The sequence below is a fragment of the Monodelphis domestica genome, chromosome 8, assembly GCF_027887165.1.
Source record: "Monodelphis domestica isolate mMonDom1 chromosome 8, mMonDom1.pri, whole genome shotgun sequence".
Taxonomy (NCBI): domain Eukaryota; kingdom Metazoa; phylum Chordata; class Mammalia; order Didelphimorphia; family Didelphidae; genus Monodelphis; species Monodelphis domestica.
In genome coordinates this window covers 110,299,566-110,371,654 of record NC_077234.1, presented here as the reverse complement: position 1 = coordinate 110,371,654, position 72,089 = coordinate 110,299,566, and the positions used below count along the sequence as shown (strand labels likewise).

At 34.7% G+C, this 72,089-nt stretch overlaps 1 long non-coding RNA gene across 1 annotated transcript; it reads left to right on the top strand.

Annotated features, from left to right (window-relative positions):
- The first annotated feature begins 33,094 nt into the window (after positions 1-33,094).
- Positions 33,095-45,969, top strand: LOC103096473 (uncharacterized). Its single transcript, XR_471593.2, has 2 exons — positions 33,095-33,281; positions 45,726-45,969. It is a non-coding gene; the product is annotated as an uncharacterized LOC103096473 (long non-coding RNA).
- The last annotated feature ends 26,120 nt before the right edge of the window (positions 45,970-72,089 follow it).

Sequence of the window (72,089 nt, the reverse complement as noted above, 5' to 3'; positions counted from 1 at the left end):
TAGCCAGGGAAATCATGAAAAAAATACAAAGGAAGGCTCGCCTTGCAATCCCAGATTTCAAACTATACTATAAAGCAGTGGTCATCAAAACAATTTGGTACTGGCTAAGAGATAGAAAGGAGGATCAGTGGAATAGACTTAGGGTAAGGGACCTCAGCAAAACAGTCAATGACAAATCTAAAGCTTTTGGGACAAAAATCCACTATTTGATATAAATTGCTGGGAAAATTGAAAGATAGTGTGGGAGAGATTAGGCTTGGACCAACATCTCACACCCTACCCCAAGATAAACTCAGAATGGGTGAATGACCTGAACATAAAAAAGGAAACTATACGTAAATTAGCTGAATAGTATACTTGTCAGACCTTTGGGAAGGGAATAATTTTAAAACCAAACAAAACTTATAAAGAGTCACAAAATGTAAAATAAATAATTTTGACTACATCAAATTAAAAAGTTTCTGTACAAACAAAACCAATGTAACCAAAATCAGAAGGGAAATAACAAACTGGGAAAAAATCTTCATAACAAAAACCTCTGATAAAGGTCTAATTACTCAAATTTATAAAGAGCTACACCAGTTGTACAAAAAAATCAAGCCAATCCCCAATTAATAAATGGGCAAGGGACATGAACAGGCAATTTTCAGTTAAAGGAATCAAAAAGATTAATAAGCACATGAAAATGTGTTCTAAATCTCTTATAATCAGAGAGATGCAATTCAAAACAACTCTGAGGTATCACCTCATAACTAGCAGATTGGCTAACATTACAGCAAAGGAAAGTAATGAATGCTGGAGGGGGTGTGGCAGTCAGGACATTAATTCATTGCTTGTAGAATTGTGAATTGATCCAACCATTCTGGAAGGCAATCTGGAACTATGCCCAAATTGTGCTAAAAGACTGTCTACCTTTTGATCCAGCACTGCTGGGTTTGTACCCCAAAGAGGTTATAAGGAAAAAGACATGTACAAGAATATTCATAGCTGCGCTCTATGTGGTGGCAAAAAATTGGAAAATTAAGGGATGCCCTTCAATTGGGGAATGGCTGAACAAAGTGTGGTATATGTTGGTGATGGAATACTATTGTGCTAAAAGGAATAATAAAGTGGAGGAATTTCTTGGAGACTGAAACAACCTCCAGGAACTGATGAGGAGCGAGCGGAGCATAACCAGGAGAGCATTGTACACAGAGACTAACACATTGTGGTACAATCAAAGGAAATAGACTCCTCCATTTGTGGTAATGCAATGTCCCTAAACAACCTAGAGGGGTACAGTAGAAAAACCACTATCCACATCCAGAGGAAAAACTGTGGGAGTAAAAGCACTAAAGAAAAACTACAACTCGACGGAGATATGAATGGGGAAATAGACTCCAAATGAATACCCTATTGCAAATACCAAAAACATGGAAAGAGGTTCTGACCAAGAATACAGGCGATACCCAGTCATACTGCACATCTGCTATGGGAGGGGTGGGGAAGGGGATGAAGGGAAATAGAAGGATTTTTGTAACCAAGGAACAATGTTTGAAATTAAAAATTAAAATAAAAAAAAAACACACTGGAAAGCCTACATATGATTGTTTTTTTTTTCTAAAATAGTATGAAACATTTACTTAAATCCCTCAGCAAGTATTATTCATACTGGAATTGAGCTAAAATTCTTGCTAAAAGATCAGGAGTGAAACAAGGATGTCAGTTACCAACATTATTTATTATAATATTAGAAAAATTAGTGGACTTCCGGTCAAGATGGCGGTGTAGAAGCAGCGAAAGTTCAGACCTCCGAAACCCTTCCCTACCGATCGCAAACAAAGTGCTCCTAGGCCGCCGAAATTCAAGCTGAACAACAGGATAGACCTGGGGAAACCTCCTCCTGGACCTGGATCAAAAGGTACCGCACCCCAAAAGCCAGAACCCTAGATCACTCGGATCTAAGGGGTAGACAGAAAGAAGGTCCCAGGACCCATCCCCCCCAACCCAGAGTGCTGAGCCCAAGGCAGCAGCGGGAACCTCAGGGCTCTGAGGACTCACCTTGAAAGCAACCCGAGCCAGTCTCCAGAGCGCCCAACACAGAAGGCAGGGAAGCATAGAGAGAAGGGGGAAGCCTGTGGCCTCCTGGCTGGGTTCTTCCCTCTGGGTCTCGGGGGAGGTCCCAGCTTCGGGGCACCAGCTGAGCCCAATCCCATCGGGAGCCCTCAGAGCTACTGAAAGGACAGAGGGCTCAGGGCTGGCAAAGGGGTGGCTCCGAAGAGCCTACCTTGAAAGTAACCCGGGCCAGTTTCTGGGCACTCAACACAGACTGAGGAAGAGGAGGTTGCTGCTTTTCTCTTTCTTCTTTTTTGTCTCCGGGATCATTCGGCCCACACTACCTGAACCTAATCCCATCAGGAGCCATCAGAGTCCAGGCAAGCCACTACCCCTCCCCCCTTAGAGAGCAGGGTCTTCTGAAAGAACCAGTTGAACCTAATCCCATCAGGAGCCCTTAGAGCTGCTGAGAGGACGGAGAATTCAGGGCTGGCAAGGGGGGTGCTCCGGGGAGCTTGCCTTGAAAGTAACCCGGGCCAGTTTCCGGGCATTCAACACAGACTGTGGAAGAGGAGGTTGCTGCTTTTCTCTTTCTTCTTTTTTTTTGGCTCCGGGATCATTTGGCCCACACTACCTGAACCTAATCCCATCAGGAGCCATTAGAGTCCAGGCAAGCCACGACCCCTCCCCCCTTAGAGAGCAGGGTCTTCTGAAAGAACCAGCTGAACCTAATCCCATCAGGAGCCCTCAGAGCTACTGAAAGGACAGAAAACTCAGGGCTGGCAAAGGGGTTGCTCCAAAGAGCTTTCCTTGAAAGTAACTCGGCCAGTCTCTGGGCACTCAACACAGGCTGTGGAAGAGGAGGTGGCTGCTTTTTTTTTTCCCTTCCCTTTTTTGGCTCTGGGATCTTTCGGCCCACACCACCTGAACCTAATCTCATCAGGAGCCCTCAGAGTCCAGGCAAGCCACAACCCCTCACCCCTTAGAGAGCAGGGTCTTCTGAAAAAACAGAAACCTAGAGGCGAAGTCAAGATGGCAGCCTAAAAGGAGCATAGACCTGGCAGCCTGGCTAGAGCTTTAGAGATCCTCCATATCTGCTCCAGCCGTCCAGGAAGTTTAAAACTCAGAATAAACCCATCCCAAATAAGCTGAACTCAATCCCATCAAAAGTCTCCAGAACACAGGGAAGCCCAGGCTCCCCATCCATCCTCACTGACTGCTGAACTTTAAGCCAATCAAAAGCCTCCAGAGGACAGGAAAGCTCAAACCCCCAACAACCCTCCCTCAGAGATTACACCAAGAGATCCTCTGTTAAAGCTCCAAGAGGGGAGACTGATAGAAGTCCCTAAAAAACAAAAAAATGAGAGGAACAAGAGCACAGACAAATACAGGGAGGAAAGAAGGGGTGAATTTGAACAAACAACAGAAACAGAAGAAAGAAACTACAATAGACAGCTACTACTCACCAAATGGAACAGAGGGGGAGAGATCAGCAAACGATAAACCAGAAATCCCAGCGAATTGGATACAGGCTGTGGAAGAACTCAAAACACAGCTAAGAGAGGCTGAAGACAATTGGGAAAAGAACTTAAAAATTAAGATAAGTCATCTGGAAACAGAGGCACTTGAACTAAAACAAGAAAATAGTGTCCTGAAAGCCAAAATCATCCAGCTGGAAAATGAGGCAAAGGAGATGAAAGATGAAGCAAAGGAGATGAAAGACGAGATAAAGAGGATGAAAGACAATCTTCAAAGAAACTCAGACCAGAAGGAAAAAGACGACCAAAAAGCCAAAGATGAAATCCAATCTTTAAGAACCCGAGTAAAACAACTAGAATCAAGTGACCTCACAAGGCAGCAGGACACTATAAGACAAAACAAAAAGAATGAAAAAATTGAGGAAAATGTGAAGCATCTCATTCACAAAACAGACGATTTAGAAAATCGTTCAAGAAGAGACAATTTAAGAATAATTGGACTACCAGAAGACCACGACAAAAGAAAAAGCCTGGACATAATACTAGAGGAAATTATCCAGGAAAACTGTCCCGAAATCCTAGAACAAGAGGGGAAAGTGGAGATTGAAAGAATCCACAGATCACCCCCTGTTTTTAATCCCCAACTGACAACACCAAGAAATGTTATAGCCAAATTCAAAAACAATCAGATAAAAGAACAGGTATTACAAGCTGCCAAAAAGAAACCATTCATATACCATGGAAACATGGTGAGGATAACACAGGATCTTTCTGCATCCACACTGAAGGACCGAAAGGCATGGAATATGATATTCTGGAAAGCAAGGGAACTAGGCCTACAGCCAAGAATAAAATACCCATCAAAACTGACTATATTCTTACAGGGGAAAGTATGGTCATTTAACACAACAGAGGAATTCCAAGCATTCATAAATAAAAGACCAGACCTGAACAGAAAATTTGAAGTCCAACCACAGAATTCAAGAGAATCATCAAAAGGTAATTAAAAAAGAGGGGAAAAACAACAACAACAACAAAGGTTTTTTTTAAGAGACTCAATAAGTTAAAATGATATGTATCCCTATAAGAAAAGAGGTCATTGGCAACTCTTAAAAACTGTTGCTATCACCTAAGCAGCTAGAAGAACTACACTCAGAGGGAAGGGACAAACTGTATAGGATGAAAGGACAAGACATAAATAGGTATATAGAGATATGCATGCATAAATACATATACATGTGTATATATATATATATATATATACATGACTAAAGCTAAAAAAGAAAAGAGGTTATGACTAAAAGAAATGGGAAAAGAAACAAATGGGGGTAAATTTATATGTCACAAAGAAGCTCATGGCGGGAGGGGGGAGAACATCGATACACTGGAAGGGTAAAGAGGTCGGAGATAGGAAATATTCAACTCTTACGTACTTTGAAACTGACCCAAAGAGGGAAGAACAATCCAATCCATTGGGGAAGAGAATAGATTTGCGCCCTATAGAGGAGTAGAAGGGTAAAAAACAGACTGGTGGGGAGGGAAGCAGTACAAGGGAGGGAGAGGGTGGGGGGGGGAATTTTTAAAAAGACTACAGGGGAAAATAAGGGAGGGAATTAGAAGGGAGGGGGGTAGAAAGGGAAATACAAGGGGGACTGATTTAAAGTAAATCACTGGACTAAAAGGTAGAGCTGAAGAAGAAAGGTTAGAATTAGGGAAGGATATCAAAATGCCAGGGAGTCCACAAGTGACAGTCATAACATTGAACGTGAATGGGATGAACTCACCCATAAAACGTAAACAAATAGAAGAATGGATTAGAATCCAAAACCCTACCATATGTTGTCTCCAAGAAACACACATGAGGCGGGTAGACACCCACAAGGTCAGAATTAAAGGATGGAGTAAGACCTTCTGGGCCTCAAGTGACAGAAAGAAGGCAGGAGTGGCAATCATGATATCTGATAAAGCCAAAGCAAAAATATACCTGATCAAAAGGGATAGGGAAGGTTATTATATCTTGTTAAAAGGGACTTTAGATAATGAGGAAATATCACTAATCAACATATATGCACCAAATAATATAGCACCCAAATTTCTAATGGAGAAACTAGGAGAATTGAAGGAAGAAATAGACAGTAAAACCATATTAGTGGGAGACTTGAACCAACCACTATCAAATTTAGATAAATCAAACCAAAAAAATAAACAAGAAAGAGGTAAAAGAGGTGAATGAAATCTTAGAAAAATTAGAATTAATAGACATATGGAGAAAAATAAATAGGGATAAAAAGGAATACACCTTCTTCTCAGCACCACATGGCACATTCACAAAGATTGACCATACATTAGGTCACAGAAACATGGCACACAAATGCAGAAAAGCAGAAATAATAAATGCAGCCTTTTCAGACCACAAGGCAATAAAAATAACGATCAGTAATGGTACATGGAAAACCAAATAAAAAACTAATTGGAAACTAAACAATATGATACTCCAAAATCGTTTAGTTAGAGAAGAAATCATAGAAACAATTAATAATTTCATCGAGGAAAATGACAATGGCGAGACATCCTTTCAAACCTTCTGGGATGCAGCCAAAGCAGTAATCAGAGGTAAATTCATATCCCTGAGTGCATATATTAACAAACTAGGGAGAGCAGAGATCAATCAATTGGAAATGCAAATAAAAAAACTCGAAAGTGACCAAATTAAAAACCCCCAGCAGAAAACCAAACTAGAAATCCTAAAAATTAAGGGAGAAATTAATAAAATTGAAAGTGATAGAACTATTGATTTAATAAATAAGACAAGAAGCTGGTACTTTGAAAAAACAAACAAAATAGACAAAGTACTGGTCAATCTAATTAAAAAAAGGAAGGAAGAAAAGCAAATTAATAGCATCAAAGATGAAAAGGGGGACATCACCTCTGAGGAAGAGGAAATTAAGGCAATCATTAGAAATTACTTTGCCCAATTATATGGCAATAAATATACCAATTTAAGGGATATGGATGAATATATACAAAAATACAAACTGCCTAGACTAACAGAAGAGGAAATAGAATTCTTAAATAATCCCATATCAGAAAATGAAATCCACCAAGCCATCAAAGAACTTCCTAAGAAAAAATCCCCAGGGCCTAATGGATTCACCAGTGAATTCTATCAAACATTCAGAGAACAGTTAATCCCAATACTATACAAACTATTTGACATAATAAGCAAAGAGGGAGTTCTACCAAACTCCTTTTATGACACAAACATGGTACTGATTCCAAAACCAGGCAGGTCAAAAACAGAGAAAGAAAACTATAGACCAATCTCCCTAATGAATATAGATGCAAAAATCTTAAATAGGATACTAGCAAAAAGACTTCAGCAAGTGATCAGAAGGGTCATCCACCATGATCAAGTAGGATTTATACCAGGGATGCAGGGCTGGTTCAATATTAGGAAAACCATCCACATAATTGACCACATTAACAAGCAAACCAACAAGAACCACATGATTATCTCAATAGATGCAGAAAAAGCCTTTGATAAAATACAACACCCATTCCTATTAAAAACACTAGAAAGCATAGGAATAGAAGGGTCATTCCTAAAAATAATAAACAGTATATATCTAAAACCATCAGCTAATATCATCTGCAATGGGGATAAACTAGATGCATTCCCAATAAGATCAGGAGTGAAACAAGGATGCCCATTATCACCTCTATTATTTGACATCGTACTAGAAACACTAGCAGTAGCAATTAGAGAAGAAAAAGAAATTGAAGGCATCAAAATAGGCAAGGAGGAGACCAAGTTATCACTTTTTGCAGATGACATGATGGTCTACTTAAAGAATCCTAGAGATTCAACCAAAAAGCTAATTGAAATAATCAACAACTTTAGCAAAGTTGCAGGATACAAAATAAACCCACATAAGTCATCAGCTTTTCTATATATCTCCAACACAGCTCAGCAGCAAAAACTAGAAAGAGAAATCCCATTCAAAATCACCTTAGACAAAATAAAATACCTAGGAATCTACCTCCCAAGACAAACACAGGAACTATATGAACACAACTACAAAACACTCGCCACACAACTAAAAATAGACTTGAGCAATTGGAAAAACATTAACTGCTCATGGGTAGGACGAGCCAACATAATAAAAATGACTATCCTGCCCAAACTTATTTATCTATTTAGTGCTGTGCCCATGGAACTCCCAAAAAATTTCTTTACTGATTTGGAAAAAAGCATAACAAAGTTCATTTGGAATAACAAAAGATCAAGGATATCCAGGGAAATAATGAAAAAAAACACTAATGAGGGGGGCCTAGCAGTCCCAGACCTCAAACTATATTACAAAGCAGCAGTCATCAAAACAATTTGGTACTGGCTAAGAGACAGAAAGGAGGATCAGTGGAATAGACTGGGGGAAAGCGACCTCAGCCAGATAGTATACGATAAACCCAAAGATCCCAGGTCTTGGGACAAAAATTCACTATTTGATAAGAACTGCTGGGAAAATTGGAAGACAGTGTGGGAGAGATTAGGAATTGATCAACACCTCACACCCTACACCAAGATAAATTCAAAATGGGTGAAAGACTTAAACATAAAGAAGGAAACCATAAGTAAATTGGGTAAACACAGAATAGTATACATGTCAGACCTTTGGGAAGGGAAAGACTTTAAAATCAAGCAAGACATAGAGAGAATCACAAAATGTAAAATAAATAATTTCGACTACATCAAATTAAAAGGCTTTTGTACAAACAAAAGCAATGTAACTAAAATCAGAAGGAAAACAACAAGTTGGGAAAAAATCTTCATAAAAACCTCTGACAAAGGTTTAATTACTCAAATTTATAAAGAGCTAAATCAATTGTACAAAAAATCAAGCCATTCCCCAATTGATAAATGGGCAAGGGACATGGATAGACAGTTTTCAGATAAAGAAATCAAAACTATTAATAAGCACATGAAGAAGTGCTCTACATCTCTTATAATCAGAGAGATGCAAATCAAAACAACTCTGAGGTATCACCTCACACCTAGCAGATTGGCTAACATGACAGTTATGGAAAGTAATGAATGCTGGAGGGGATGTGGCAAAGTAGGGACATTAATTCATTGCTGGTGGAGTTGTGAACTGATCCAGCCATTCTGGAGGGCAATTTGGAACTATGCACAAAGGGCGATAAAAGAATGTCTACCCTTTGATCCAGCCATAGCACTGCTGGGTTTGTACCCCAAAGAGATAATGGACAAAAAGACTTGTACAAAAATATTCATAGCTGCGCTCTTTGTGGTGGCCAAAAATTGGAAAACGAGGGGATGCCCATCAATTGGGGAATGGCTGAACAAATTGTGGTATATGTTGGTGATGGAATACTATTGTGCTCAAAGGAATAATAAAGTGGAGGATTTCCATGTGAACTGGAACAACCTCCAGGAACTGATGCAGAGCGAGAGGAGCAGAACCAGGAGAACATTGTACACAGAGACAAACACACTGTGGTATCATCGAACGTAATGGACTTCTCCATTAGTGGTGGTGTAATGTCCCTGCACAATCTGCAGGGATCAAGGAGAAAAAAAAACACTATCCCAAAGCAGAGGACAAACTGAGGGAATAGAAACACCAAGGAAAAGCAACTGCCTGACTACAATGGCTGAGGGGACATGACAGAGGAAAGACTCGGAGCGAACACTCTGATGCAAATACTAACAACATGGCAATGGGTTCAAGTCAAGAACACATATGATACCAGTGGAATCACACATCGGCCACGGGGGGTGGGAGGGAGGAAAAGAAAATGATCTTTGTCTTTAATGAAAAATGCATGGAAATGATCAAATAAAATACTATAAAATTTAAAAAAGAAAAAAAAAGAAAAAAAAAGAAAAATTAGTAATAGCAATAAGGGGAAAAAAAGAATTGAAGTAATCAGAATTGACAGAAGCAATAAAATTATCTTTTTTCCCCACAGTATGATGATATATGTGGAAAATACTAAAGATTCAACTGTCTATAATTTCAGCAAAGTAGGAAGATATGAAATAAATGTACAAAAACCTTCAGCATTTTTATATATTACTAACAAAGTTTTGAAAGAGAAAGAAAATAATACTCCACCTAAAATAACCACAGATAGAATAAAATACCTGAGAATCTACCTACCAAAACAAACCTGTGAAGTATATAGAATCAATTATAAAACACTTTTTACACAAATAAAGTATATAAATAATTGGAGAAATATGAATTGTTCATGGATAGAAAGAGACAATATAATTTAAATGATATTCTACTCAAACTAATCTACTTATTCAATGCCATCTCAATTAAATTACCAAAAAAATACCTTATTAAGCTTGAAAAATAATAACAGAATTCGTTTAGAACAATAAAAGGTAAAAAATATCAAAAGAATTTTTTTTTAATTTCAAGGAAGGAGGCTTAGCATTACCAGGTTTTAAATTTTATTATAAAGCAATAATTTTCATTTTTCCTAGTACTGGCTAACAAATAGAAACTAAATCTATAGGACAAAACATACATACAAGAAAGAGTAGTAAAGGATTAAAAATAAATGAACATATTAATCCTCTTACACAGGGAAAAGACATGGAAGACAAAGGTTGTCCTAGTTCAATATTCAAAATTTATTTTAAAAACCTTTCCAAAAGATGGAAGAAAAATAGAACAGTCCTGCCCCACAAGAAACAATGAAAAAAAGAGATCAGAAGTTAATGTTGTAGAAAGCATAGCATAACACTGAAATATTGCAAGATTATTTATACATGGAATTACAAAGAGGATATTAAATTAATATAAAATAAAATAAAAATTTCCCAGTGTATCTACTGAACTATTGACATAATTAACAAAAATAAATCCCATTGTTGTCAAAGCAAATAGTAAAAGGAAAAAGATCCCTGCAGGGTCATATATTGACTTTAAAAACCACAATTAATATTATCTAGGTTATTTGTTTTTTATTTAATTTAATATTTCTTATTTATATTTTTATCTAGTTCAGGCTGTGTTTCTGAACAGCTCACCACCTAGTGAAGAATAAAGAAAGAGAAATTACCCTCATGAAGGTGAAGCCAGGAACAGTAGCTGGCACTCACCAAGTACCTATATAAAAGTAATCCATACCAAAGATCACACAATCTGAAGACAATGAAGCATCAATATTTGAGACATTCCAAAAAAGGAAAGAACTCATAGGATTAGGAAATATCCACAAACACTATTATTACCTACCTTAAAAATATTTTTAAAAGATATCAACTATTGATCCATATTTTTTTTCATCTAAACATTTTATAAGAATGGATTATGTAAGCATCTAGGGAATAATCATGATGAAGGCATGAAAAAGAAACATGGTGACTTTAAGCAACTTTCTGTGCAAGACAAACTAAAGTATATTCAAAATATTTGTAGGATCACAGGATCATACATTTTACAAATAAGGAAACTGAAGCTGAGTGAGATTACATAACTTGAACTAGATGAAACGAGTCATAGTTGAAATTTAAATACACGTCTTCAGGTCCAGCTCTCTTTTCCCTCTACCTCAAAGGAATTTTTCTCCATTGATCAATCCTCTGACAAACTTCACTTTGAGGAAAGTTCCAGATCAGCAACTTTTCATTCTCTGACCCCATGTCCTTGCATGATACTTCTTAATTCTTCTTATCTCTATTTTTCTGCTTTCTTAATGAAATACCATTCTGTTTGCTTGTATGTGTATCCCACATACTTAGCACACTGCCTGGCACATAGATATTATTTGATGAATACTTGTTGACAAGATAACTCTGAGGCCAAACCCACTATGTTGTGCTGCTTCTGTCCCAAATGTATAAAAAATACAAAATATTATTAGGCTTATTGTTTGTTGATGACAAAAAAATGTGTCTGAGTCAGTAGAATAAGAGGATCTGGAAACTTCTTTTAAAAATGAAAGGTGTTTTCTGTGAATAATTCAAGTTATAATATAAACCCATATAAATCATCAGTATTTCTCTATACTACCAATAAAGGCCAATCACAAATCCCATTTAAAATAAGTGTAGACACTATAAAATACTCAGGACTCTACTACTGGCCAAAATAAACCCATAAACTATATAAACACCACTAGAAAACATTTTTGACACAAATAAAGTCAGATCTAAACATTCGCAAAAACATTCATTACTCATGAATAGGCCAAGACAATAAAATAAAAATGACTGTTCTGCCTAAATTAATTTACATATTCAGTGCCATACCAAACAAATTAACCAAAAATTATTTCATAGAACTATAAAAATAATAAAATTCATTTGAAAGAACAAAAAGCCAATACTATCAAAGAAATTAATGGAAAAATATGAAGGAAGGTAGCATAGCTATACCAATCCTCAAATTATATAATTAATTAGCAATCATAAAAGCAATCTTGTATTGGTTAATACACAAAGAATAGAAAAAATAATAGGTTAGCAACTAAACTTACAGTGGTAAATGACCACAACAACCAAGTGTTTAACCAATCCAAAGATCCAAAGTCTTGGAAGAAACATTCACTATTTGACAAAATATGCTTGAAAAACTAGAAAACGGTATGGCAGAAACTAGGTATAGACCAATACTTCATACCATATACCAAGATAAAGTCAAAATGGATACATGATTTAAAAATAAAAGGTGGTTCCATAAACAAATTAAAGGAGCACAAGAGTTTATCTCTAGGACCTATGGGTAAGGAAAGAATTTATGGCCATAGAAGGAAAACAGTCTGAATGTGAATTGAAACATACTATTTTTTATTCTTTTTCTCCATGAATTTTTTCTATTGTACAAAATATGTGCCTTGTTTCACAACATGACAAACATGGAAATACATGTATTATATGATCATATATGTCTAACATATTAAATCACCTGCATTCTTGGGGGACAAGAGGTATTAGAGAGAAAAAGAGAAAATAGATTTAAAAATATCAGAAAGTGAATATTAAACTATTGTTTTGGCATGTAATCTGGAAAAATAAATTTTATTACAATAAAAATTATACTAACATGTAATATAATTAGAAATAAAAAGAGAAAAATATTATACAATATTCTTTAGTTTATTCAACCACAGAGATTAATGTCAAATGACCTTTTTATTATTAGTTACAAAATGAACATAGGAAAATGTATGATCTCTGAAATTATTCACAATTTTCATGGAAGATGTAAGATTTGAGCAGAGGGATAGACAAAGGCTTCTTTATAGTTAGTGAGAGCTACCAGATGTTCCTGCCTGTGAGCTAATTGTCAATATCCAGAATTTTACAGTATTTTCAAAATGAGATTAATAGACTTCAAAAAATGAAAAAAGTGGGTTTTAAAATCTATGCAAGAAAAGAACAAGGGAAGGAAGGAAGAATGTGTGTTTGAGTTAATGCATCAATACAGATGTAGTGTCTTGGACAGAAACTGTAGATTAACTGTAATTTGGACTCCAGATTGAAAAGGAAGAAGGTAGAGAGATGAATTGCTTTTGGAAAATTGCATATTTTCAATAATAACAAAGTACATACACTGCTAATCATTGGAATTAGAAATCCCCAAAGTGATCAAATGATGGATCTGGATGAGAGAGAGAGACAGAGCTAAGGGAATTTAATGGATTTCTAGTGAAAAACCACAACTGAATGGGAACTTTGTAAAATAAACATAGGGATCAACAGAAACTCAGAAATGGAAAAGTAATTGAACAATTAGAGGGATGTAAATGATGATGGAGAATTATGTTTAAGAGTGGGAGAAGAAGCAAGTATCTCAGAACACTAATGTTCACAAAATGTATTGGAAGAAGGTTTTAAATAACAAAAACAGGCACAGGTGGCAGATTAGTTTGTTTTTTTTTTAATTTTGAGGATTTGAAGAGGAGGAAGAAACTAGGGTAAAAGCAATAGCCTTTTAGGGAAAAGGAAGAAGAATGTACAATTTCCTTTTTCTCCTATTAGGAGAGCCTGAGATTGTACTAACAGGAAGAAAGGGGCTCAGGGAGTAGGCATCAAATGTTCCTCATTCTTATCCAAAATGGACAGATGAGTGTAAACATACATGTAAAATACACTCACAAAAAGAGATTGATATAAAAATATGTTCCATTTAACAGAGAAACAATTGGGGGAAAATGATTACAGAGTAAAATGGAGGATAATATTGGGAAGGTATGGCTGCAAGCAAAACAAACTTCCTAATCCTGAAGAGGAAATTAAAAGTGGAGAAACAAAGAGAAAAATAAAAGAACTAGAAATTAAAGGGATGTTATGGATTGAATCTTAAATAACTATGAAATGGAAGAATAAATTGTAATACATTAATGTAATGGAGTATTATTACACTGTAAGAAATGATAAAAGATAATTTCAGAGATTTCTTCTTAGTATGAACCAACACAAAATGAAGTGAGCAAAAACAGGAGAATTATTTATCCATGGAAATCAATATTGTAAGGATAAAGTAAAGCTCTGATCAAAACAGGGATCAACAAGTCAGACACACCTTATAATGAAGCATAATATTAGTTTCTAACTGATAGAGAGGTGATGGAAAAAAGGTACAGAGGCATGAATTTCTGAACATGGACAATCTGTGAATCCATTTTGCCTGACAATAGATACTTTGTCAGTGTTCTTTTCCTTTTTCTTTCTCTAGGTTTTGTATTTAATGGGGTGCGGAGGGAAAGAAATTGAAAAATAGAGTCATTGAAATAGTTTTAAATTCATAAAAGGAAATTTTAAAGCAATATATAAAGTGTACCATTTATGCAAATCTGCACATGTATAAATATATATGTGAATTATGAACATATACATAAGTAGCACATGTTTATACATATGTGTGTATTTATGCTTACATGTATTATATCTAGATGTCTACATAGATATATGAAAGTAGAATGAAATGGAGATTCAGAATTCCTTAGGGAATCATCTTTGGGGCTTCTGCTATGTGTTTTATTTTTGGAATAAAAAGTATAAAATTCTACAGAAGAGGATTGGGAAAGTTTAGAAGTGCCTTCACACAAAACATAGTACCATTTAATGAAGCTAAAAAAAAATAAGTGGAAGAGGTCTATTGAAATCATACTATGCTATTCAAATGAGCCATATCATCACAAGGGTATCCAGATAAACCTAGCACAGCAACTACAAATAGACACAAAATGAAACACATGTGTCACCATTTGGTAAGAACCAACTTTCATCTTCAGTGCCATTTAGGCTCTTGCGAACACCTCAGTGGTATATTAAATGGAAGTTGGAGTGAAAATTAGGAATAAAATTGGGGACCATGACTGAATGACACCAAGTGTTCTATAGCTAGAGAAAAACCTATTCTGGATAAGATACATTATTAAAATGTTGTAAAATAATTTTAAATGATATCTCAATAAAGGAAATTAACTAAAAGGGAGGAATAGCCATAAAAGGTAATTGAAGTAAAGTAAACATAAATAACTACTGATGTACATGATTAATTTTCATCTTTAAAAAATTTATATGAGATTGATCATCATGCATGCTGAAGATCTCTTCAAAGGCAATATTAGAAGGGAAAAGGCAGAATTCCACAAATGACTCTCTATAACAGATCCTATCTTTATGATTATACAAAAAGGTATAAAATATAAATAAGATACTGCCATTTTATTGTTTATTACTCCCAAAATAATTTTACTTGGCAAAATAAAATGCATTCTTAAAGGTTTATTTACACATAAATTTCAGTAGTTTTATTAAACAATACTTCTTTTTCTGCCCCTTTCAGCCAACAAATTATTCACCTATGAAAAGGAAATTTCTTTGCATCCTTCTGAAGTTAAACTTTATTATTTCTGCTAAAGTACATTTTTGACACTGTCAGTTCATATATTGAAGGCACACTACTTTACAACTGTATGGTAAAAATGAAGGTAACAAATGTAAAATATGATTTCTCAAATAAAAGAAAGGAATGAGATAGGAAATTTTGTAAAGTGAATATCAGAGTTGAGGTAAGATGCCTATCACAGGGGAACATTGCATAGGATGGAAAGGGAAAAGTAATTGAGAGTGAATAGAGATGCAAGAACTAGAGAGTTTATTAATGGAACAAAGTCTCAGACAAGGCAGGAGAAAATGGGATAGGATAAAGGAAGATGATTAAGGAGAAAGACTTGAGATTTAAGAAGAAATGGAAGAAAAGATAAAGATTTAAGGCTCTTTTTTTCTTTTTCTTTACTCCTCCAGAACTTAGCACAGTGGTTGGTTCTGCTTGGTACTTGACTAAAATGTTGATAGTTGAAAAAAATCATCTATGGTTAATAAAAGATGGGGATTGCATTGAGAGACTCAGGAAAGTGAGGTTTCAGAATAGTCACTAACCAGAATGTCATAAGGTATTCACAAATGAAGAATAAAAGGAATTTCCAGCACTATCAAAGGTCCTGGTGAGGGTATGAAGCAAAGATTTTTCATTGACTTTAATCTGCAGAATTTTAGGACTATTTTCAGCAATGCTTTACTTTCAGAGTGTGGGAGCAGAGTATGAGGGTGGTGGTGAGGATGGAGTGGGAAAATGATCCTCAAAGCTTGTACTGGCAAGGTATATGCTAACAAAGGAAAAGAAAATAACAGATTACATAGAAACACCAAAAGCATCATTCAAATGGCTGATAATGATATACTAAGAAAGGAGGCTATATAAAAACAGAAGTAACTTCATGAATCATCATTCAGAATATTCATTAACAAGCTGATGTGTTTGAAAAATTTGGGGGGTACATTTTAAAATTTTTAAAGATTTTGAGAAGGTGAAAGAGAAATTAAGGAAAAGAAGTTAAGAACATGTGTAATGGAAGAGAAGAAGATACAAGAGGCTTTGTATATATCAAAAAGTTATAAGGAGGGAGAGAGACAGACAGACAGACAGAGGTTGAAAGTCAGAAAGAGATAGAGACAAAAGGCAGAAACAGAAAAGGAAAGTAAAACAGAGAATAGAGATCTGGCCTCAGACACAGGACCTAGTTATGAGTCCTGCATTTGAAACATAATAATTATGTGACCCTGTGCAAAGCATTTAATCTCTTAATGTTCATGGTAACTCCCTGAGACTATGAGTTATATAGAAGGTGTCTAAAAGTCCCTGGTAGTACTATATTATATACGATTATAATTTTTACCTGCTACAGAAATAAAAAGAGATTGGAATGTGTTTTATTGTGATCTTCTGGGATACTACAAAAGTGAGGAAACAGCTAGATTGAACTTGAAACTCTGGAGTTTTTTTCCTCCCCAAACTCAGGCCAACACCATGAAAAACATTACATCTTCATATTATCAATTTTTCCAATTCTATTTTCTATCATACTTCTAGACCAAGAGATTAGTCAAGCACTGAAATATATGAAAAGGCAGAATGAAAACAAAAATGTAAACATATTCTAAATAAATTGCACAGTAAGATCAAGTGAAAAATAGCAGCCAGCAGTAAATTGTGCTTTTTAAGTTAGCAAAGTCCCTTATATGCATTATTTGAATTGAAGCTCATAGTTACTCAACAAAGTAGACAGTACAGTCATTACTAGTCCCATTTTATAAATGTAAAAACTGATACTCACAGAAGTTAAAGAACTTGTCCATAATCACAAATCTATTTTGGTTCAGAGGCAGAATTCAAGCTCTGATCTTCCTAAATCTCAGTACTTTGTACAGTTCAATACACCTTGATGCCTCTAAACTGAAGAAGCATGTAAGGTAAAATTCAGGAAGAAAGTTTAATGGTCTAAATTTATAGAGAATGTGGAGAAACTTTTAAAATCAAGAACAGTAATGATCAAATTTATGTTTACTAACAGATTTTCCTGTACATTTAAAAATATTTAAAGATAACTCATAAAAAGAAAAAATTAAAAGATAGTAGCAGCTTATATAAATATTAAAATATGTACTTTAGGGAAGGCCAGCTTCAAGAAAGAAATCAAATTCTTTATCAAGGAAAACTACCCAATATTCTAGATCAAAGGGTAAAATGGAAATAGAGAGAATCTAACAATCTACTCCCAAAAGAGATTCCAAAGAATAATTCCAAGGAACATTCTAATCAAGTTTCAGACCTCCTAGATCAAGGAAACAATATTGCAAGCAGCCAAAAAGAAACATTTAAAATATCATGGAGCCATAGTCAGGATAACATAAGATTTAGCAGATCAAAGAGACTGGAATATGATATTTCATAGGGCAAAGAAGATAGGACTTCAACCAAGAATCATACATTAAAACTGAACATAATCATTCAGGGGGAAAATGGGTATTCAGTGAAATAGAGGACTTTCCAACATTCCTGATGAAAAGACCAAAGGTGAATGGAAAATATGATGCTCAAATACAAGATTCAAGAAAAGCATAAAAAAGTAAATAGTAAAGAAATATCAAAATATATTCAATAAGGTTAAACTGTTTACATGAATGTGAAGGGATGATATAAAAATAAAATAAAATTAAGGCATGACAAAGAATAATACATTGAAAGAAATGGTGGGAAAATAGAAAAGTCCATGTGAATCTTACTATCATAAGAATTGGTTTAAGTGATAGTAGAACATACATAATCAATTTAATAAACAAATCTATCTTACCTTATAGGAAAGTAGGATAAGGGGCTGATAGAATAACAAACAAATTAGGGGATATCATGGTCAGAAACAAAACTGGGGGAAATAGGATGGAAAATAATGCATAATAATCATAATGGTGAAAAAGGTTCCTTACAAACCTTTCTAATAAAGACCCCATTTCCAAAATAGAGAAACTACTTAAATGTATAAGAATACAAGTCATTCTCCAATTGATAAATGGTTAAAAGATATGAACAGTCAGTTATCAAAGTAATTAAAATTCTTTTTAGCCATGCAAAAATTCTCCAAACCACTATTAAAAAAATTAAAACCATTCTGAGGTACTAAGCCACACCCATAAGATTGGCTATTATGATAGAAAAGAAAAATGGCAAAACTTGGAGGGGATGTAGGAAAATTGAGACACTAATGCCTTTGGGGGGAATTGTGAACTGATTCAACCATTCTGAAGAGCAATTTGGACCTATGCCTAGATATAAAACAGTATATGTGTGTGTGTGTGTCTGTTTAACAGTACAGTATAAAAACAATACCTTTTGACCCAGCAACACCATTATTAGGTTTGTATCTCAATGAAATATTTTTAAAAATAAAGGGAGAGTATCTATATGTACAAAAATATTTAAAACATCTCTTCTTGTGTAAGCAAAGAATTTTAAAGTGAAGGGATTTCTATCAGTTGGAGCTGAGTAAATTATAGTATGTGATTATAATGAAAAAATATTGCATAGTAAAAAATATGATGAGCAGAAGGCAATTGGAAAAACCTGGAAAGACTTATTCAAAATAAAACAATGTGAAATGAACAGAACCAAGAGAACATTGTACACAACGAGAGCAATACTAGATAATGAACAACTGTGAATGACTCATCTATTCTCAGAAATATAAAAGAATCCCAAAGGACTAATGATAAAAAAATGTCATCTATTTCCCAAGAAGGAACTGATGGAGTCTGAATGCAGAATAAAGCAAACCTTTTTCACTTATTTCTTATATTTTTGTTCAAATTTCCTTCCACAAAAGGATTTATATGGAAAAATGTTTCATATGAGACTGCTTACCATTTAATGGAGTGGGAAGAGGGAGAGAGAATTTAAGACTCAAAATTCTTTATAAAATTTAAAAATTGTTTTTACATTTAATAATGGAAAAATTAAATGAAACTTCTAAGAATCCTGTTCAAAAATAAATCAAAATTACTCTTAATTAAACTATTCCCAAAAGCATGGAGGGGAGGAAGAAAGTCTAGAAGAAAAGAAATTTAGAGAGAATTATATTTGGCCAGCATAGTAACTTAATCATTCAAGTTATCATATTCCCAGAGAGACAGACATTATGGGGTTAGACTAAAAGGGAAGAAGACCTCTAGTACTTTTCTCAGGCTTACTTTTTTGACACAAAAAAAGGAAAAATCAAGGAAGAGGAAAGCATGACAAAACCTTGGTTAATATAACTATACCTAAATGTTCAATATTATTTTAGATGAAGATGTCTAGCTAAGACTGAAGATGAACAATTAATGATTTGTTGTTTATGATAAGAAAATGATGATGAATATTTAATTTAGGTACAAAATAATGGAGAGTAAATCATCAAAAGATCTAGAGGAGAAACAAAGCAAGCCTTCAGATTCAATCACATAAATTGATGAAATTGTCATTAAAAATCACCTTACCAAGACTTATGATACAAAAATTCAAATTGATCCAAAATCAAAGGAAGAAAAAAGCATTAATTTTATGTTCATAGTAAATATGTGTATATACATACAAATATATATTTACATATATATTTAATAAGTACTAATTTTCTCTCAGATTAGGGACTAGAGGTAGTTTCATTGCATTAAATTGTTTCCCCAGAATGCTGACTGGCAATAGTAGATGCTTAGTTTAAAAAAATCAAACTTGTTGATTGATTGATTGAAGGATTGATGTTTTCTGTAAAGCAGGCACTATTTTGTAAGGAGATGACTTCTCATAGGCATTGGATTTGGAATGAGGACTCTAGGTTGATGGTTGGCTTTAGTGTTTTTTAATTGTATGACACTATACAATCATTTAACTTCTCTGGATCTTAGTTTTGTCATGTATAAAATAAAGGTAATGATTGCATTATCAACATGGAAATGTTATTGTGAGGATGTGAGGATAGTGTTTAATAAACCCAATGAAAGAAACTTGTAGTTGGACATGACTTTGAAGGTCATCTAATCCAAACCATGCCTTAAGAAGAATATTTTCTTTAAAAAGTTCATTATTCAGACTTTGAAGGACCTCAAAGACCTCTTGACCTCAAGAGCAATCCATTCCACTTTTCTATTAGTTCTAATTCTTAAAAATTGTGTTCCCTTATATTGATCCTATATCTACTTGCTAGACATTTCCAACTTACTCTTAAATCTATCTTCCCTGCCAAAGCAGAATAAGCCTAAGTCTTCCAAATGATAATCCTTCATATATGTTGAGACAATTATCATAATGCTTCCTTTCACAAGTATGGTCTTTTACAAACTTAAAAGCCTCTTTTCTTTCAATTGATTCACCTATGGCATTATTATAAATGTTCTCATAGTATACTGATACCTATTTTCTAGATGAATTCTTTATCAATATTCTTCCTTCATTGAAATCCTCAGAATTGGACTAGCCAGATGTGATCTATACAGGCAAGGATACAACAATTTACTACCTCCTTTCTACTAAATACAAATTTTCTTATTACAGTTATATCCTTGGCATGTTTATCTGACAACTAAAATCCTCAGAGTATTGTTATACAAATTAATATCTCATCATCTTGACATGTTTATTCCTTGGATACAAGTGTAATAATGCATTCATCTATTTTATATTTAATCTGTATATATTTGATCCTATGATCTGCCTGATCAAGATCTCTTCAGATCCTGCCTCCATTATTTAATGTGCTAGGGGTCATTTGAAAGTTTGACAATATATACCATCTGCATGTTATCCTGAACCAGTGATAAAAATATTGAACAAAAGAGATCCCAGGACAGTTCTCTGTGGCACTTCACTATAGACATCCCTCCAAAGAAATAGGTGGCACGATGATTATCCCTTGTATTCAATCATTCAGCCAGGTCCAAATCCATCTGCATTATCATCTTGCCTGCATTTGTCCATATTTTCTGTAATATAAAGATCATATGAAAAATCATCTAAAATGCCTTGATAAAATCCAGGTAGAATCTTCCAATCTATGGACCCCATGGAAATAGGAATGAGACATCCTGGAGTAATATATTTTTAATGTAGCCAAGCCAGATCTTTTAAGAGAGAAATACTTGATTTCAGTAGTTCTTAGATCCCAAGAACCCCTTTGTAAAATATTATCGAGAAAGCCAAAGAGTTTTTGTTTATAACATTTGCAGTTATTAATATTTATATTACAAATTAAATCATCTTATTATTATGAAAATAATACCTTGCTGACATCCCTGAAAGGGTTTCAAGAACCATAGGAAAATATAGACTATACTTTGAGAATTGCTACTTTATTGGATTATCTCATTTCCATAATCTTTTCATAAGGATTGATTATCACAAGAAATTCACTGAGTTCAGACAACAGCTCCTTGGAAGTAGATAGACATAGAGGATAAGGGGAATGTGTCATCATTAATGGTGATAGAGAGAGAGAAAGGAGGAGGGTATCAACTTTTCTCATTCAGTCAGAATTCCTGGGTTCTTCCACAGGATGGAGGGAGAGAAAGGTAAGGAATAAGGAGGAGGAGACCTTGCCCATCACTTCAAGGTCATCCGCCAACTCTGTGCCCAACACTCGGGCTCTGCTCCCACAGAGCCCATTGAAGGAAAGGGAAAGAGATGTAAGGAAGTATGACCCCTGGGGTCAATAGAGCCCTGGACCTGAATCTACTTCTCTAAATTCCTCCTAGCCACCCACACACCCACCTACCTGCTCATAAGGATTCTTTTTTTTTCATTGATCAGTTATTTCTTTTTTTTTAAATTTATTTCTTTTTTAAATTTGGTCAATTTCAAACATTATTCCCTGGTTACAAAAACCATTTTCTATTCCTCCATCATTCCCCCCTCCCCTTCCCTCCTATAGCCTACACACAATTCCACTGGGTATTACATGTGTCCTTGACCAGAATCTATTTCCATATTGTTGGTATTTGCACTAGGATGTTCATTCAGAGTCTACATCCCCAATCGTATCCCCATCAACCCATGTAATCAAGTAGTTGTTTTTTCATTGGTGTTTTTACTCCAACAGTTTTTCCTCTGAATGTGGATAGTGCTCTTTCTCATACATCCCTCTGGGTTGTTCAGGATCAATGCATTGCCTCTAATGGAGAAGTCCATTACATTCGATTGTACCACAGTGTATCAGTCTCTGTGTACAATGTTCTCCTGATTCTGCTCCTTTCTCTCTGCATCACTTCCTGGAGGTTATAGCAGTCCCATATATGGAATTCCTCCAGTTTATTATTCCTTTGAGCACAATACCATTCCATCACCAAAATATACCACAATTTGTTCAGCCATTCCCCAATTGAAGGGAATCCCCTCATTTTCCAATTTTTTTTTTTTTGCCACCACAAGAAGCGCAGCTATGAATATTCTTGTACATGTCTTTTTCCTTATAACCTCTTTGGGGTACAAACCCAGCAGTGCTGGATCAAAAGGTAGACAGTCTTTTAGCACAATTTGGGCATAGTTCCAAATTGCACTCCAGAATAGATGGATCAATTCACAACTCCACCAGCAATGCATTAATGTCCCAACTTTGCCACACCCCCTCCAGAATTCATTACTTTCATCTACTGTCATGGTAGCCAATCATCTAGGTGTGAAGTGATACCTCAGAATTATTTTGATTTGCATCTCTCTGATTGTAAGAGATTTAGAGCACTTTTTCATGTGCTTATTAATGGTTTTGATTTCTTTGACTGAAAGTTGCCTATTCATGCCCCTTGCCCACTTATCAATTGGAAAATTGCTTGATTTTTTTTGTACAATTGATTTAGTTCCTTATAAATTTGAGTAATTAGACCTTTGTCAGAGGTGTATGTTATGAAGATTGTTTCCCAGTTTTTTTATTTCCCTTCTAACTTTGGTTACATTGGTTTTGTTTGTACAAAAACTTTTTCATTTGATGTAGTCAAAATTATTTCTTTTGAATTTCATGACTCTAAGTCTTACTTGGTTTTAAATTTTTTCCCTTCCCAAAAGTCTGGCATGTATCCAATTTGGTGTTCACCTAATTTACTTATAGTTTCCTTCTTTATAGACGTCATTCACTCATTCTGAGTTTATCTTGCTGTAGGGTGTGAGGTATTGATCCAAACCTAATCTCTCCCACACTGTCTTCCTATTTTCCCAGCAATTTTTATCAAATAGTGGATTTTTGTCCGAAAAGCTGGGATCTTTTGGTTTGTCATAGAATGTCTTGCTGAGGTCACTTACCCCCAAGTCTATTCCACTGATCCTCCTTTCTGTCTCTTAACCAGTACTAAATTGTTCTGATGACCACAGGTTTATAGTACAGTTTGAGATCTGGTACTACAAGGCCACCTTCCTTTGTATTTTTTTTTTCATTGTTTCCCTGGATATCCTTAATCTTTTGTTCTTCCAAATGAACTTTGTTATGACTTTTTTCTAATTCAGTAAAAAGTTTTTTGGTAATTCAATGGGTATGGCACTAAATAAATAGGTAAGTTTTGTCACATTTATTATGTTAGCTCATCCTACCCATGAGCAGTTAATGTTTTCCAATTTCTCAGATCTAGTTTTAATTGTGTGGAAAGTGTTTTGTAGTGTGTTCATATAGTTCCTGTGTTTCTCTTGGCAGATAGATTCCTAAGTATTTTATATTGTCTAGGGAGATTTTGAATGGAATTTATCTTTCTAATTCCTGCTGCTGAGATGTTTTGGAGATAAATAGAAATGTTGATGATTTATGTGGGTTTATTTTGTATCCTGCAACTTTGCTAAAGTTGTTGATTATTTCCACTAGTTTTTTAGTTGATTCTCTAGGATTCTTTAAGTAGACCATCATATTATCTGCAAAGAGTAATAGCTTGGTCTCTTCATTGCCAATTTTAATACCTTCAACTTCTTTTTCTTCTCTAATTGCTACTACTAGTGTTTCTAGTACAATGTTAAATAATAAAGTTGATAATGGGCATCCTTGTTTCACTCCTGATCTTTTTGGGAATGCATCTAGTTTATCCCCATTGCAGATGATGTTGGCTGATGGTTTTACATATATACTATTCATTATTTTTAGGAAAGACCCTTCTATTCCTATACTTTCTAGTGTTTTTATTTTATTTTATTTTTTAAACCCTTACCTTCCATCTTGGAGTCATTACTGTGTATTGGCTCCAAGGCAGAAGAGTGGTAAGGGCTAGGCAATGGGGGTCAAGTGACTTGCCCAGGGTCACACAGCTGGGAAGTGTCTGAGGTCAGATTTGAACCTAGGACCTCAAGTCTCTAGGGATGGCTCTCAATCTACTGGGCTACCCAGCTGCCCTCTCTAGTGTTTTTAATAGGAATGAGTGTTGTATTTTGTCAAAGGCTTTTCCTGTGTCTATTGAGATAATCATGTAATTTTTGTTGGCTTGCTTATTGATATGGTCAATTATGTGGATGGTTTTCCTGATATTGAACCATCCATGCATTCCTGGTATAAATCCCACATGATCATAGTGAATAACCCTCTTGATCACTTTCTGGAGATTCAATATTTAAGATTTTTGCATCTATGTTTATTAAGGAGACTGGTCTGTAGTTTTCTTTTTTTGTTTTTGACCTGCCGGGTTTTGGAATCAGTACCATATTTGGGTCATAAAAGGAATTTGGTAGAACTTCCTCTTTGCTTATTATATCGAATACTTTGTATAGTATTGGGATTAGCTGATCTTTGATTGTTTTAAAGAATTCACTTGTGAATCGATCAGGCCCTGGGGATTTTTTCTTAGGGAGTTCTTTGTTGGCCTGTTCAATTTATTTTTCTGATATGGAATTATTTAACAATTCTATTTCTTCTTCTGTTAAGTAGGAAATTTATATTTTTGTAAATATTCATCCATATCACCAAATTGGCATGATTATTGCCATATAATTGGCAAAATAGTTTTTAATAATTGCTTTAGTTTTCTCTTGATTGGAGGTGAGTTCTCCATTTTCATTTATGATACTGTTAATTTGATTTTCTTCTTTCCTTTTTTTATTAGATTGACCAGTACTTTGTCTATTTTGTTTGTTTGTTTCAAAATACCAGCTTATAGTCTTATTTATTAGTTCAATAGTTCTATCACTTTAAATTTTATTAATTTCTCCCTTAATTTTTAGGATCTCTAATTTGGTTTACTTCTGGGTATTTTTAATTTGTTCACTTTCAAGTTTTTGGATTTGCATGTCCAAATCATTGACCTCTGCCCTCTGAAATTTGTTAATATATGAACTCACAAATAGAAATTTTCCCCTGAGTACTGCTTTGGCTGCACCCCATGGATTTTGAAAGGATTTCTCATCATTGTCATTTTCTTCAATGAAATTATTAATTGTTTCTATGATTTGTTCTCTACCTAACCAATTTTGGAGTAGCATATTGTTTAATTTCTAATTAATTTTTGATTTGGGTCTCCATGTACTCTTACTGATTATTATTTTTATTGCCTTATGATCTGAAAAGGCTGCATTTATTATTTCTGCTTTTCTGCATTTGTATGCCATGTTTTTATGACCTAGTATATGATCAATCTTTGTGAAAGTACCGTGTGCTGCTGAAAAGAAGGTGTATTCTTTTTTTGTCCCTATTTATTTTTCTCCATATATCTATTAACTCTAATTTTTCTAAGATTTCATTCACATCTTTTACCTCTTTCTTATTTATTTTTTTATTTGATTTATCTAAATTATATAGTGGTAGGTTCAGGTCTCCCACTATTATAGTTGTACTATCTATTTCCTCCTTCAATTCTACTAGTTTTTCCTTTAGAAATTTGGGTGATATACCATTTGGTGCATACATATTGATTAGTGATATTTCCTCATTGTCTATACTCCTTTTTATCAGGATGCATTTACCTTCCCTATTTCTTTTAATCAGGTCTAGTTTTATTTTGGCTTTGTCAAATATCATGATTGCAAGGCCTGACTTCTTTCTATCAGCTGAGGCCGAATAGATCTTGCTTCAACCTTTAGTTCTGACCTTGTGAGTATCTATCAACCTCATGTGTGTTTCTTGTAGACAACATATGGTAGGGTTTTGGATTCTAATCCACTCTCCTATTCGTCTATGTTTTATGGGTGAGTTCATCCCATTAACATTCAAAGTTAAGATTGTCATTTGTGAATTCCCTAGCATTTTAATATTCTCTCCTAGTTCCATGTAGATTTTTAATGATCATGACATTCCTTTCTAAAGGTTCTCAAAGAATCATTTTTGTCATAAATTATAGAATTTTATCTGAAATCAAAATCAAGATTGTCTGTCTAAGTCCTATAGACTCATTGCTCTTTTGAAAATCAGAATATTTGCCCATCCCAGATCCCTTCTCCCATGCTCAATAATAATTTATTTCAATAGTTATTAGCAATATCATAACATCACAGAGATTTATTCTTTCAGAATTGTGGGATGTAGTTTATTTCAAGTCTGGCAATTTGAAAATTCAACACCATTTAAATATGTTATTGTGGTTGTTCATTTTACTCTTAGATTTTTTTTTTTTGCAACTTCCCTGACTGTTGTCATTGTTATATAAGTGCCTTCAAGAGTTGATCCTTTGAGACACAATTTGATGTTTTCTTGGCAAAGATACTGGAATGTATTGCTATTTCCTTCTCTACTTCATTTTACAGATAAGGAAACTGAGGCAAATAGCTTTAAGTGACTTGCCCAGAGTGTTGGAACTGGTAAGTAACTGAGGCCAGATACTAACTCATAAAATGCATGTCTTATTGACTCCAAGCCTGACATTTTATCCATTATGCCCTCTAGCTGCCCATTAACTTCTCTGAGTATTTGCCCTTTTCTGTTCAATTTCATACTTATGCAATATCTGCAAACTATATGTAAAACAGTGTTGTTTGCCAGATTAAACATTAAGTGTTAATATCTGTAGAATAAACTATTTATTTTATTAGTTTTAAGGTCTGAAATTTTATAAATGCATTTACTTAAGATGAAGAAATCATGTCTTAGAGACAGTGTGCTTTAGCTTATGCAGAGACTTGGATTTTGCCTCTTATATTAGCTTTGACTATAGGAAATCTCTTTAACTTCCTTCAGACTAAATTTCATCATATAAAAAGGAGGGGGTTGGATTAGATATCCTTTAAGGTTCATTCTAGCTCCAAGATCTATGATATATCTCTATGATACTAACCATAACTCAAAGGGACTAGATTTCTTCTAAAGGAGCTAATAATTCTATTGTTTCCTTCCCTACACATCTAAGAACAATATCTGTTATGGTCTAGTCAGTTGGGCTAGCTAGAGCACCCTAAAACTCAAGCACTATGTTATAGATTTATGGAAGAAATATTATTTGAAAAGGCATACCAGCAGTAATTAGATATAAAATTACAACAAAATTAGCTGTTGCTTTTTTCTTTACCATTATGATCTTAACAATCATGAAAATACAAACCATTCATTATTCAAAGAAGAAAAAGGATTGCATGTATAGTAACAAAATTGCCCTTAATTGCTTGCATTCCTTTCTAATATTTATTTTTGTCTTCAGTATATTTTTAAATATTTTCTTATTTTTTATCTTTCTATGCCTTTTAATTGTATCCTGCTTAATTGTATTCCACTAAATCATGCTTCCCTCAAAAATTATGACTTCTAACAAATAAGTAAAATCAAGCAAAAGTAATTCAACGCATTAGCAAAGTTGGAATATACCTCCTCTCTGACAACAAGTGGGGGCATGATTCATTATTCATCTTTTAAAGTCCTAACTAGTCATTGTTTAGATCATCATTGTGAAGTTTTCAAATTTTAAATTTCTTAACATTCACAATATTGTGATTTTCATATAAATTATTCTCCTGGCTCTGTTCATTTCATTCTCCATTCATTGATACAAATCTCTCCAAATGCCTTTGAAGCCACATTTGTCATTTCTTATCTAAAAATGGAGGTACCCTGAATAAAAATAAAGGTTTTCTCCACTGATTAAGGTTGCTGACCAGTGGAATACAGAGAGTTTCTGGGACAGGGTCAGTGTGAGAGGGAGAGGGAGTCATAGCTTGAGAGGATCTAACTTCTATCTTCCTCTCTCTTCCCTGTGGGAGATAATTGTCAGTTACAGCACTGAATTCCCAGAGGAAATGGCTGGAGGGGAATTGAAAAATCAGCTTCCCCTTTCCAACTAAACCTAAGGATGTTCTCAGTTCCTCTCGCACAGAGAGGGTCTAAGAGCAATCCCCAGCAGTGGCTGTGCCTCAGAAGAGACAGGCTCTGGTGATTCCCTGTTGTTCTTGTATCTTGTACCCTTTTCACACCTTTGTCAAAAGACTCTGCTAATGCACTCTTTGTGGTGGCAAAAAATTGGAAAATGAGGGGATGCCCTTCAATTGGGGAATGGCTGAACAAATTGTGGTATATGTTGGTGATGGAATACTATTGTGCTCAAAGGAATAATAAACTGGAGAAATTCCATGTGAACTAGAACAACCTCCAGGAAGTGAAAGGAGCAGAACCAGGAGAACAATGTACACAGAGGCTGATACACTGTGGTACAACTGAATGTAATGGACTTCTCCATTAGTTCAAGGCAGTGATCTGAACAATTCAGAGGAATCTATGAGAAATAACACTATCCACATTCAGAGGAAAAACTGTGGGAGTAAAAACACCAAAGAAAACAACTGCTTGATTACATGGGTCAAGGGGATATGATTGGGGATGTATGCTCTAAATGAACATCCTAATGCAAACATCAAAAACATGGAAATAGGTTCTGATCAAGGACACATGTAAAATCCAGTGGAATTGTGCTTCGGATATGGGAAGGGGTGGGGAGAGAAAGAATATGATTCTTATAACCAAGGAATAATGTTCTAAATTGACTAAATAAAAATTTCAAAAAAAAAAAAAGAACACTCAGCTAAATCTGATTGCTTTATAAGGTTTAATGAAGGAACTTAGGTAAGCTTGGTGTAGGAAGATGGAGAGAGGTCTCTCTAATATTTCTCTACCTGATCATTCACTTGGGGAGCAAAGATTTTGCGACCCCAAGTTTCTTTGGCCCTTTCCCAAGCTAATTAACCACTGTATTATTTATGTAACTAAATGGCCTAATCAATTACAAGGAGCCAAGTGCTAGGATATTGCCAGGACAGGGAGCTGAGCTCTTTCCCCCTAAGAGTCCACAGCCCTCCTTTGGGGTCTGAGATATCTTCTTTGTTATGAGGTGGTTCAAAGTATCAGATTGAAGAAAGATCAATTGTAAGGTTGAGAGTAGGAACATGATCCTCTCAGGTGGCTTTCAGTGAATACTCATACCCCCAAATTGGTCTTGTCTGGTCCAAGACCCAGATCAGAATCCCCAGATCGGAATCCCCAGAATTTCCTGTAGATCTTCCTCAGGTGCATTTCCTTCCCAGAATCCTTTGCTCTCTAACTGAATTTCTTCTCAGTCCTGATGCCAAAGTTCCAAAAATCTTGCCCCACCCCCATCCTTAAACTTGTAGAGCAATTATTTTCCATTCTATTCATATTCCACATTTCATATAATCACTCCCCAATTCTGGGACATGGTTTGTAGCTCATGCCTTTAGTCCTTTTACATTTAATCAAATATGCCCATTTGATACTTGCTTTGTGGTATCTCTGGCTTGAGGCATAAAGATGGGAAAGTTGGGTTCTAAGAATATAGAATATGCAGCAAGGAAAGAAACAAGTCAGAGACGAGAAGATCAGGGTTCAAGGTCTGCTTCTTACACTTATTTTCTGTGTGACGCTAGCTTCAGTACCTGGGACAACTCTGGATAAGAAATTGCAAAGAAGATACAAATCTACATTGGTAGAAGTTTTTTCTTTTCTATTTAGGGATTCCATATACCAATGAAATCACAGTGCACATACCTATCCCATTAATGCTACATACTATCAAGTGACCTGAATTATCAAACAATTCTCACTGTGTTGCATATCTAAGGTGACATAAGTTTAATGGTAACTGGTCAGGGGACTAGATGAGCCAAGTGAATTGACTGAAGAACATTTGGTTCTTGATCATTCTGTCATACCATCAAGAAAATGATGAAGTGGTCCATGGGATTCTGCAAGTTATAAATTTTCCTCCAGTGTATAGGAATCCTGAGAAGGTAATATGTAAATAGAAAGAAGACCATAGAACATGTGCTCCAAAGTAAACTAAAGACCCTTAAAATGGGTACAGCGGATGAGCAGGAAGCCAAATATCTGCCACCTAGAATTGAGGAGCTAAGAAAGTTAGGACTCTTTCCCTGAAAATCATGGGTTTAGTAAGAATGTCCAGACTGGTGAACAAGGCAGATCTTTGGGAAAGCAATATGTCCCCAGGATAAATCATCCTTAGAGTCTTGAAGTCGATACTGGATGATTACTTGTCAAGAATGTCTATAGAAGAGATTCAAGTATGGCCTGGACAACATGGTCTCCGAGGTTCTTTTCAGCTCAGAATTTGTTATTCTAAGAATATATTAGGTGAAAGAAAGGCCTTAAAGTTCACAGTGTCCCACAAGGAATATTCCTCATTTCCATTTATAATTCTTAAGGAATAATTATTTTAATGGGTCCTGCAATAAACTCAAGTTCTGAGCTAAACTATGTAATACCATCTTTTTCCAGAGTCTTATCTTCTGATGATCTTCCTCTTCGTTTAGTTTAGTCCTGCTCATTTCAGTTTTGGTATATTCTGCTTTTTCCAGAACCATTTTCTACTTTATGATGTTCTCTGGACTAACTTGTATCTCATAGAAGGGCTTACGTATTTCCCTGAAGCTGTCATCAAAGAGCTCTTTCAGCTTGTTCTTAGGCCAGGCTAACATAATAAGAAGTTCTTCCTTCTAATGCATATTAAATTTCCAAAGTTGTGTCCAAGAACTGTGGCAATTTGTTCCTCTCAGTTGAATGAAGTATCCCTTGGTTTTTTAAGTTATGAAATTTGGGGTCAGTCCAACCACTCTAATCTTCTAGACAGAATGGAGACACTTGTGGTGCAAATCTGTTCATTCATTCTCCTAAAGAAGAGAAATCTGCCACCTAAAAGTGAGGAGGTTAGAGAATTAGTGTGGTTAGTCAAATTGTTCAGTTTGGTCAAGGCAGATCTTCGAGAAAGCAATATGTCCCCAGGATCAAACCTCACTAAAGATCTTGAAGTAGATGCTGAAGGCCCATTTGTCAAGAATATCCATAGAAGAGATTTTCAAGTAGAAGTGGAACTAGATCGTCTCTAAGATCCCTTTCAACCCAGATATGTTAAATCCAGCAAGAAAGATTTCAGTTTTTACCCACTCTAGTGCCATTTGCTTATTATTATTATTATTATTATTATTCTTTTATCTTAGACCCACCATTTCCTCTGGGTGGAGAATTTCTGGTATAGAAACTCCTTCCATAATCCAGACATTTGTTTGTAATTTCTGATCTTAAATAAATGTGTGAGGCAAGTGAGAAGCTAAATTAACTGACTTCAATCAAATTAGAAGTATAGGTCAGAGACAGAATTTGAAGCCAGGATTTCTTTTTATTTATTCTATTTCATTAATTAATTAACTTAGACTTTTTCCATTGTTACATGATTTGTATTCTTTCCCTTCACCTCCCCCCATCACCAAGCAATTTAACTGGGTTTTACATCTATCATTTATCAAGACCTATTTCCATATTATTAACATTTGCAATAGAGTGATCATTTAGTCTACATCCCCAGTCATGTCCCCATTGAACCATGTGATCAAGCAGATGTTTTTCTTCTGTGTTTCTACTCCCACAGTTCTTTCTCTGGATGTGGATAGCACTCTTTCTTATAAGTTCCTTTAAAAAGTTCTGGGTCATTACACTGCTGCTAGCAGAGAAGTCCTTTATGTTTGATTGTGCCACAGTATATCAGTCACTGTGTACAACATTCTCCTGAACCCAGGACTTCTCGACTCAAAGTCTGCACCTGTATTGCCTATCCCACACTAACTTTTATGACAGGTTTTTTAAACCCTTACCTTTCATCTTAAAATCAATAATGTGTATTCATTCTAAAACAGAAGAACAGTATAGGCTAATTAATGGGCATTAAGTGGCTTGTCCTTGGTTATATATGTAGCAAGTGTCTGAGGCCCAACTTTAAGAACTTCACATCTCTAGGCCTGGCTCTCAATCCACTGAATCACCTAGATGCCCCCATAGCATAGTTATGAAATGATTTGCTTGAAAAAAACAATTTGATTTCCAACATAAATCATCGAGTTGATTAAATTATTATTATAACAAATGTTTCTTAGACATTATTCTAAATACTGGGAATACAAATACATGCAGAAAGAGAGTTCTTGCTCTTGAGGAGATTATATTCTACAATGCCCTGACCATAGATTCAGGAATGTAGCCTGAAGAGGAAAGAAGTTATTGCTGTCCTTGGCATCTTCTTTAAAATGGAAGTTCTGGATTCATACCCTTTGATCCAGTAATACCACTACTAGGTCTGTATCCCAGACCTAGTTTGTACAAACATATTTATAGCTGCACTTTTTGTGGTGGCAAAGAAATGGAAACTAAAGGGATGTCCCTTAATTGGGGAATGGCTGAACAAATTGTGATGTATGATTATGATGGAATACTATTGTGCTGTAAGAAATGATGAACAGGATGATTTCAGAAAGAGTTGGAAAGACCTACATGAACTGATGGAGAATGAAATAAGCAAGTCCAGAAGAACATTATACATAGTAAGAGCAATATAGAACCATCATATATGATAGACTTTGCTACTAACAGCAATAAAATGATCCAGAACAATTCTTAAAGACTTATGAGGAATGCTATCTACCTCCAGAGAAAGAACTAGAGAATTGGAATGCAGATGAAAGTGTATGGTTCATCATTTGTTTATTTGGGTATATGTTTGGGGTTTGGGGTTTTTACAAGATTATTCACTTAAAAATGAATATTATGGAAGCATGTTTTGTGTGATAATACATGTAAAATCCAAATTGAATTGTTTTCCAGTTTGGGGATGGGGGAAGGAAGAAAAGAGGGAAATGTTCAGAAAACTTATGTGCAAATTTGTTATTAAAATATATTTTTTAAAAACTGTAAGTTCTGGGAGGGACAAATCAATCAGCAATAATAGCAACAGAAGAGTAGGTTATTTCTATTGTGTGAGGTTCAAGGGGCAGCATAAGCTTCTTAAGGGAGAAGTTTTCTGGGGGATTATAGAAAAGTTTAGAGTTATCAGAATAGCCTGGAACAGAATACATTATTTCAAAGTTTTTAGTACAAATGTTTTTATTCATTCCTCATTTGTTTTTATTGATGCTGATAAGTACTTTTTAAAGAAAAAATAATACTGGATATATACTATATTGATAATGATCCCCCTGTCCCAAAGGAAGACTTAGAATAGCTTCCCTTGATTTCTGAAATTCTAAAAGCAAGAGACACAACATACTGCTTATAACCTTAAAGGAAAGTAGATGATACAATGATATATGTAGCTGCTTTTTTATAATATACAGTCTTCTAGTGATCTCGATTGTCTTTCTATAGAAAGAGTCTAGTCTCTTCGCACTGTGTCAGAAAGCATATTTAAGAAATATCAAGGCAATATGAACAAGACTGCACTATAGAGAACGCTATCTGATGCAATGCTTCCTGGGCACTTTATCTCTAATGAATCCCCTTCCTTGAATGCACTAAATAGAGAACTTGGCATATGGCATATGATGCAGATGGATCAACTCTATCTGTTCCATAGACATTGAAGTATGAATTTGTCAGCTATCCAGCTAGCAGGCAGATTTTTTTTCATGGATAATACACAATTTTACAGAGATGAAAAGTTGCCCTCTTGAACTACTAGCAGTAATAATCCTCCTATTAAATAGCGTGGGCCATGAGCTGAAGTCATAATCTGGGAACTAAAATGTCAGCATAGAGATGCACAAATGGGGCTCGGATAAGCTTGACCTTGAAATGACTTCCTATGATGAAGCTAGATAAACAGAAATTAGGAAACCATGGATTCAAAGTTTAAAGCCAGACAGAAATTCATTTGCTGTTTGGGCCATCTTTATTGAATTATTTTGGAGTTCAAATTGAATATTTTACAATGATGCTCTCAAAAATCTTTGACAGTCTGTATGTGCAGTGAGTTTCAGACAAGAGTTGCTAGGGGGAGCGGTGAGGGGAAGAGTGATAGAAGAAGAATTACACTTTTCATGAAAACAGGAAATGAATTTTTCAATTTTGAATGACCACAGAATTAAACAGATAAAAATAACTAGATCCTTATCAATTCATTTATCTAAGATCCAGTCCAAAAGTATGGACTTTACTTTAGTGGGTAAGAAATTTTTCAATCTTTCTTTTCACAAAGTTGTTTTTTAATGAAAATGTATTAATTAATAATTAATAATGTTATTAATTAGTATTAATTAGTAATTAATTAGCTAGTAATTAATAATGTTCTTTGATGAAGAAAAATCATTGCTGGTCTAATAAAAAATAAGTTTAACAAATTGAATATGATATTTTAATATTTAATACTTTAAGACTGGTAAAATTACTAATATTTTTGCATTTGTTTATGTCATATGTAAATTATTTTGGCTCCATCTATTCTAATTTTAATTATTTTATTAAGCAAATACAGGAAGTTTAACTTTTAAAATATTTAAAACTAAAGTGCCATACAAATTACATGCACTTTAACATTCTTAAATCCAGTAATCTAAATATTTTAAAATTTTTGTCATATATCTCAGGTTTTATAGTATGTTAGCATATCATTTCCCTTTTGCTGACTACCTTATGGTAGACTGCTAATGAAGTCAGATAACAGATAAGCAGGAGGAAAAAGAGGTGTTCTTAAATTTAGCCAAAAGCCTAAGGAATACCAAATAACGAAGGCCTGATTCTTTTTAATTTCAATTTAGCACAAGGTCAGATAGCACTGAAAGTTGACCCAAAAGGAAATCTGCATATTTTTCATTTTTCCAAGGTTGTCAATAATATATATATCTTGCCCCTTGAGAATCATGATTTTGTGAATGTGATTTAAAATCATAAAAATGGGGGTTAGGGGGAGCTAGGTGGCCCAGTGTTTTGAGAGGCAGGCCTAGAGACAGGAGGTCCTAGTTTCAAATCTGGTCTCAGACACTTCCCAGCTGTGTGACCCTGGGCAAGTCAATTAATCCCCATTGCCTAGCCATTACCACTCTTCTGCATTGGAATCAATACACAGTATAGATTCTAAGACAGAAGGTAAAGGTTTTTAAAATAAAATAAAAATAAAAGGCAATTATAATTGAAGACTTCTCTTTTTGGCACTGTAATTCCCCCAAATGGAGGGAGTCATTGGAGTCACTGGAGAAGTCAAAGAATAATTTCTGATGTTCAAATTAGGCTTCAGACTCCTTTCTTCCAACTACACTGCTGAATGAAGATTATTGTTGTTTCTGCCTTTGTTGGGTCTATTTTTTCTACTATTCAGAGAATATTGGAGATGTTTGTGATCTTGTAAATTCCAAATAATCAGGAGAGTGAGTCACCAGGTCAGGCAGCTTGGTCCACTCTAGCACTGCCAGAAGCCACATGGTAAGGAGAAAAGTAGTGATGAGGTATAAGAAATAGGCCATAATAGTTGCATTGAAGGCCCATCCATTAACTCTTATTTAATTGAAACTGAACTTGGTGGGACCAATACTCCATCTAAACTTGCCATAACTTTGAAACTATTCTCCCTAGAACAAAAGTGTTATAGAAGAAAGTGTTTGGGAAACTATGTGCATGTCTGTTCTGGCTATATCTTTGAAGGATACATTCCTTTGTAAAATCTAATTGAGGCTAACTGGTTAAATGGATGTGGAGTGCTAATCAATGTGGCTAAGGTTGGGGGTACCCTAAAAAGAGAACTCAAGATAATAGAATGAAAGATAGCTCCAATTCCTCAAGATAACCCCTAGAATTCTGATAGGGAAAGGGAGTTCGTTTCATGCTGGGAAAACGAGGACAGAATAGCATTAAGTCCCTATCTAAACCTGAGAACAAAGAAATATTTTAAAACTTAAACATGAGTGTTATAAGGCAAATTCCATACTGCTTACTCCAAGGAAAACTCTCTTTGTCAGAAAGCAACCGTTTTTAAGTTATTCATTATTAAATGTTAAAACATTCTCTCTAATACAGGTCAGAGAAGAGAAGAATGTGCATTAAAAATGACAAGTGTCTAACTGGGTTTTGGAAAGTTGTGTTCATTTGGAGCCAAGAGGAAGCTTGACTCAAGGAGAAATAAGTAATGAGAAGGGAAAGATTAAATGTATGCTTTCAATTATTAGATACAATGCACAGCTATGTATGCATGTGTGTGTACTGCCATTGTTCAAGTTTTGCACTTGACAATAGCTGTCTCAGTCTAATATATCTTCTTAATATATCTGTGGTTCTATAGATACAATCATAAAAGGAATTAAGCATAGTTCATAGAGACATGAATTCAGTGCTATGAAGACAAGGGTTTATAACCTCACAGATTGAGAGCTAGAAGGGACCTTAGAAAACAAATATTCCAGTACTCCTATTTTCTTGATGAGGAAATGGAAACCTAATTAATTAATGTTCATTTGGTATTTTAATCTAGCCAACACTGGCTAACTATGGAATCATAAGGAAAATCACTTGAGCTCTCTGAACCTGTGTTTTTTTTTATTTGTAAAATATGCATAATAACACTAGAAGTTCCTTCCTGGATGGGTTTTTAAGAGTTAAATGAGAGTTCATGTGTAAAAAGTGTTACATAAATATAAGTTGTTATTACTTAACAAATCTCCAAAGATTTTATATGAAATATTTTTTCATGGAAGTATTTATTTTGTAAAAGTTTATACTATGAACTCCAAAAACTTATATCTCACTAGATCTCAAAGTTTCAGAATATATGCAAAGGAGAACATGTGCTAGAACCTAGTGACATTTCACAATAAAATGTGCAGAAGTTTTAGTATAACCTACATCAAGAAATAGTGAAACTTAATAGAAAAGGCTTTGCCAAAGGAAGCTTCATCTATAGACAGAATTGTTTCAGATACTACAAGGGTACTGAATTATCTACTTTCAGAGAAATTAGGTTTGAATCCTAGGTTTGCTAATTGCTAATTTTATAAACTTTGGAGGATTCTTTAATCACTTTGGATTCAGTGTTCTAATATAGAATAATGCGTTCTCCAAGTTCTCTTCAAGTTCTAAATTCTATTCTCTAGTATTCTTGGCAATCTGGAAGTCCTCTATCATATTCCCTTGAATTTCATTGTGTTTTTTTTTAACCAAAGGTAAAACAGGAAACAGAAACAGTTATGCAATATTCTAAGCACTTTCTGTATTCATCCTTAAAATATGAAGTCTTTCCAAAGATTCCCACCCCCCAACACTCAATTATGCATCTAACTCAGCTTTTGTCTTCTTTCTTTTGAGCTGAAGTCTTGGTTTCTGCCTCTCTGATAGTCAATAGCTTATGTTGAATATTGTGAAAAATAAAATGTACATGTACTTATTTCCATAGAAACCATATCAGACCCAACTCCTCTCTAATTCAGAACAGTCTTTCATGGTGACCTTAGCTCCTTTTCCACCTACAACATTTTGAAGAGCTCATGTTATATTTTATGGATAATTTATGGGCTTTTCAAGGTTAATTTTGACTATTTGTGAGAATTTCTTTAATATTAACTTCAGGATTTTGTCCTGAATGAGATGGAACTCAACTATATTTTGCCTTTGTCTTCTCCACATCTTTAATCCTTCTAGATTATCAGTAGTATTATTTTATATGAAAGCTCCATAATCAACTAACATAAGATCAGCACAATATAGTTAAAAGAGAAATATTTTCTGAGTAAAAAGAGAATAAGAGGTACAGAGTTATTTAATCCCTAATCTGACACTTATAAATATCACCTTGTGTAAGATACAGATTCTTTATTTTTAAAGATGTTTGATGGATGACATTCTAATTTTAAAAGGTGTAGAGATGAGACCAGTGATTTCATTAGCGAGAAGAAATTACTTCTACCCAGTTGGGACTAAGAGATTAAGTAATTTGTCCAAGATCAGATTCAGTAATGGTCAAAGACAGGATGTAAATGGAAGTCTCCTTGGCTTTGCCACCAGCTCTCTCCAATAAAACTATGTTGCCTCTACTAACCTTGGAGGACTTTGTAAATGCTAGTAGTAATAGCCATAAATAAAAAGGACAAATTTAGAGTGGCCAAACTGTTTCATCAATGTATTTTATAAGAAATTAAATTATAAATTTGTCTCCTAGTAAAATCCAAGAAGAATCAAATAGTTCTTACTGAGACACAACTGAAAATCAAGGTGTTTCTCTATGACATTGGTATCCTTCCTTAATTAATGGGAACATTCTAAGCCTCTGTTTGATCCCACTTATCTCAGGGGTCCTGAAGTTTCCCTTTGAAATGAATGATGCTTACATCATTTAGATAAATGTCTTAGAGACCTTTAACTAATCCCTTTATCCTTTATGCTTTCTCTGCATCTCTGAACTAACAACAATAGGCAGTTTGCTTCTTGACAATGATTTATTCACCTCGATTGTTGAGATTTCTTATTGCTAATGATCATAGTCTCCCCTGGCACCAGTACATAAATTTCTCCAATCTCAGCAAAGACATTCTGGAAAAAGTGGCAGTCAGGTAAATGGAGACAGAGAGACACAGGGAAAGGAAATATGTCTTTTAAACCAACCAAACCTTCCACTGGATGTTTGCTAACAATGACTCATGGAGAATCCAAGTGTTTCCTCAACTAGTATGAGACACCTGCAGTATCATTTCTTGTACAAAAACTGACATTTTCATTGTCAATATCCTTGACATCAGATGCCTTCTCTCCATTTATCTGAATGCCACTTAGGACTGACAGAAGCAGAAAGGTAAGTTAACACATAAAACAACATTTGCATTTTAATGCCAGTATGTACAAACAATTCATTTTAATAGATTTAATAAAGAATACAGGCACTTATCATTCAGTTATCCATTTAAATTACATTACGTTATTATCACTCCTCAAAATATGGTTCCAGTCTCTCCTATAGTTAATAACAATAAACATAGTCATAACACTTATTATTTATCAGGAATTGTGCTAAGCGTTTTTATAAATATTAACTCCTTTGACCCTCACAGTAACCCTAAAAGCTAGGTGTTTTTGTTATCCCCATTTTACAGATGAAGAAAGTAAGGCAAAAAAAGGTTTAAATTACTTTCTGAATACCATACAGCTTGTAAATCTCTGAGGCTGGATTTGAACTCTTTTTTTTCCTGAAAGCTCTATCTACTGTGTCACATTTCTAGCCTCATTTTAAGTCTCTCTCACCTGCCTGAGGTGAAACTTAAAGTTATAGATAGCATACTACTATTCTACTAGGCGTTAGAAGTTCAGAAAATGGAAAAATTATGAGTGATAGCATTTTAGCTGAGATCAACTGTACAGAGAAGCTCTGAATCATTATGTATGTAAAGGAATTCTTTGTACAGATCACTGATTTTCACATTATTCTGCATTAAATTGCCTGATAATGTTGTCATTTTATTTACAATTATATTTTTTTAGGGAGATCCTATAATCATAGTGTATGTAAAGCTCTGTCAAACATAAAGTAGAAAGTTCTACAAATAGCCAAAATATTGTTATTTTCTACATTATTATAAGTATAGACTAGAGAAAAATGCTAAAGACATTTGGAAGGCAAAAGAAATTGTAACTAGTTGAAGAGTAGCATGCTATTGTTAAACCCTCCACTTTGTCATTCAAAATTATTACTATAGCATGAATAATTTTTCATCAGTCATTATGAAAGAAAGTTAAGAATTACAAAATTATCATGAATACTATTCTGGACTTTATCTGAATAATCACTCATCTCATCAAAAGAAATTTTCTTCACTTATAATTTGTTATTTAAAAAGTGACTGTACCACAGAATGAATGCTACATTTCTGTCCTCCCCAACTATGATTCTTCTCTCCTTTTACTCAGGACTGGCATTTTTAAATCATTGCCATAACCCAAATAATAACAGTGAATATCTCCCCAACTTGTTATTCTTTTTTATTTCTATAAAAGCCAATTAACAACAATAATAACTGACATATGACAGTTTGATGATTTTCAAAGTGCTTTATAAATATATATATATATACATATATATATATATATTTTCTCATTTATGCTTAAGAAGAACTTGGTAGTTGTATAAGTCATGAATCAATACAAAGCATTAATTCCAAAATGAAAAGAAAGTGTTTAAATTAAAAACAATATTTAACTTTCCACTTTTCTAAAGATACTGCTTTGAATATATTCTAGCTGAATCTCTAGGAGTATCTAATTTAACCATTATATCATCTTCAAACAGAAGTAAATTTGACCACCTTTCTGACTATTCTTATGCTTTTAATTACTTTTTCTCATCTCATGTATATACTTATTTCTAAAACTATATCAAATAATAATGTCAACAACTGATATTCTTACTTCTACCTTTATGCTTGTAAACCTTAAAATTTCTTAGACTTATAAATGTTGGAAATTTCACCATTGGGAAGTTTCATACTTGAAAATTTTCCTACTGATAGTCTATTGGAATGTGAACCCCATTGGCATGGGAGGGTCATTCTCCTCCCTACTTAAGATTTCTTTAGGACAGAAACCTTTTGCTGAACAATGGAAAGGGCCTTGACCTATGCTTAAGCATAGAATAGGAAGTTCTTTGAGTCATGATTGATTTTAGAATCGATACAATAGAGATACTTGGAATGACAGAACCAGGTCTTGGAACTTCCAATCTCCACCCTGCTCAGGGTAACAGGATTTAGGAAGGGCTGCAGCAAAGGATCAAGATTTAATTATTTGAAAATATGACCTTCAACAGCCACAAACCTCTGAGCGGTCCTGGGCTAAGCTAGAGCCACCATTGGCACAGGGAAGACATGGACAGTGATTGGTAGATGTGAGAACTGAGGGGAGGGAACTTGGATGGTTTCCTTAAAGATAGCGGGGTCTGAGGACGAGAGGTGGTTGGAGAGGTTTTGCTCTGAGAAGCTTGCTCTGAAGGAAGCTGGAGGTGGAGGCCCCTGAGACTGTTTCTCCATTTTGGTCACGTGAGTGATAGGGACTGATCTCTTTTTCTTTGCCTCAGCTATCTAAGGGCTTGGGCCTTTTGGCCCAGCCTAAACAGAAGGGGTATTTAAGCCCTATTCCCTTCTCTCCCCTTTCTCTCTCCCTCTCTCCCTCTCTCTCTCTCTCTCTCTCTCTCTCTCTCTCTCTCTCTCTCTCTCTAATACCTTTCTTCCTCCTGTTTGTAATTAAACTCCATAAAAGGTTGACTGCTGACTTGAGTTTTCATTTAGGAATTACATAGCTGAATTCCTTGGTGACCTTAAATTAATATATATCAGTCTTTTAAAGTGATTTCCTTGTCACATGCTTTCAGAAGGGCATCTAGTATTTTTCTATTACCATCACCCAAAAAAGTTAGCTTAGAGATTGAGAAAATATTTTTATATAATGGAAAAATCACTCTTTCTTATAATTTTTGTTAAATTTAAATGAGCCATTCCTATATTTAAATGATTTTAGCATTTATTGATTGAACCAAGTGTCCTTGTTTGTTTATAACATTAATTTAATTAAATTAATTAACATTAATATTACCTATTATTAACTAAGTGAAATTTTAGTGTTTTGCTATGAATTCTTTGCCAATATTTTATCAAAACATTTTATAGCAATAACCATTACTAATATTAATTATTTTAGGGGACTACATTAGAGGAAGGAAGAATACATATAAATTGAAAATTTTTAAATATGGGCATATTCTTTGGAACTGTATCCCTTGGAAGGATATGAATATGTAATATCAGTCTGTAAGTTGTTCAAAAAGCATTTATTAAACTCTTACCATTTTCAAGGAACTCTGCTAAGAACTAAGCATACAAAGAAAAGAAAAAATAGTTCTAGCTTTTAAGGCTCACATTCTAATTAGAGAGGGAAACATAAAAAATAGGTATGTATATATTAAGATAGATGCAAAATAAATGAAATGTAACTCCAAACTTCCTTCAGAAGGTGAAATCTGAGCTCAGTTTTAATATAAGAAGGGAAAATTAGAGACCAACATGAGGGGGAAAGCATTCTATCCATGGAGGATATCCAGGGAAAATGATGAAACAGGAGAAATAGAGTATTAAAGGGGAAGGAAAGGAATCTTAATCCTACACTATATGAAGAAGAGTAAAATATAAAAATATTGGAAAGGAATAAAGAGGTCAGTTTGTAAATGAGTTTAAATTACAAATCAAGGATTTTATATTGATTTCTGGAACTAATGGAGAACCACTGGAGTTAATGAAGTTGAATGAATTCATATAATCAGACTATGCTTCTGAAATAACACTTTGGCAACAGAGTGACAGGTTAAGATGGATATAAATATGTGGTAGGTACATAAATTAGAAGGCTATTGCAATTGTGGAAGTCGGAGGTGATGAGAAACAGAATTACTACTGGGTGAGTGAGAAATGGGGGCAAATACAAGCATGTGTGAAGAAAGAAACAAAATTTAGCAAAAAAAACTGAATATATGATGTAACAGAATATGAAGCCAGAAATGATACCAAAGAAACCACATTGCCAAGATAAGAAACAGATAATAAAATAGAACATTCTTAAAGAAATGATGAAATACCTCATTAATGTGGAAACAGAGCAAAAAGTCATCAGAAGGACAAATTCCCAAAGATCAAGTGACTGTCATGTTATGTGAACAATTTTACACAATGGAGAAATTATATAAAATCATAAGTGGAGAAGTGTGGACCAATATCATTCAAACAGATTAGACAAATAGGGTCGGTTTGAGTTTAGGATGACACCAAGCTTGGAAGCCTTAGGTAACTGCAAGAATGGTAGTGTGACTGACAGTAAATATAAAAATTGGAAAGAGTTTGGAGAGAAGGATAAAATTGGTGACTACCTTGAACTTAACTGTTTGTTAAATATATATTTATTTATTCTATTTATTTCTATTCAATATCTCTTCATATACATATATATATATATTTATCTCCCACACTAGATTTACAGCTCCTTGAGTAAAATATTGTTTTTTTCTTTGTTTTATATCTTTACCCTCAGTTTCTAGCACAGTAACTAGTTAGAACTTAATTAATATATGTAGATTGACTGATTGATTGGCTGTGTGAATGGTAATGTCCTTTAAAATAGTAGGGGAGAATTGAGAAGAAAAATTGGCTATGTTTTGGGCATCTGGGGTTTGAAATACCTAGTCATCCATTGCAAGACATAAAAGAGACAGTTGGAGATGTGAGATTATAGCTCAGGAGAAAAACTAGAACTAAATATATGGATTTGGTGATATTTTATATAAAGATAACACATGGAAGCTTAACATTCTGCCAAATTAGAGAATATAGAGGGAAAGGAGAAGAGATGATAGGATGACGGTTTGAAGGGGCACCAATAATTAATAGACATGACCTGATAAGGAACTAGCAAAAGAGATCAGAAGTCACAAATACCTAGAGTAGATTATGTCTAGGAAAAGAGGAATAAAAGTATCAAATTATACAGAGACGATTGAGAACTGAGAAAAGTCCATGAGTTTTGGTAATTACAAGATCATTAAATACTTTAAAAATAAGATTTTTAGTCAATAAATCTAGTCAGAAGACATATTTTTGAGGAATGAAAAGAAAGGGAGAAGAGAAGTGCAGGCACCTATTATATATGACTTTCTCAAAGAATTCGGCTGAAAAGGTTGGAAGAGAGATAGGATAACAGCTAATGAGGAAGTTCAGCTCAATAAAAAGCTTTTTTGTATAGAATAGGAATCATCAGAAGTATGTTTATAAGCAGGAGAGGAGCAAGTCCACAAGGAGTGATTAAAGATGTAGTGAAGATGATAGTAGGAGCAATCTACTAAAGAAGGCAGGAGAAGACAGGATTAACTGTGATTGTAGAGTTTGGCTTTGGCAAACAGAAAGATCACTTCATCATCTATTATAAAGAAGGATATAGAGAAGGAAGAGGAGATTATAAGATATGAAAACAGTAAAGAATTCTCAGCAAATGGCTTCAATTTTTTAAATTAAGTTCAAGACTAAGTTCTCAGTAGTGTGAGGACTCTCCAAACATAGGAAATTTGAAAAGCATTTAGAGAAGTCTCATGAAGTAGGTGTTAGGTCAGAGAACAATAGGATTACTCAAATAAAGATATGTAGGAAATAAGAGCTACTTCCTAAATTCTAACTAAATTAACTAACTAAATTCTAGACATTGATGATAAAGGAAAAATCACAAGCAAGTGATTTGTTCCTTGTGCAGAGAAGATATATTTTACACTGCCCAGAGATTTTTGTGGATGTCCTAAGCCTTTTTAAAGAGATCCTGTACCCTCCAACATGTTTTTACCATGCTGAGAAACTCAGTGTTCCATAATAGGCAATGGGTTTAGTGTTGAGAAACCAAGAATCCCCTACAGCAGTGATGATGAACCTTTTAGAGACCAGGTGCCCAAACTGCAACCCTCATACCAAATGTGAGCCCTGCTCCCCACCTTACCCCAGACAGGGGAGGGAGGAAGTGCTCCCACTGGGCTGCTGGGCAGAGGGGCAGGTAAAGTGAGGAATGTCCTCAGGCATGTATGGAGAGGTGGAGGGGAGCAGCCCCCTCTGGCACACATGCTGCAGTTTTGCTAACATGGCTATTATATCTACCTCTAGAACCTCTCCATGAATAACTGAGGTATCACAGAGCTCCTACTTACTTGGTAAGATAGAGTAGTTAGTCAGAAACCAAGACTAATACTCCCTAAGACACATGTGGCAGTGGAAATAATTTTCAATGGATGCCAAGAGTATTTCATAGCTGCTCCAAATCCTTGTTATTGCTCAAATATCATCTTTCACTAAATACTTTTGACTAGACATAGCATGGTTTGGTCTGGTAAAGGAAACATCAATAAAGGCTTGACACTAATGAATTTAGATAGGTCAAATTCCAGTGGTAGTTAGAAGTATATTAGTGGCAGGGCTAAAGAGCATATTTGGTGTCTTTTTTTTTTTTTGGTGTCTTCCCTTCTTTTGTGTATCTTGGAACATTATTCCCTCAAAACTTTTAAATTTGTTAACTTCAGCAAAGTTTCTACTGTGGTACTTAATCTAAAACAGCTAAACTTTCTAACATAATTTCTTCATTTACAATCTACAGAAAATAAACAATTGAATTAATTGAAGAGTAGGATCAAGATCAAGAAGGACTATATTTTATGCTAATCGGGTCACATGTGGGGCATTGTGAAGAGACTGAAAAAAACTGAAGTGTGTATAAAAGAAACCTATCAAGCTGATGAGAATTCTCAATTTCAAAGCACATGGTGAATGATTGTTAGTACCAGGAACATCGAGGTTGAAGAAGAGAATGCTCAGGGAGTATAAATTCTGTTTTCAAATACTGTGATGACTTATATGTCAAAGGCTCAGACTTTTCTAAAAAGCCTTAGAGAACAAAACTAGGATTTCTTTTTTTTTTTTTGGTTAACATGAGACACACATTTTTGCAAATGACCAATGATCGAATTTATTTTCTTAGATTATACCTAAATGTTACAGGAGTAGAACTAGGATTTTAAAAGGAAGCAGATACAATGGACCATTATGAAGAATAGTGTTCCCTGTTCCTGGTGGTATTTAGATAGAGGTTATATGGCTACTCTCCAGTGGTATTGTAGAAGAGATTAATGTTTCTGGCAGGAGCTGAACTGCAAACCTTTAAGTTCTTATTCTATTCTAGATTTCTATTTGTATATTGGCATGTAGACACTATCATATACTTATTATATCTTTTCAATATTCCTTCTCTAACAAAAAAATGGAGGGCAAAAGAAAACAAAAAAGTATAATAAAGTTAAAAAAAAGAGATGAGAAAAGAACAACTGGAAAAGGAAGATGACAGATGGAAGAGGAAATAAATTGCTTTTATTTCCAAATCTTTCATTTGAACGTTTTGAGGACTCTCAGGTTGAGATGTTCTTACCTTAATTGAATGTCACATTGCCCAGTGTTAAGTATAATAAAAGAATCTGTCTTAACAAGATCATAAAAGAAAGGAAAGTTAAGGTGACAGAGAGAACGAGTGAGAAAGATTGCTTCTTTCCTGTCAATATCCCTTAGTTATGAACCCTGGGATTTTTCCTTGCTTTTTTTTTTTTAAGTATTATCACTAGGATAATAAAATAAATGATCAGTATCTTGTGCTCAAACTCTCTTTGCTATTTTTCTGCTACAAAATAGCGGTTTCACAATCTAAATATATCAAATAAGATATTGCACAAGTCATTTTCTGGTAACAATCCATTAAAATTGATATGCAATTATATAACAACTAGACTATTTTGAGCTTGTGTTGGTATAACTCTAGAAGCCTGTGAATTGTCATTGTGGCATTAGGAAGCAGATCTAGGTTCTTTCATCCATTCTATTATTTCCATTAATCACCATAGATCACATTGTTTTTCTATTAGCATATTAATAAGTATTTTCTGCTACCTGACTATAGTTGAAAGTTTAAAATATTGAGGCACAATGTTCAAGAGTTTTTACAGTCTACATTCTAGAACACTGAAAAAGAAGAAATCAAATCTCTGAAGTTCTATTTAAGTCCTTTAAAATTTTTTTTAGTTGATTTATTTAAATGATCCTTGACCTGATCTTGATTAATTTATAGTTGAGTATGACTGAACAAAGCCAAAGTATGTTATCAAAACAAATAGATTGAAGTATTTCTGTTATGTCATTGGCAAAATATATTAAATGCTATATCATGGTAACACTATACCCTTCAACTTACAAGGGGAAAAAAGTATATATGAAGTATTTAAAGTTTTCCTTTCTTTTATTTGGTCCTTATAGTGTACAAATCATGGCGGATCACATAATATGTGATCAATCAGTTTATTTTCTATTTGAATTGTGATATTTTCCATTTCTTTCCAGTTTTATTTTTAATATATCCCTTTCTATTTGGCACTTGACACATGAACAAGGTATAAGAATCAGTTTTAGTTTTAGAATCAGAATACAGTTTTGATTCATAATAACTTTTTTGTGTAATTTCTGAAAATCAATCTAGTTCCCTCATCAGAGTTTTTCAAATGTTAATTTCCTGTCTATATGAAAATCTTGGAGGAAAAAATAAGTGAGAGGTTCCAAATGCTAAATGTCCAACTCAGAAGTCCATGCTCTATGACTTATAAGAACTAATCTAAAAGTCCTTTGAATCAACAGGATAGAAATAAGACTGGGAAGATATGTTGGAAAAAGTAAACCCACAACCCCATTCACAAATATTTTGACTTCCTGAGTGATTAAATTCAATGAAACAACCAATGATTCAATAAAATGTTGGTGCCATGTTGGAAATAAAGCTAGAGAGAAAAGAAATATATTGTTTGAATCAACCTACTACTTGCTGGTAGGGGAATTCAGTAGTATGCTCAAGGCAGCTTGGACTTGTTCCTGAGATCTCTGTATAAGCATTTACACTTAAGAAATCAACAAATGCTAAAAATCTATATATTGTTTTGTTGAATGTCTAAAAATAGTGATGCAGAAAACATTAATAATTCAGATTAAACTTTAAAATATGTCATAAACACTATTTTTTTTAGAAATTCAGGTGTAAAATATTTACTAGCACACCACTGGATTTCTGTACTATGGAAACTATCTTTACTAATATGAATCAGAAAATATTCCATCATTTGTAGCCTCAGAGAGCTCCTGGGAATACTGAGAGATTAAGTGATTTGTCCACAGTCATAGAACCTAGGCATCAGAAGCAGGCCTTGAATCCAGGTTGTTCTGAATCTAAGGCACGTCATTGATCCACTATCCTATTTTGACTTTTCTAGTAACAAAAAACTATAAAAACTAAATAATAAATAAAGGAGGTCTATGTGGATATCTGGGAAGCAGCAGGAGCTGACAAACCTATACCCTCATGCAGCAAAATATGTTTTGAAGAGTCAGGTCAACCATAAAATTATAGCTCAATCTCTCTAGCAGAAGAACTGGGAAACGAATAACTGATTAAGATAATACTATCTGAGAATAGGATTTGGATTTCTGAATTAAAGCTTAATGTCTCACCAGATCCTATGGTTTCAATTATCATCTTTATTCAAGTGATTCTCAGATCTACTTATCCATCCTAAACATTTCTCCTAACCTCCAGTTTCATGTCTTCAATCTCCTACTGGATATTTCAGTGTCTATTTAAACAGTGAGATGTCTATCCACTATCCCGTGAGAGCAAGATGTCTATTTGTTCAGTCACTCAGTTTTATCCAACTCTTTGTGACCCCCAAATGAGATTTTCTTGGCAAAGAAACTGGAGAGGTTTGTCACTTCCTCCTATAGTATATTGAGGCAAACAGAGGTTAAGTGACTTGCTGAGGGTCCCACAGCTAGTCAGTGTCTGAGGGTGTTTTTTATTCAAGTCTTCCTAACTCTAAGCACAGCTGCTCCATCCACTAAGCCATCTAGCTGCTTCTGCTGTCTACAAGAAATCCAGTACTGATCTCACTCAGCCCTCTCCCCTTCCTAATTTTCCTATTACCATTGAGAGTACTACTTCCCATCCTCCAAGTCACCTAGGTTTATAATATTCATTATGTTGCCAAGTTCTTTTGTTTCTACTTTCAGAGCATTTCTGCTTTTCTTCTCTGGTACTGCCACACTCCTGCTGCAGGATCTTACCATCTCACACCTGAACTATTATAATAATCTATTAGATAATAGCTCTGCCTCAGTTTTCTAATAACTCCAGTTCATCCTTCACTCCATTGTCAAATAGATTTCCATAAATCAGAAGTCAGACTGTGTTGTCATCCCCACCAACACCAACACCACCACCCACCATTCAATAAACTCCAATGTCTCCCATTCACTTCCAAGATCAAATATAAAATCCTTTCTTTGATTTTCATCCCCTTCCTATCTTTGCATTCTTATACCTTCCTCCTTCACCTCATATGCTCTTTAATCCAGTGGCCCTGGCCTATTTGCTCTTTCTCACAGGAGACACTTCATCCTCTGACTCCACAGATTTTTCAACAGCTCTCCCCCATTCATACCTAGAATTCTCTTCTTTCTCATCTGTTTCCTTGCTTTCTTGTTTTCCTTGGAGACCCAGATAAAACTCTACTTTCTACAAGTAGCCTCTCCCAGTTTGTTTTAATGCTAGAGGCTTATTTTTTTATTATCCCAAATTTATCCTTTATATACCTTGTTTGTATAAAGGTTTTTTTTTAATGTTATTTCCTCCATTAGCCTGTGACCTCCTTAATAACAGAAACTTTTGTTTGGGTTGTTTGGGCAGGAATGATTCCTTTCTTTGCATTCTCAGCATTTTACACAGTGACTGGTATTATTCAGACACAATGAATTCCTGTATTCTTGTTTATCAAGCAATCAGAGGTGGACTCTGGGCCAATGATGGACTATATCTAACAAGGAAGGACTGATAAAAATACTTTTGGCTAAAATAATTTTTTACTCGATCAAATATGTCTAATATTAAAGAACCTGCTGTCTTGCAAGGGCTGGATATTATAGTACTGCCTTCTCCACCTAGTTGGTCTTTCTACTCAAGACCACAGCATGATATTGAAGAGAATTTGATCCTAAGAAAGTCTGATTCTAATGAAAGGGGCTAATGTCCTTTTGTGCATGGTGTTCAACTTCCAACCCAGTATCTCAGGGACAAATTATTTAAAGCTTCCATTTATGTTTTCTTCCTGAATTCAGGTTTTTTCCTGAAATGAGAGGCCGGTATAATATGAATCAGATATCAAGCTGGCAATTTATTTTTACACATAAAAACATATTAAACATTAGTGCATTAGTAGTATTATTTAAATTAATTTAGGTTTATGCCTCCTATTAGGCTAATATCTAAACTTATCAGAAAATACAGCAATAGACAATACTCCTTTTTAGATATTTGTATTCCACCTTAGAGCTACAGTGTCTAAAAAATTCCTGTTACGTGTCTACTGCTAAAATAGCCAAGCTTGGGCATTTGTAGACATCAATTCCAAAAACAATGAAATATTTGTCATTTGAGATCACCAGCCTCTATTTTCCCAGTCACCAATATTTGCAATATTCATTGTTATGTGGAAATAGGTTTTAAACAATGATACATGTATAACCCAGTGGAATTGCTTGTCAGTTCTGGGGGGGGGGGGAAAGGGGTGGAAAAATCGTGAATCATGTAACCATGGGAAAATATTCTAAATCAATAAAATTTAAAAATATTCAATGTTACTAAGCTCTGCTTACTCTTGCAGTACATGCCATATGACATAATGACAAAAAATGTCATTACACTGGGATATAGAAAGACCAGCCCTACCTCACCATTCACTGGAAGGCTCCAAATTATAGGATGCTGCCTGAACAAAGAAAAGACATTGATATTGAAATTGTTTCTTCTTTTAGTTGATGAAGCATCTCACTTTCTTGTCACTGTCAATGTGTAAGGGAGGTCTGGGGACTGTACAGGACTTGTTACATATTTCCACATCTCAGTTCTCTCACTTCTTGACTACCAAATAGTCAGAAGCAGGCCCAAAGCACCCAGTTAACCAGAAACATGAAGGTCAACTAAGTATTTTCAGTGGAATGGTTGATTGACTAAATGTTGTAGCCATAACAGTTGTAGCTTACCACAAGCAAGAACAAACAGTTAAATTTACTGGGGGCTACACAAAAAGGAGAGTTGGTAACATCCCACCAAATATGTGGTGCCCATACACTAATGTGTCACTATCACTGACATTTTTAAAGATTATGAAAAGCTCTAGAGAGATTGTCTGGACATCAAGTAGCTTTCACAAACAAGGTCCTCACCATTTAAGCTTAAATGAGCCAGAAACAAGTGGGTTAAATTAGCCTTGCAAATCACTACTTGATGGCTTGCCCAAGGCAAATAATTCTCTTCCCATGAAGCTAGAAATGCCTTAGAGTGGCCATTTTGAGACTATTTGAGCTAAACAAAGTACTATGTGGGTGACAAACATAATAGTTTTAAAATTACTTTAATTCTAGTCAAGATTAATAAACTGTCTTCTTTTCTGGTTTTTCCTCTCCTACATTGAGAATGTTGGATCTCTTTCTTTTTAAGCTACTCATTTCTTAATTATTTAAGAATAAAGAAGTTATTGATCCAGTTTATATATACACATACTATGTATACATATATTTATATACATATATATGTTTAAATATATCTGATTCCCAAGTTTCAAAGTAGAGTAAAAAAAGTTAATTTTCTTCCTGGCTATGGTAATATTGAGGATTCTGTATAATGATTTTTTTAGTCACAAATTTATGATCCTATCAAAAAATTTTTAATTAATTGAGAAAAAATATTTTTGGTTCCATGTGACATAGGACCCAGTGGTATAATGAGAATATTTTCATAACTCTTGAATTTTACTCCAATAAATCTTATTCCTATGATGGAGGAGTGGCTAATGATCCCATCCTGTCTGAGCAGAGATTGCCTTGCTGATGAAATTGCTTGTATGGACTTTAGAGCACACATAGACATTCTATCTCTATATCCATATGATCAAGAGAAACTTCTTTGGCAATGAAGCTAGAAATGGGATGTTTTCAAAAGGCTCAAGCCTATAAGTTGGTCTGGATTTTTCTTGCCTCCTATATTCAAGGTGAGAGGCAAAAACTAAGCCCTTCATAAAAAAATGGACTTTGTCTCATTCAGGCTCTCCATGGTATGGCCCATAAGTACATAGCCGCACTCTCGATTCATTTGCTTTTGGTATCTATTCTTTATGTTTTTAGGTGAAGGAGGTTAGAGATGGAAATAATTTTGTAGGTCCTAAAGTTCAAGAAAGCAGCTAACTGGGAAATAAGGTAAATCTACAGAGAATCTTCTTTATATGAAATCAAGAAGGAGTTCTTTTTTAAAAACATGGTTTTCAGGTAGTCCAATAATTCTTATATTATTTTTCCTCAATCTATTTTCTAGGTAAATTGTATTCCAATGAAATACTTCACAGTTTCTTCTGTTTTTTTTTAATTCTTTTGATTTGATTTTATTGCTTCTTGTTGTCTTGTGGAGTATTTAGCTTCCACTTTCCAAATTAAAATTTTTTTAAACTCTTACATTCTGTCTTAGAATCAATATTAGGTATTGGTTCCAAGGCAGAAGAGAATTTATGGCTAGTCAGTGGGGGTTAAGTGACTTGCCCAGGGTCACACATGTAGGAAGTATCTGAAACCAGATTTGAATCTAGGGACCTCCTGTCTCTAGGCCTGGTTTTCAATCCACTGAGCAACCTAGCTGCCCCACATACACACCCATTCTAATTTTTAAGTAATATTTTTCACTCATTTTTGTGCCCCATTTTTAATTCATTTAATTCTAATTTTTAAAGACTCCTTTGTTTCAATTCACTTTTTGTACCTCTTTTAACTTTTGGTCAAATCTCCTTATAAAAAACAACAACAACTCTTACCTTCCATCTTAGAATCAATATTGATTATAGGTCCAGTATAAAGGGCTAGGGAATGAGAATTAAGTGACTTGGAAAGGTCACATAGCTCAGAAGTGTCTGAGACCAAATATGAACCCGTGACCTCCTCTTTCTAGCCCTGTCTCTCAATCTACGGAGCCATTTAACTGCCCCCCGCAAGTGTGTTTTCTAAGCTATTTTCTTCATTATTTTTCATGCTACTTTTATCAAGCTATTAACTCCCTTTTCATAATTTTCTTAAATCACTCATTTCTTTTCCCAATGTCTCCTGCACATCTCTCATTTGATTTTTTTAAATTCTTTTTAAGCTCTTCTAGAAATTATTTTTGTGCTTTGCCAATTCAATTGTTTTTTGAGGCTTTGCATGTTATTGTTTTGACTTCATTGTCTTCTCCTAATTTGTGTCTTGATCTTCTTTTATCACCATAGTAACTTTTTATAGTCAAGATCCTTTTTTTAATTAATTTGTTGATTTTTTCAGCCTATGTTTTTTTTACTTTCAATTTTATGTTAAAGTTGGGCTCTCTTTCTGGGGTGGAGATCAAATTGTCCCAACTTTCAAGTTCTTTATACTTCTATTTTCAGAGAGAATTCTGGGATTCTATAAGTTTCACTTTTTCCAAGGTGGTATGATCTAAGGAAATGTGTGGTCACTCTTCTACTGGCCTGTACAATGGTCTGTGATCTACCACAAGCACTCTTATGTACCCTGGAATTGTGACCTGGGCTCCTTCTGTCCTGTGATTGTAAGTGTTATCTTTCCTTATGTCTTTGGAAAGGTCACTCAGGCCTATGCTCTTCTGCAACTGTAGGCTCCTTTATGCCTTGGACCTAAAACTAGAGTTCCAGTTGCCTTGTGAGCAATCACAGACACTCTTTTCACCCCTAGAACTATGAACAGGGCCCTTGCTCCCTAATGAAGCAAGTATTAGTATACTAATGCTCTTCTTTGCCCTATACCTGTGTATAGACAATGCGACAGGGTCCTCTACCCAGTGCCAGGCAAAAGTCTCCCATAATCACCTTCTGACTCATTGATCCTTTCCACCTCTGGACTGAGAGTTCCTGAAGCTGTTGTTGCCACTGATTCAGTCACTTCCAAGACCTGTTGCTAGCTTGCTGAGCTTAGTCTGTTTTTCACTGTGCTACAGACCCAATCACCACTCTGGTGAGATAGAATTTCCCACCCATGTCTTAAGTTTCCCTGAGATGGAAAGGTGTTTTACCTCTTGTTGGTTCTGCCACTCCAGAATTACATTTGAGGCATTTAAAGTTGTTTGGAGGGAAATTAGGGAGAGATCAGTAGAGTTCCTGCCTTTATTCAGCCATCTTGGCACCACTTTGATGCAGTTTCAAGACACTACAAATAGCCCAGAAGACAAGCTACACTTTGCCAATTGTAAATATCTTGAGTACTCTAGGAAATTGACTTCTAGGAGCCATGCCATTTCATTTTGTCATGCTTACGTTCTAAGGGTCTGCACTTGTACAAGAAATGTCACAGACTTTGGGGCTTGTCTTACTTCCAGTGTTCTTATTCTAATGCTTAGTAAACATCACTTTTTAAAAGGGAATTGAATCTGACTAAGTTACATCAGTTGATAATCATGTCAAGAAGCATGCCAGTGAAGGTTATTAAGCTCTACTATTAGAAATCAACACCATATCCTATTTCAATTTCTCAGGATCAACCCTAAAATTCTATGTTCTGGTTATCTCTTTTGCCAGTTCTACCAGAAGTTGGAAGAATAGTTCCCCAACTTCCATCTGCTACTTTAAGTTAAAAACATTTGTGTTACATATGCAGGAAAATGGTTTTAGGGATTCATAATATTCAATGAACTCTAAGTAAATTGTAATTCACATGCTCATATGACAGGATCTATTTTGAAGAATCTATCTCAAGGATTAAAAATGATAGAAAATAATAGATATGTTTGCACGTATCTATTTATAAGTACATTTATTATGTATTTGTGTCTGTTTTCACATATTTTAGTAGGACTATAATATTTACTCATTGTTATCATCGAATATAAGCATACATAGCACTTTAGCTATTTCCTACAACATTTGTGTGAAGTAGCTGAACATTATCATCCTTGTTTTATGAGAGATGGCAAATATAAAGAAGTTAAGTGACTTGCTCAAAGTTCCCCAGTAAATATATCACAAATTCAGTATTTAATTTCAGAATTTCCAGTCTTACATTTGTTGCTTTTTCTTTGACACTCAGAATGAATAGTTTTACCAACAAGAAGGAAAAAAGGGGAAAAAAGAATAAACGTATTCACATTGTATAACTGGAACTCTTCATTCAGTCTATGTGATTTTTTTTATAAAGATTAGATGTAGTCAAAGTAGTCATATAGAATGATTTTTTCTGAGATTTAACATTTTCCATAAATTTCCTGTACTTGTTTTCAGTGTTTTCTATTTTTATTACACAGACACACAAATGTATGTGTATGTATACTTTATCAACAAACTGCTAATGCTTGCTTTGTGAATCTGATTTCAAAATAAAAGGCTTCATCCCAAAAGAAAATATTTAATTTGGCATAGGAGCTTTCTGATTGTTAAATATTAGCTGCACTAAAGTAAAGTAAGCTAAAAATTGCTTCAGAAGGTTATTTTTCAAAATAATTAACTAATTTAAAAAGGATAACTATCTCAAATCCAATGGAAATAATCACTGATCTCAGTCATGACTTTGAATATGGGATTAGTCCTTTGAGGGAAAAGAGTTTTAAAATTTTCATCTCTGTATTCCTAACATTTACCATATTAAGTATGATATATAATAAGTGTTTAATAATTGCTATTTGATTGTTTGATCTACACGTGACATGAATTTTTGCCTATGAAAACAGATAGTTGAGTGAAAATCTTCAAAGCCTCCTGTCCATTGCATTCTTTGTTTCTCCATAAAACCTTGACTCAGTTATGTAATTCTTTGGGAACATGAAATGCAGAAATGTTATGGAGTATTTTGTGTCTCATTCTCCCACTTTGGACCATTACTAATCTTAAATTAATTCAGGCATTAGGTTTGCTAACTAAAGTGGAACCAAATGAAGTAGAGTACAAAGGACAGGAATCAAATAAGGTAGAAGAGGAAAAGGGAAATCGGATGTATGAAATTATTATTTTTGTCTTCATACCTCTTCAAATTGGCAGAAAGAAAAGAACAAAGGAAATAATCCAATTGCATTTCATGTAGAATGAGAAAATTTGCATCTATGCAACTATTGAAAAGTTGAATGATGTAATGAGGCAGAGAAAATTGATTTCACCATGTCAAAGACTTCACTGAAATTATAGTAGATATGAAACTCTATTTCAGTATTAAACTTCAAAAATAGATTTGGCCCTTCTGATTTTTCCTTCATGCTATTTTTTCAGTTCAAAACCCTATAATGTTGCCCCATTGTCTATATAATAAAACCCAATTTCCCCAGCCTAGAATACAAAACCCACAAATACCAATTCTTCCTTCACATATCTGGTCTACAATTACTATCCAGCATGAATACATCTGCTCCTATTAGGCTACCTGCATCACAGTTCTTAATATATGCCATGGTTATTCATGGATCCAAGGTTTTATTCCTGCTTTAAATTCCCAGTGTTCAAAGTTGTTGTTTTTTTTTTCCTCTATCCTAATTCTAGTTATCCTTCTTATTCAGGTTAACTTCCTTTTGGTTCCCCAAACCTTCTCCTTATCCTGTCTACATTAATATTCTCTTTCTTAGAATTTCTATAGCATTTATTGTATATATTATCTCAATGTTGCATATATTATCTGAGCTTACCCCTTATCATTTATTTATCTACTACCTTGAATTGATTTTCCTGTCTGCTTATCTTTTCTTCATAGCTAAACTCAACAATAAACTCCTAGAACACAGGAGCTATATTTTATAATAATTGATTTTGCTCTATTACATCAAGGTTTATAAAGCAATTTCATGTAAATTATCTCATTTCATCCTCACACAACAGTCTTGTAGATTTAGTTCTTAGGGATCTTTGATTTCAACTGTAAGGATCCTGCTTCCCCATTTCAATCAATTAATGAACAAGTATTTATTAAGTGTGGGGTACAGGGAAGACTAGCACCTCTGGTGTGAGGACTCAGCAAAGCCTTTTCAGGGCTGCTCAGCCACCTTTGTTGTTTACCTTTCACCCAAATTTTACCTATGGCTATACAAGAAGCTGTAGCATACAAGGTGACTACACCCTAGTAAACCATCTATGCAGAGAGATTAAACCAGGTAGAGGGTAACCAACAGATCTCAAATGTGTTAGTGACTTAGAAAGATGTCTACCCTAAGTATTTGAAGACTTCTGGTGGAATGAGCAGATGAGAACAATTTATTCCAACAGCCATGAAAACAATGGAAGTAGGTACTATGGAGCTTGGTTAGATATCAAAGATGGAAAAGTCATTCGGCCATTGCCAGTTATCCTGATTTTTGTTTTGCCATTGGACTTTGACTCTAAAAGAGAGAGTAAAGCTGAAAGCTGTGTTCATCACTGAATTACTTCAATTCATGCACAAGTCAAGACAACACCCAAATAATGTCATTGCTCCTCTTAGAAAATGAAAGATAATTGAAAAAATAATAATTGTTCAAGGTGAGGCAAAACCAATATAATTAAAATGATAATCCTACCTAAATTAATCAACTTATTTAATGCCCCAATAACTGAAAATACCAAAAATTATTTTATTGATCTGTAAAAATATTAATAAAATTAATTTGGAACAAAAGATCAAGAATATCAAATGAATTTTTTTAAATATAAAGGAAGGAAGAATAGCTGTACCAGGCTTTAAATTGTATTATAAAGCAGTAATTATCAAAACTGTCTGGTACTGTTTAGAAATAGGAAGGTAGATTAGTAGAACAGAATAGATATATAACCAACAGCAATTAAAGATTATAGCAACCTTGTATATGACCAAGTGTAGATCCAAGTTTTGGGGAAAGAAACATACTTTCTTCTAATTTGCTTATTATATCTTCTTTTATGTCTCAATTATGTATCAATTATGATCTTATCTTAGAGAATGGCGTAAGGTATTGTTTTATACCTGGTTTCTGGGACAATTTGAATGTAGTTTGACAGAAACTAGGTATAGACCAATCTCTAACACCATTCACTAAGATAAGATCAAAATGGATATATGTCCAAGACATGAAAGGAGATATAATAAGCAAATCAGAAGAAAATGGAATATATTACTTGTCAGAATTAGAGATAGGATGCAAGTAAACAAGTATTGTGAGAGGTAAAATAGATAATTTTTATTATATCAAATTAAAATTTATTGGATGAATAAAACTAGGGTAGACAAGATTAGAAGGGAAGCAGAAAATGGAGGGGGGCGTTATAGAATTTCTCAGATAGAGATCTCATGTCTAAATTATATACAGAACTTTGTAAAATTTATAAGAATAATAGTCACACCCCAAATAATAAATGGACAAGATATGAACAGTTTTTGAATAAAAATTTAAGGCCATATATAGGCATATAAAATGCTCTAAATCACCACTCATTAGAGAAACTCAAATCAAAACATTTCTGAACTGTCATCTCACACCTTTCAGACTGATTAAACTGATAAAAAAAAAGCAAAGTGCCAAATGTTGAAGGGGATATAGAAAATTGGAGACACTAATATACTGTTAGTGGAACTGAAAACATTGTGGAGCATAATTTAGGATTTTGTCCAAAGAGTTATTAAATTATATATACCCTTAGGCCAAGCAATACCATAATTAGGTCTTTTTTTCCTCAAAATGACCAGGGGTAAAGGAAAAGAACCTACATGATCCAAAATATTTTTAGCAGCTTTCTTTATAGTGGAAAAGAACTAGAAATTGAGGGGATGTCCATCAATGTGGGGATGGCTGAACAAATTGTGGTATGTGATTGTGATGAAATACTACTATGCCATAAAAAACAATTAGCAGGCAGGAAGGAGAGGAAGGAAGGAAGGAAGGAAGGAAGGAAGGAAGGAAAGAAGGAAGGAAAGAAGGAAGGAAGGAAGGAAGGAAGGAAAAGAAAGTGAAATAAAGAAAAGAAAGCAGGAAGGAAAGACAGGATGGAAAAAACATGAGGTATATTTGGCAAGTGAGAGTAATATTTAAAAAAAAGAAAAGAGCATAAATGAAGGATTGAATATAAAACTAAATACCTTGCCTCCAATATATGTTATTGGTACTCTTTAATATGACTGCTCCAGGACCTTTATTGCTTACTTTCTTTTCCTCAATTATATTCTAGATAGTATTGTTGCAAAATTAAGAAACTTGAAAAAGAAAGGTATTTTCAACTACATTTCAGACTATAAATCCAAATTCTCTAACAACAGCAACAAATTTCAAGTTCAGACGTGATCAGAAAGGAACATTTTAATAGGAAAATTAACAGGAGTAAAATCAAGGGCAAGATTCTGATATTTCTTCTGAGAGTTTCAATTATAAAGCCCTCAAAATTTCACATTTTCTATCATTGCTCACCATGACCCATTTCAATCACTGTGACTGAGTTAATAGACAGAGGTATCAAAAGAAAAATAATGAATAAACTAGTGGTTAAAATGGTTATAAAACGATTTATATTACTTTTAGATCAAATAGTTATTTACTTTTGGACTATCCTGTCTATTATGACTTGGATTGTTTAGACTTTCAATTCAGTCCTTAAAATGTTTATTAAATGCATATTTTGTGCATGGCACTGTGTTAGGTTCAAGAAATTAAAAAATAAAATAATCCCTGCTCTCAAGGAATTTGAATTCTACTGAGAGAGACACAAAAGGTATGTAGATAAGTAAATACAATTTTTGTCCAGAGTTTTTAAAAAAAGATATTGTTGAGAGAGAGAGAGAGAGAGAAAGAGAGAGAGAGAGAGAGAGAGAGAGAGAGAGAGAGAGAGAGAGAGAGAGAGAGAGAGAGAGAGTAGCAACTGTGGCTATTATAAACGACCTCCTCTAGGACTTTCTGTGTCATACATCAGAGAAGGAGAGTGATTACAAAAGGTTGAGATTACAAAAGGTTGAGATGGGAAAAGAGTTCATTCCAAATACTAAGGACCAACTATGGAAAAATAAGAGCACTGAAAATGAAATGTCAGGCTTAATGAGAAGCTAATAGACCTCTTTAACTGGAATAGTTTTTGAACCTATATTATTCCACTGACATAGAAGTTTCCTCCAAAGATATTTCACCTGCCATTGAAATTATCTCTCTAGGGTAATTTTTTTAACTGCAAAAATCAGTCCCCAATAAGGGAACATATTAACTTGTTATTTACTCTTTTCAGTGCCCCAATTAACCTCATACAGTAATAGCACCTACTATATGTTCCCAGAAAAGTGATTAACTTTCTATGCTCAACTGACCTCTCTACTTGGAACATGGGGCTTTTTGATCCACCAGTTTCCATAGTTTCAAATGTGATCCATAGTTTCAAAAATAAAAGATAGACTTTGCATCCTCATTGCTTTAGTTATTCAAATCATTGGAGTCTGCTTCTCTCTATCAAGTATCTTGAGTCTTCTATTCACCATCCCCTTCTGCATATTCAGTACAGACCTGTGATAGGTACTGGAGGTATTTTAGTTAAACCAAGAAAAAAGTAAATTACTGTCAAAGGAATATCTCTGATCCCTGGGAAGCCAATCAAAAGAAGCAGAGAGAGGAACTCTGAAGAAGATTATTTTTTAATTGCCACTTCCCAGACCTGAATATAATTATCTCAGGTAACTATATTACACATGTACATCTTAATTGCTTGATTCTGTCTTATTTTATTTGGTAGCATCCGGAGCTTCCAAACTAGAAGCTGGTTCTTGAAAATATAATGTTTTATGTGGCTGCTTCCAGTCCAGAGAATTCTAATGCAGATATTTCATCTGCTCAGAAATCTCACTATTCTAATACTGAAATTAATATATTCTGTCATTGTAAAAGACAGTTTCAGTATGGATGAATCCTCTTATAAAAAAAGAAGTTTCCATCCAAAGGACCTCTCAAGAACAGGTTGCAAAATGACCTGAATTTCCTTCCTTCCTACTTTGATTACATATCAGTTCTTAAATACACTTTAGCTAAAAGGAGAGACAGAGAGGAGTGAGGAGACCAGAGCCTGAGACAGAGAAACAGACAGAGGAGGGGGACAGGGATAAAGACACAGAAAGAGAGACAGAGACAGAGAGAGAGGGAGAGTGTTACAAGGTCAAAAAATAGAGAATTTGTACCTCTATTGCTAAAGTCAATTTTGTTTGAAGATTTTTCTTTGGCTGCTTAATTCCCCCAAAATAGAATGCAACCATTTGCATGTTTTTATAGCTGAGTAGTCTGCATATGTATGTGCCAGACAAAAATGGACAAATGCAAACAAATTCGTCTGTCCCAAGCAAAATTACATTTCAATTATAAATAACACACATGGATTAACTTTAGCTCCTTTCTGTGCATTATCTAAGTGTATACTTATCACCAAATACTTTTAGTAAAATGTATTTGATGACAGAGAACCTTTTACTGCAAATGATAGAGAATTTTGCTCAGATCTCAAACTTTAATACTATATCTCAGGGAAAAGGTCACTTTTAGTTACTTTTACCAAATTCAGGTTTGAGAAACACACACACACACACAAAACACAATGCAATCCAATTAAAGAATAGAATGATTGAAGTATATACTTTAAAGGCCCCTGTGAAGCAGTATTAATGCAAAGAGAAGAATCAGCATATTCCTTCCATTTATTTCCTAAGAAGGATTAGAGAACATAAAGTGGCTGCATCATTTGAAAGTCATTCAGATCCTTAGAAAATGCATGAATCACACAATTTAATTTACAAAGTCTGAAAATGCTGTCATTCTTTTACTTTATGTTGGATAATCCTATTTCTGGATACATAAAACTGCTTACACTACATTTTGATTTAGGAATTCAAAAAAGTAAAGAAATCTAGGTGACATCAGTGAACTCATTCATTTTCCTAATTTAATTATCTTTAATCATTATTTTTAGTAGAAGGTCAGTATGTCTAGAGCAGGAGCTGATAGAGATGGGCAGTGGGAGTTGAGTGTACAATGATTAGCTTTCATTACAAAGGATCCAGAAGGTAGCTATATGAATACCAACACGTTTCTCCTTACCTTCTGTGCCTAAACATCATGATCAAAGAAATTTGAGCAATACTAGAATAGTATTCCTTTTTAGTTTTATATCAAATAATAATTTTAACACTGGAGAGACATTTTTTCTTAAACTCTGAATGAAGAAATGCTTTAAACTCAAAGGATAGTTTTCTAAAACTTAGATAATTATATAGGTAATTCATTTTGGAGGAAAGAGGAGGCACACAAGTCACGTCCACTATCACTTTGTTTTGTAATCAATAAATGAGCATTTATTAAGTGCCTACCTTGTGCCAGTCACTATGCCAAGTTTGGGGGATACAAGAAGAGGGGGGAAAAACAGGCCCTGCCCTCAGGGAGTTCACAATCTAAGGGGATGAAAAACAAGCAATTATATACAAAGGAACTATATACAGGATTAAATGGAAATAAAGGGAGAAAACATTATAATTAAGAAGGATTTGTTGGGAAAGGCTTCCTCTAGGTGAGATTTTAGATGGGATTTTAGAGACAAGGGATGCCAGGAAACATAGTTGAGGGTGGAAAGTAGTCCAAAAAAAAAAAAGGAATAGCCAGAGAAAACACAGAAAAGCCAAAAGATAAGAATGTTTTATTCAGGGAATGGACAGAAAGCCAATATCAATGGACTATATGGAAAGTTGTAAGATATAATAAGATTAAAAGGCTGGGAACAGGGGATGATTTCTTTGAATACCAAACAAAAGATTTGATCTTTGAGCCACTGGAGTGTATTGAATAGGAGATGACAGAGTTGGAACTAGACTTTAGTAAATTCAATTTAAAACTGGATTCTAATGGGGAGAGACTTGAGGCCCACAGACCCACCAGCAAGCTTTTAAAAAACTTGTCTTCTTCCTCACCAGCCACTCACCTTTGCTTTTCTCCTTTCCTCTAGAACATTTCTACAATGCTAAGTCACTTCAAGATTTCAAGGTCACATGTAAATGGACATTTTTAACAGAAATAATCTTAATTATGTGATTCAATTGTAAATTAGTAAACATAAATTCAAAGAGCATGAAAAAATGTTTGGCAGAAAAACATGAGCACTATTTCTTGAGAAATAGTGACATTCAGTGTAAAGGAAAGTGGCTTCTTAGTCCAATGACCTTAGTTCAAAGAGTTATAGAGTGTAGCTCTATAACGGGGCTCCTATAAGTAACTAAAATCGAGTCCAACCACTTCTAAGGGACTGTCAAAACTCTGCTTTGTGAAAGCAATTTGCCTGAATTGTCCTATTGCCCCTTTATTTAATTTTGAGGCTATTTACATTACCTATGTGGTTTGTAACAGTTAAAATTTTGGGAAACTGAGGCAGGTAGAAATTAGTTTCTCTCTGCAAGGAGTATTATATTTTATGAGGTTTATTAAAGGATAAAGATTAAAGAAAATACAGAATAAGAAAGCACATGTCTAGGCCAGAGAGGCCTAGACAAGATAACCTCACATCATGAAAGAGACCTGTCTTTTCCAAAATGGAAGTCCAAAAGAGCCCGAGCCTATTCACAACCCAGGTTTAAATACCCCATCTCACTCTTGGCCCAGGTGAGAATTCAGTGAGTTAGAGGGCATTCTGGGGAAATGGAGCAAGGTTTTCTGGGTATTGAAGTCCTGGATTCGAGTCTATTTTTATAGGTTGAGACCTGCATAATAATGCATCACTTCATTCTCTCCTCATGGGTACTTTGTGAAACTTTGTGAAATATATGGAATTATGATCAACTTTTGATCTTTCTGATAAAGAAATTGAAAAGTAAAAAAAAAATGAGTTTTGTTATTGATAGTCTCTGTGACCTTCAGCAAGATAGAGCAGAGGCTTCTCTACCTCACTTTCAGCCACAAATGCGCAATCCTAATACTAAATTTAATGAAAAGGAGTAGATTTATCATTTATACTACCTACACTTTTATTACATGCAAGTAATTTGTGTGGGTCAGGTCTATGCTTGAATTGTAATTCTGATGCTTTCTGGCTTTCACTTGGTTTTCCTCTGAGTTCTAGTTTCTGTCTGTTTTACGGGGATAATGAAGCTAGTACTACCTACCTGATATGGAAGCTACGGAAATCAGCAGAGATAATGGACATAAAGTGCTTTTACCAGCCTTAAACCCCAATACGTATTATCTATGTCACTTCTATGCTTTAAGAAACAATAAACATCCATAAAATTGTCTCATATTCACAGCTACTTCCATTGGCTTTCTTCTAGGTGCAATAATCAAAATGAGTGAAAGATTGTATCTTAAAGAAAGAAGGAACAATGTCACCTGAATCTTGGAACACTAGAAGCTTGCATTTTCTATTGAAAATGTGAGAGTATAATGTAGATTGTAAAGAGAAACTTTCCCTCTGCTTTATGTTTGATTCAACCAAACAACTACACAAACAAACAATAGAAATAAAGGACTCTGCAAGTATATGAATGAATATCCTCTGATACTCTCCCCATGAAAGTATTCATTAAATTTGAATCATACAGTTAATCAAATCATGTAAAAAACAACCTTTGGGGAAATAAAACAAAGGCAAAGTACCTACTCTTGTGCAGTTCTTTCTCATCCCTAACCAGAGCTATAATAATCATAATTCACTTTATATAGTGTTTTAAGGTTTGTAAAACACTTTCCTCACAAGAGGACCAAGAGGTAGATGTTATCCCCATTTTTCAGGTGACATAATCTAGTCACAGAAGGGCAAAGTCATTTGACCATGGTTATACAGCTAGTAAATTACCAGACAGGTTTTTAACTCAGTGGCATGGTATAACAGGAAGGTTTAGGGGACAAGAGTGGAATTTAACTTCTCTCTCCTATGCTTACTATCTATATGAACTTGAGTAAGTCTTAGAACTTCCTTTGGCTGAGGTTTTCTCAAATATAATGGTGGGGAGAGGGGAAATCTACATAAACTACGACTTTCCCTTCTATTCCAGTTTTGATCCCAACTCCAAATCCAGTATTCGGTATACTCTATATAACATAATAAGATGCATAATATAAAATCTCTACTGGAATTAGAACAAATTACTTGTATTGATAACTATATACCTCAGTGACTGCAATTTATTTGTTGCTTAATAAAATATTGATTGGTCATGAACAAATGTTTAATGCTTTATTAAAAGATTTAACTAAAGAAGAGATAGTATAGATTGTGGAAATAGTAACAGATTTATAGTTAAAAGATCTGGGTTTGAATTTTGGCTCCACTATTTATTCCCTGTGCGATTTTCAGCTTTTCTGAACCTCTAATCCTTCATCTATAAAATGAAAAGTGTTGGACCAGATGACTTTTAAGGAACTTTCTAGGTTCTATAACTTATCAATCTTTTTCTGGACTTCTTTCTCACTTGTTAACTTTAAAATTCCACAATTGCTGTTCACATCTTCACCATTTTCCAAGTCATTATTGCATAATAGTATGAAATCAATGTTTAGAGTGTCCTGGAGGTTATGTAGGTATATATTAAATATACTATCTCTTTTAATATAGAAATTTATGTGAACAATTTAGGGAATTTCTACAAAATACAGTGAGAGATAAGTCAAAGTCTATGTATCACAGCCTAGCTAGGTCATTCCCTTTAAAGATTAGAAAGTATAGATCTAAAAGAGTTGTCCCTGCCTTTCAAAATGCAGTTGCCCCCTGCAGAGGTACAATAAATGATTGTTGCTTCTGATGCATCTTACATCCATACCTTCTACTGGAGCCAAACTTGCTTTTAGCTTTCCTTTCAGATTTCTTTATTAAGATCTGAAGCTTTTTATTCCCCCTTTGATAACTTATTTTCCTTCTGTTGCTTTTAGGGCAAATCCACCTGGGTATTTCACTATCACTTCCATCTTGAAATGTGCCAAAGTGAACCTATTTTCTTTTTTCCTAATCTTCTTCCTCCTTCTGACACTGTTTCTGTTAGCAGCAGCTCCATCCATTCAGTCTCAGTCTCCCAAATTTGTAAACTTAGAATTATCTTTAATGTTTTCCCTCTACCCTACTTTCAATATATGATGCTTGTCAATTTTATCTTTGAAAAATATTCATATAATACCCCTTTTCCATATCCATTTGGCCACAAATATAGTATGGGGCACCATTTACACCAATTTTATTATGGCAATAGACTACTATCATTTTTGTTCAGTCATTCTTCAGTCATGTCTAACTCTTGATCTGATATTGTATTTTCCAGCAAGCATATTGGAGTGATTTGTCATTTCATTGTTTAGTTCATTTTACATATACATAACCGAGGCAAACAAGGTTAAACAACTTGCCCAGTGTCACACAGCTAGCAAGTATCTAAGGCTGGATTAGAACACAGGTCCTCTTGAATCCAGGACTGGCACTCTGTTCATTGCTCTACTTAGCTCCTAATCGACTCCCTAAAGGCTTCATTGTGTCAGTCCTCTTCTTAAAATATACTTAGAGCACTTCAATTGCTTGATCAGTTGATAAATCAACAAGCATGCATGTTACTATTATTTACCAGGCACTGTGCTAAGAATTGGAAACACAAATAAAAAACTGAGGAGACACATTATGGGAAGATGTAAGAGTAGGACGTGAAGCTTCTTTGCCCTCTTTATACTCCTCCTCCCCAAAAAATAACTCCACAGAATCAAATCTAAGAGTGGAAAAAACAAACAGGAATTGGGAGTGGAATGAGTGGAAGAATTGCTAGAGAGAAGGGGTGGAGCTGGGGGATGGCTAGTAGTACTAATGCCCTCCTCTCATCAAACCTGGCATAAAGAGAGAGAGCAACATACGCAATTAGAAAGGCAAAATTTTTCTTAATGTACAGAGAAATAGAAGGGAATATGGGTGGCATAAGGGAGGGACTGGGCATGGGAGTACTTATCAAGAAGAGGGGGATAAGGTGAGGAGATAGGGAGGGACTGCTAGGATATGATAGGGGAAGGATTTTTAGAAACAAACACATTGAGGAGTAGTAGGGCACCATTGCAGGGATAAAGAAGGGATTTTTGGAAAGGTGGATAGAATAAGAATTAAAAGGTAAGGGGAGAAGGGACAAGAGAAGGACCTTTGGAAAGGTGGGGCAATTAGAAACTAGGTTGGCAAAGGGAAAGGATAAGGAAGGATTTGGGTGTACGGGTATGAATTGGAGAGCTATTGGTCAGAAGAAATTGGGCATCTGAGGGGGGATAGAGCAGAAAGAAAAAAAAATAAAAGGGGGATCAACAGTGAGGAGGAATAAATAGAATAGATGGAAATACAAAGCTAGAAAATATGACAATGAGTATAAATGGGATGAATTCACAAATGGAAAGAAAATGGATATCAGAAAGGATTAAAAACCAGGACCTAACACTGGGCTATTTGCAAGAAACTCACTGAAAATGACAAAGGCTCATAAAGTAGTTTCTTGTAGGAGAACAATGGTTTAGAGAGCATAAATATTCTGCAAAAGTCTTACTTTAAAACTCATCATATTATGGAGCTAATCCTGCATTCATGAAGGGTTGTAGCAGTGGAATAAAATAGGAAAAAAATCCTATTGGGTATTTCCAAACTGGAAAGACTTAGTTTTAGAAAGAGTATTGTTCTGGCAATAGATTGTGCCTTCTGATTAAAGACCAATCTAGGTAAATATGGCCCTTGTTAATTCATGTTAATGGAGAACTACATAGGCTAAAGTGATCAAATTAAAGTCTAATAGGAACATGGACCAACAGGCCCAATATTATCATGCTGGCGTAGCTTTGAAATGTTTTGTTTTGTTTTTAAACAAGATGGAAATATGCACTAATTTCTATAAAGCTGTTCATGTTCATTGACCTAGGCATCTCATTACTAGGATTGGACCCAAGGCATTGATAATGAAACTTTTAGAGACGAAGAATCAAAACTGCAACCCCCATGCCACAGGTGAGCCACCCATCTTACTCCAAACAGGGGAGGGAGGAAGCATTTCCATTGGACTGCTGGGCAGAGAGGAGGGTGATATGAGAAATATCATAGGCATGTAAAGGGGGACGGGAATAGCACCCTCCACTTCACATGCCATAGATTCACCAATATGGCTCTAGGGGATTCTGGAGAGGGTAAAAAAGCTGTGTATGTATGTCAATATTCATGGAAGCTTTGTTTGTAATGACAAAATAACTGAAAATAACACAGATACAATGAATGGAAGAAATAGCTGAATAGGTTGTAATATTTTCATGTAATGGGTTACATGATATTAGAAATAACAAATATTAAAAAATATAAGGGAAATATATAAAGAGATGAAAAGAGAATAATACTAATATATATTATGATTACACTTTTTAAAAAATCAGCCACAAAATCAAAAGTATCCAATTAAAATCAATCCAAAAGGAACTCAAAAGCAGAGGCTATTTATATTAGCACACACATATAAATTACATATTTTAAACAAATTGTAAATAATATGAAGTTTGTGGTACCACAGATAATTTTTGAATGTTCTTGTTTAGTTATTTTTTTGTTGGTGGTGACTATTTAGAATATAATAAAATAGATTAAAATGATAAAATTGAGAGTTGTCCTTGCTCTCAAGGAATCGATGTTATAACAGTGGCAACAATCTGAAAAAATATAGGCCTATACAAAATAAAGGGAATATTAATACAAGATTACTTTGCTGATCCTGAAGGGAAAAGGCACTGCCAATTGGTAGTATCAGGAAATTCAACATGCAGAAAGTGGCATGAGCTCAGTTTTGAAGGAAACGAAGGATTATCAAAAATTTTGAAATAAGGAATATATTTAGCATGGGAATAGCCAGTGCAAATGCATAGATTAAAGACATAGAGAATTGTATGTGAGAAAAAAGCAAGAAAGTATGTCTGAACCATAGGATTCATCAAGGCACAGTGTAAACAAGAGGATGATATCAGGTTATGATGTATTAAAGTCAAAAAAAGCTTATATTTGATCCTGAGATAAAAAGAGGTCAAGAGAGACTATTGAATGTTGAGGAAAAGTGGTAAACAATAGGAGTTATAATTATTTCTTTCTAAATATATAGAATGTATATTTTATAGCTAGAAGTTTACAAAGAAATTTATACATATTTGATCTGCACAAAATTCCTATGTGATAAATGGTATTATTATATTCATTTATCAATGAGGAAACTGAGGCTGAGAGAGTTAAGTGGCTTGTCCGATATCACACAGCTAGTACATGTTTTAGGTAGTATTCACACTTAGGTCTTCCTAATTTCTAATCCAAAGATCTATCCACAGTACCACCTCTACATTTTCATAGTACATAGTTAGATTTATTCTTTAGAGAAATCACTTTGGTGGTTGTGTGGAGGATGGATTATAGTCAGGATGTACTTAAGAATGAAAGATCAATTAAAGGGCAGTGGCTTTATGAAAGGAGAAAATGAAATAAACTAAAAAGATACTATGGAAATTAAACTGGTAAGATTTAACAAAATATTGGATAAGTGAAGTGAGAATAAAGAGCTGAAATATCAAGGTTTCAAGGGAGAGAAATTAGAAAGATGGCGGTTCCCTAATGAAAACAAGAACATTCAGAAAGTTGGTGGGTTTGGCAGAGCCAATATGGTAGAGAAGGTAAAGATCTTCATTTGATCTCTACCAAATTACTTTCCAAAAAACTATAATATAATGCCTTCATATGAATTCCAGAGCAATATAACCCACAAAAAGACAAATTGAAATAATTTTCCAGCACAAAAGAACTTAGAAGGTATGCACAATGGTTAAATGAGATGGAGGTGGAGCAGTAGGCCTGAGACACAGCTAAAGACTTCTTGATCTCTTAGCCACAGAAAGTAAGTAGAGGTAGGACAATTGCTCAGAAGGAGATTACTAAGGTCCCTTTGCTGGCTTTGGGTGCAAGACTCTGGTCACATTGTTCATACACAAAAACCAGATGCAGTCTGGGGGTGTGATCTCAAGGTGAGGAGGAAGACCCTCTTCACAATTCCTAGGGGTAAAAGTGTGCTTGGGGTTACTTATAGACCAGAGCACAGGCCAGGAGAGTTTTAATTATACTTCTTTTTGCATCATACCACCTTGGAAGAACTGAAAGCAGATAGATTCCCAAAGCTGGCTCTGGCTCTGAAGGTACCTGCACCAAGAACCTGAAACTTGGAACAGTGCTCTCTTCACCACAGTTTCAAAGCCAACTTAACAGTTTTTCAAATTAAAAGAAAAGTGAAAGACTGGAAAATCAGCAAACAACAGAAAATGAAATTCATGGAGAGAGGTGAGAAAAGGGGAGGGAAAGAATATGAGTCATGTAACAATAGAAAAAAAGACTTAACAAACAATTTTTTAAAGTACTTAGACATTATCATTCAAGAAATTATCAGTGAAAACTGTCCTGATATTCTAAAACCAGAAGGTAAAAAACAAATGGAAAAAATTCACCAATCACCTCCCAAAAATCATCCCAAAAGGATAACTCCCAGGAACATCATATCAAAATTATAGAACTCTTAGGTCATGGAAAAAATAACATAAGCAGCCCAAAAGAAACAACTCATATATCATGGAACCACAGTCAGGATAACACAAGATTTAGTAGCTTCTACTTTAAAGGATCAGAGGGCCTGGAATATGATATTCAAGAAGGCAAAGGAGCTGGGAATCACTTACCCAGAAAAACTGAGCATAATCCTACAGGAGAAAAATGAGTATTCACTGAAATAGAGGACTTCAAAATATCCCTGATGAAAATACCAGAGCTGAATAGAAAACTTGCCTCTTAATTATAAGAGTCAAGCAAAGCATGAAAAGTTAAACAGGAAAGAGAAATGAAAAGACACTCAATAAGATCAAACTGTGTACATCACTACATGGGAAGATGATTCTTGTAACACCAAAGAACTTTGTCCTCATTAGGGCAGTTAGAAAAAGTATACATAGACAGAGGCCAAGTATGTGATTTAATATGATGGGAATATGTAACAGTAAATTAAATTAAAGCATGAGAAAATGGAATGAAATGGAAGGAAAGGGAAGCGAAAAATAAATGGACTAAATTATTGCACATAAAAGGTATGAAAAAGCTTTTACAGTGGAGGGAAAGTTGGGGAGGTGAACATGTGGACCCTATTCTTATCAGAATTGATTCAATGAGGGAAGAACATATACAAGTGATGATGAACCTATGGCATGCATGTGTGCCAAAGATGGCACACTGAGCCCTCTCATTGGGCATACATGCTCCCCCACCACAGTTTGTTACTATAAAGGCAGAGGAACTCAGGGGGAGTTGTTCCCTTCCCCTCTATACCTTGCCTGATGACATTTTTTCATATTTCCAACCCTCTGCCCAGTAGCCCAAATGGAATACCCAAAGGGTAAGCAGGTGGCAGAGCTGGAGGGGAGCAGAACTTTTGGCCAATCCCCTCCCCCTCTCTACACTTCCTGAGGACATTCCTCACTTCACCCACCCCTCTGCACAGAAGCCCAGTGGGAGTGCTTCTATTCTCTCCTGTCTAGGATAAGGGGATGGGGTAGGGGGCAGAAGGCAAGGCAGGTGGGAGCATGGCACATAGTTTCTGGGGGGGCAGGGCATGGCACTTGGTCTGGGAGGGGTGTGGGGATGGGCCTGGCACTCCATCTCTAAGAGGTTTGCTATCATTGACATATATAATCAATTGCACATAGAAAAAGCTACCTACCCTACAGGAAAATAGAAGGGGAAGTGGATAAGAGAGGAGCCAGGGGTGGATGATAGGAAAGAGGGCAAATTGGAAAGGGTGAAGGTCAAAATCAAATTTAAATAGAATGGAGAGTAACAAACAATAATCAATGGTGCAAAAATCTTTTATCAGCCTTACT